General features: G+C 43.2%; 1 protein-coding gene across 1 annotated transcript; it reads left to right on the forward strand.

The window, feature by feature from the left end:
• Window positions 1-16,626: 16,626 nt before the first annotated feature.
• Window positions 16,627-60,360, forward strand: LOC138852909 (uncharacterized). The gene is made up of 4 exons (XM_070086505.1): window positions 16,627-16,727; window positions 49,830-50,373; window positions 59,057-59,216; window positions 60,164-60,360. The coding sequence occupies exons 1-4, from the start codon at window positions 16,642-16,644 to the stop codon at window positions 60,358-60,360; spliced, it is 987 nt and encodes a 328-aa protein (XP_069942606.1). The 5' UTR covers window positions 16,627-16,641.
• The last annotated feature ends 11,729 nt before the right edge of the window (window positions 60,361-72,089 follow it).

Here is a 72,089-nt window from a genome sequence, read left to right on the forward strand (position 1 = left end):
TTTTCTTTTAGTGGGAAGGGAACTGGGGCATGAATGATTGTGTTGGTCTGACCTTGGTGTATTCTGCGAAGCTGAGCTTCCTCAGTGTATTTCTGAGCTTGGTGTGTTCTCTGCTTGCAGAGTTTCTGCACCAGTTTTTGCTTTCACTTAGGTGCTCTTTGACATTTTCTTATTCTTCCCCTCAACTGTTTCTGCTCTTATTCTGTCTTGTCCAGATCAAAGTACTTAAGATATCGTCTTTCCGTCCCCCGTCCGTTTCAAGATCCAATATCGTGACTTTCCTGTTAACAATGATCAGTTGATCGGTAGTATTTTGTCTCGTGCGCGCCGTCTACCTGAAAATTTACAGTGTCAGGTATCTCATCTTCAACACCTGTCTGCTAAATAACATTTCAATGTTCCCTTTCGTCCACAGTCCGTATCTCATCGTATGTGTGTGTGCGTGTGTGTGTGTGCGTGTGTGTGTGTGTGTGTGTGTGTGTGCGCGCATTCGTAGGGGTTCACTAGCTTGTGTTCTCATGCGTCTAACACGTGGGAAAATTAGGGTTAAGTTTCTGGAATCCTCGCTGCACACACTGCATCGAAGTAGGCAGTACTTCAGCCACACAGCCAGACGCTGAATGAGTTTGGGCGCCTAGTCGAAACCAGGTGTTGTTTCCCATACCCAGGAGCACCAGGCTGTTGTTATTTAATCATAGCTTGCCACACGCACTTGCCTCGCAAGAAACGTTAGTAGTCTTAACAACAAATCGCAAACGAGCGATCCCTTCAGCCCGAGATCAGTGTTTGTGTATATTTCGGCTGCTCTCGCGAATTCCTTGCATTGTTAAAATCTCTAGTAAGGCTGATGCATGCAGGGGATGAGATGAAAAGCTGTAAGCCTTCTCCCTTGGATCAATGTGTAGCGCAAGCTGCACGCCAAGGTATTGTCCAGTGTGGTGAGATTGGTATAGCACTGCGTACCTTGTTCCAAGGTTCGTAGGTTCGAGTCTCCTTCAGCCAGAGATCAGTGTTTGTTTATATATATATATATATATATATATATATATATATATATATATATATATATATATATATATATATATATATATATACATATATATATATGTCGTGCCGAATAGGTGAAATTGGTCAATTAGCAAAAAAAATTAATTTAAAGTTAAGTCCTTTCTAAAATTTCGTTTAAAGATATATTTTATCATTTATGTTTATGTAAAATAATAATAATTTTATACCAAAAGAACTTTAGAAAACTTACCTAACCTTATTATAACAAGCTCAATTTAATTTAACCTAATTCATCTTAATATATTTTAGACAAGTTTACAATAATTTAATAATAAACAGACACAAAGAAATATATTTTTTTCTCGTTAGGTTTAGAATGATTTTTGCGAAATTATTGCATACACAAATTTTTAGCTTGCCTTTTTCGGCAAGAAGAGCGTTGCTATTTAAGCCAAAATCGCAAGTTTTACCTGTTTGGCCAAGGAAAACTCTAGATTCATCCCAAAGCTGTTTGGACATTTTCTTCTTTCATGACCTATATTTTAAATTCCATGTGAACTTTATTTATAGACAGAATACACTGCTAAAAACATACATTGATACATTGGTACAATATATCAAAGATTATGAATTTCCTCCAGTTCCTCCATCTGGATGTGAGCTCAGTCTGCAGCAAGTATTTCCCCTCTGGATGGCCACGCTGAGGCGCTAGAACATGAAAGTGGCTGCCCGTGGCTCCCTGGTGGTGTCGATGAGTCTGGAACCCAATTCTTTAAGGAAACGTGTGGCGTGTTTTTCCCACGATCCCAAGGTCTCTGATCCCACTGGGACAAATTGATACTGTTGGCTTATGTCCCTGTACTTGCTGATCTTGTACTCCTCCCTGTGGTCAGCAGCTCCTCTCTGTCGCCCGACACTGTGATGGATATAGGTGTCAGCCAGCGTCGACACGCAGGTATAGTCCCATGCTAAGAGTTTGCCATTCTTTCAAAGATTGTTGGAGATCCCTGATGGGATCACCAACAATCTTCGAAAGTATGGCTGGGCATCCAGCTGTAGCAAGGCTTCTCTTTATGATATCGTTAACTTCATTGTGTTTTGCATGTCAGCCCTTAGTTTGGGAGCAGTTAAGACCATGTAGACCATATTGGTCAGCTCGTACATCACCGCAAATACACATATATTCGGGGCAGCGAGGCAGAGAGCCACTGTAATACGGTGGGTCTTAGGGTCGAAGCGTGTTCCCATTGCTGAAATGGGAACTCTCTGGAGGAAGTCCCCAGAATGAGGTATGCTGAAAGCTTGGAGACCATAGTCTACCTGTCTGATGTTAGTGTTCTAAGCATGTTGACAACCACCTTTTCATAGATGGGACCATCCCAACTTGACTGTAGGCCGCCAGTGCTGCACTTGGATTTGGTGCTGGAGCAGCTAGTGTCTCCCATTCGGTAAAGGCACTGGCGTAGCTAGGGTCCTATATTCCTGCCCTGGCCGAAACTCGAAACCCTCAAGCTTTAACACGCCACCCTTGTAGCCTGTCAAATTCGAGATGCCCTAAACCACCGAACCATCAATGTCACAACAGATGTCTAGTGGTACTAGACACGTCACTGCTGTTGTGTACACATATGTGACTGTTGCAAGCTAAGGACTAATTTCATTCTCCACTCGTTTGGAATACCAGATACACAAGCAGTTATACATATTAATGCAACCACGAACAAGTGGTTTAAGCAAATAACTGCACTGGCCGAGCGTGCCACAGCCACGTATGTGTCAACAACAGGAGTCACATGTCTAGTGCTACTAGACGTCTGTTGTATGTGACATTGATGGCTACGAGGCTTGCTTGTTTATCTTCGAGTGTTCGAGTCTTGGCCAATGCAGTTGTTATTTGCTTAAAACCACTTGTTCGTGGATTCATTAATATTTTTTTTTTTTTTTTTTTTTATTATCACACTGGCCGATTCCCACCAAGGCAGGGTGGCCCGAAAAAGAAAAACTTTCACCATCATTCACTCCATCACTGTCTTGCCAGAAGGGTGCTTTACACTACAGTTTTTAAACTGCAACATTAACACCCCTCCTTCAGAGTGCAGGCACTGTACTTCCCATCTCCAGGACTCAAGTCCGGCCTGCCGGTTTCCCTGAATCCCTTCATAAATGTTACTTTGCTCACACTCCAACAGCACGTCAAGTATTAAAAACCATTTGTCTCCATTCACTCCTATCAAACACGCTCACGCATGCCTGCTGGAAGTCCAAGCCCCTCGCACACAAAACCTCCTTTACCCCCTCCCTCCAACCCTTCCTAGGCCGACCCCTACCCCGCCTTCCTTCCACTACAGACTGATACACTCTTGAAGTTATTCTGTTTCGCTCCATTCTCTCTACATGTCCGAACCACCTCAACAACCCTTCCTCAGCCCTCTGGACAACAGTTTTGGTAATCCCGCACCTCCTCCTAACTTCCAAACTACGAATTCTCTGCATTATATTCACACCACACATTGCCCTCAGACATGACATCTCCACTGCCTCCAGCCTTCTCCTCGCTGCAACATTCATCACCCATGCTTCACACCCATATAAGAGCGTTGGTAAAACTATACTCTCATACATTCCCCTCTTTGCCTCCAAGGACAAAGTTCTGTCTCCACAGACTCCTAAGTGCACCACTCACTCTTTTTCCCTCATCAATTCTATGATTCACCTCATCTTTCATAGACCCATCCGCTGACACGTCCACTCCCAAATATCTGAATACGTTCACCTCCTCCATACTCTCTCCCTCCAATCTGATATTCAATCTTTCATCACCTAATCTTTTTGTTATCCTCATAACCTTACTCTTTCCTGTATTCACCTTTAATTTTCTTCTTTTGCACACCCTACCAAATTCATCCACCAATCTCTGCAGCTTCTCTTCAGAATCTCCCAAGAGCACAGTGTCATCAGCAAAGAGCAGCTGTGACAACTCCCACCCTGTGTGTGATTCTTTATCTTTTAACTCCACGCCTCTTGCCAAGACCCTCGCATTTACTTCTCTTACAACCCCATCTATAAATATATTAAACAACCACGGTGACATCACACATCCTTGTCTAAGGCCTACTTTTACTGGGAAAAAATTTCCCTCTTTTCTACATACTCTAACTTGAGCCTCACTATCCTCGTAAAAACTCTTCACTGCTTTCAGTAACCTACCTCCTACACCATACACTTGCAACATCTGCCACATTGCCCCCCTATCCACCCTGTCATACGCCTTTTCCAAATCCATAAATGCCACAAAGACCTCTTTAGCCTTTTCTAAATACTGTTCACTTATATGTTTCACTGTAAACACCTGGTCCACACACCCCCTACCTTTCCTAAAGCCTCCTTGTTCATCTGCTATCCTATTCTCCGTCTTACTCTTAATTCTTTCAATTATAACTCTACCATACACTTTACCAGGTACACTCAACAGACTTATCCCCCTATAATTTTTGCACTCTCTTTTATCCCCTTTGCCTTTATACAAAGGAACTATGCATGCTCTCTGCCAATCCCTAGGTACCTTACCCTCTTCCATACATTTATTAAATAATTGCACCAACCACTCCAAAACTATATCCCCACCTGCTTTTAACATTTCTATCTTTATCCCATCAATCCCGGCTGCCTTACCCCCTTTTCATTTTACCTACTGCCTCACGAACTTCCCCCACACTCACAACTGGCTCTTCCTCACTCCTACAAGATGTTATTCCTCCTTGCCCTATACACGAAATCACAGCTTCCCTATCTTCATCAACATTTAACAATTCCTCAAAATATTCCCTCCATCTTCCCAATACCTCTAACTCTCCATTTAATAACTCTCCTCTCCTATTTTTAACTGACAAATCCATTTGTTCTCTAGGCTTCCTTAACTTGTTAATCTCACTCCAAAACTTTTTCTTATTTTCAACAAAATTTGTTGATAACAGCTCACCCACTCTCTCATTTGCTCTCTTTTTACATTGCTTCACCACTCTCTTAACCTCTCTCTTTTTCTCCATATACTCTTCCCTCCTTGCATCACTTCTACTTTGTAAAAACTTCTCATATGCTAACTTTTTCTCCCTTACTACTCTCTTTTCATCATCATTCCACCAATCGCTCCTCTTCCCTCCTGCACCCACTTTCCTGTAACCACAAACTTCTGCTGAACACTCTAACACTACATTTTTAAACCTACCCCATACCTCTTCGACCCCATTGCCTATGCTCTCATTAGCCCATCTATCCTCCAATAGCTGTTTATATCTTACCCTAACTGCCTCCTCTTTTAGTTTATAAACCTTCACCTCTCTCTTCCCTGATGCTTCTATTCTCCTTGTATCCCATCTACCTTTTACTCTCAGTGTAGCTACAACTAGAAAGTGATCTGATATATCTGTGGCCCCTCGATAAACATGTACATCCTGAAGTCTACTCAACAGTCTTTTATCTACCAATACATAATCCAACAAACTACTGTCATTTCGCCCCACATCATATCGTGTATACTTATTTATCCTCTTTTTCTTAAAATATGTATTACCTATAACTAAACCCCTTTCTATACAAAGTTCAATCAAAGGGCTCCCATTATCATTTACACCTGGCACCCCAAACTTACCTACCACACCCTCTCTAAAAGTTTCTCCTACTTTAGCATTCAGGTCCCCTACCACAATTACTCTCTCACTTGGTTCAAAGGCTCCTATACATTCACTTAACATCTCCCAAAATCTCTCTCTCTCCTCTGCATTCCTCTCTTCTCCAGGTGCATACACGCTTATTATGACCCACTTCTCGCATCCAACCTTTACTTTAATCCACATAATTCTCGAATTTACACATTCATATTCTCTTTTCTCCTTCCATAACTGATCATTTAACATTACTGCTACCCCTTCCTTTGCTCTAACTCTCTCAGATACTCCAGATTTAATCCCATTTATTTCCCCCCACTGAAACTCTCCTACCCCCTTCAGCTTTGTTTCGCTTAGAGCCAGGACATCCAACTTCTTTTCATTCATAACATCAGCAATCATCTGTTTCTTGTCATCTGCACTACATCCACGCACATTTAAACAACCCAGTTTTATAAAGTTTTTCTTCTTCTCTTTTTTAGTAAATGTATACAGGAGAAGGGGTTACTAGCCCATTGCTCCCGGCATTTTAGTCGCCTCATACGACACGCATGGCTTACGGAGGAAAGATTCTTTTCCACTTCCCCATGGACAATAGAAGAAATAAAAAAGAACAAGAGCTATTTAGAATAAGGAGAAAAACCTAGATGTATGTATATATATATATGCATGTGCGTGTCTGTGAAGTGTGACCAAAGTGTAAGTAGGAGTAGCAAGATATCCCTGTTATCTAGCGTGTTTATGAGACAGAAAAAGAAAAACCAGCAATCCTACCATCATGCAAAACAGTTACAGGTTTTTGTTTCACAGTCATCTGGCAGGACGGTAGTACTTCCCTGGGTGGTTGCTGTCTACCAACCTACTACCTAGTATTTATATTATGTCAGTTTAAATTTATTTAATATTTCTTAAAATCAATAATGATAATAACAATTTGTACGAGAAGGTGATACAATGACACAGACCATAGCTGACATAGTGACCTACCATGTAGAAAGCCCGTTGTTATGCAGAGCATTCCGGACTAATAATTTTTGTCCTAGGATGCGACCCACACCAGTCAGCTAACACCCAGGTACCTATTTTCTGCTAGGTAAGCAAGGAAAGCAGGTGCATTACAGAAACACGCCCCCAGTGTTTCCACCGGTGCCGGGGATCGATCCACGGACCTTAGTAAACTGAGTGCACTAACAATCCAGCTACGGCGCACCTCATATTTCTTTCCTTATGTTCACATTGATTTCCTCTGAATATCCAGCTTCACAAACATTATACAAATTTTGGTCTCAAGTCGATATTAGGTACATCTGAAATACTTTATTTCTAATGTTAGTTACGTACATAACGAGGTTCTCTTGACACTGACACACCCTTGACACTGATATAGCCTTTACACTGATACACCCTTGACACTGATACACCCTTGACACTGATGAAGCCTTGACACTGATACAGTTTTGACACTGATACACCCTTAACACTGATACACCCTTGCCACTGATACACCCTTGATACTGATACACCCTTAACACTGATATAGCCTTTACACTGATACACCCTTGACGTTGATAGAGCTTTGACACTGAGACAACCATGATACTGTTACACCCTTGACACTAATACACCCTTGACACTGATGAAGCCTTGGCACTGATACAGACTTGACACTGATACTGCCTTGACACTGACACACCTTAGTCACTGATACACCCTTGACACTGGTACACCCTTGCCACTGATACAACCTTGACACTGATACACCCTTGACACTGATACACCCTTGACACTGATATAGCCTTTACACTGATACACCCTTGACACTGATATAGCCTTTACACTGATACACCCTTGACACTGATACACCCTTGACACTGATACACCCTTGACATTGATACAGCCTTGACACTGATACAGCCTTGACACTGATACACTCCTGACACTGATAAAGCCTTTACACTGATACATCCTTGACACTGATACACCCTTGACACCGATACACCCTTGACACTGATACACCCTTGACACTGATACATCCTTGACACTGATACACCCTTGACACCGATACACCCTTGACACTGATACACCCTTGACACTGATACACCCTTGACACTGATACACCCTTGACACTGATACATCCTTGACACTGATACACCCTTGACACCGATACACCCTTGACACTGATACACCCTTGACACTGATACACCCTTGACACTGATACAACCTTGACACTGATACACCCTTGACACTGATACACCCTTGACACTGATATAGCCTTTACACTGATACACCCTTGACACTGATATAGCCTTTACACTGATACACCCTTGACACTGATACACCCTTGACACTGATACACCCTTGACATTGATACAGCCTTGACACTGATACAGCCTTGACACTGATACACTCCTGACACTGATAAAGCCTTTACACTGATACATCCTTGACACTGATACACCCTTGACACCGATACACCCTTGACACTGATACACCCTTGACACTGATACATCCTTGACACTGATACACCCTTGACACCGATACACCCTTGACACTGATACACCCTTGACACTGATACACCCTTGACACTGATACACCCTTGACACTGATACATCCTTGACACTGATACACCCTTGACACCGATACACCCTTGACACTGATACACCCTTGACACTGATACACCCTTGACACTGATACACCCTTGACACTGATACATCCTTGACACTGATACACCCTTGACACTGATACACCCTTGACACTGATACACCCTTGACACTGATACACCCTTGACACTGATACACCCTTGACACTGATACACCCTTGACACTGATACATCCTTGACACTGATACATCCTTGTCACTGATACACCCTTGACACTGATGTACCCTTGACACTGATACACCCTTGACACTGATACACCCTTGACACTGATACATCCTTGACACTGATAAACCCTTGACAATGATGCACCCTTGACATTGATACACCCTTGACACTGATGTACCCTTAACACAGATACACTCTTGACACTGATACACCCTTGACAATGATGCACCCTTGACACTGATGCACCCTTAACACTGATACACCCTTGACATTGATACACCCTTGACATTGATACACCCTTGACATTGATACACCCTTGACACTGATACAGTCTTGACACTGATACACCCTTGACATTGATACACCCTTGACATTGATACACCCTTGACAGTGATACACCCATGACACTGATACACCCTTGACACTGATACACCCTTGACATTGATACACCCTTAACATTGATACATCCTTGACATTGATACACCCTTGACATTGATACACCCTTGACACTGATACAGTCTTGACATTGATACACCCTTGACACTGATACACCCTTGACATTGATACACCCTTGACACTGATACACCCTTGACACTGATACACCCTTGACATTGATACACCCTTAACATTGATACACCCTTGACATTGATACACCCTTGACATTGATACACCCTTGACACTGATACAGTCTTGACATTGATACACCCTTGACATTGATACACCCTTGACATTGATACACCCTTGACACTGATACAGTCTTGCATTGATACACCCTTGACACTGATACACCCTTGACATTGATACACCCTTGACATTGATACACCCTTGACACTGATACAGTCTTGACACTGATACACCCTTGACACTGATACAGTCTTGACACTGATACACCCTTGACACTGATACAGTCTTGACATTGATACACCCTTGACATTGATACACCCTTGACATTGATACACCCTTGACACTGATACAGTCTTGACACTGATACAGTCTTGACACTGATACACCCTTGACACTGATACAGTCTTGACATTGATACACCCTTGACATTGATACACCCTTAACATTGATACACCCTTAACATTGATACACCCTTTTCACTAATACAGTCTTGACACTGACACACCCTTGACACTGATACACACTTAACACTGATACAATCTTGACACTGATACACCCTTGACATTGATACACCCTTGACACTGATACACCTTTGACATTGATACATCTTTGACATTGATACACCCTTGACATTGATACACCCTTAACATTGATACACCCTTAACATTGATACACCCTTTTCACTAATACAGTCTTGACACTGACGCACCCTTGACACTGATACACACTTAACACTGATACAATCTTGACACTGATACACCCTTGACATTGATACACCCTTGACACTGATACACCTTTGACATTGATACACCTTTGACATTGATACACCCTTGACATTGATGCACCCTTTTCACTAATACAGTCTTGACACTGATACACCCTTGACACTGATACACCCTTGACATTGATACACCTTTGACATTGATACACCGTTGACATTGATGCACCCTTGATACCCATACATACTTGACGTTGATAGAGCTTTGACACTGAGACAACCATGATACTGTTACACCCTTGACACTGACACACCCTTGACACTGATGCACCCTTGACACTGATGCACCCTTGACACTGATACACCCTTGACACTGATACACCCTTGACACTGATGCACCCTTGACATTGATGCACCCTTGACACTGATGCAGCCTTGACACTGATACACCCTTGACATTGATGCAGCCTTGACACTGATGCACCCTTGACACTGATGCACCCTTGACACTGATACACCCTTGACACTGATACACCCTTGACATTGATGCACCCTTGACACTGATACACCCTTGACATTGATGCACCCTTGACACTGATACACCCTTGACATTGATGCACCCTTGACACTGATGCAGCCTTGACACTGATACACCCTTGACACTGATACAGCCTTGACACTGATGCACCCTTGACACTGATACAGCCTTGACACTAATACTCCCTTGACACTGATACAGACTTGACACTGATACAACATTGATATATGGAGGTTACCTGGAGGTTATTCCGGGGAAGAACGCCCCCCCGCGGCCCGGTCCATGACCAGGCCTCCCTGTGGATCAGGGCCTGATCAACCAGGCTGTTACTGCTGGCCGCACGCAGTCCAACGTACGAGCCACAGCCCGGCTAATCCGGCACTGACTTTAGGTAAATCCAGCTCTCTCTTGAAGGCAGCCAGGGGTTTATTGATAATTCCCCTAATGCTTTATGGGAGGCTGTTGAACAGTCTTGGGCCCCAGACACTTATGGTGTTTTCTCTTAGTGTACCAATGGCTCCCCTACTTTAATTGGGGGTATTTTGCATCGCCTGCCCAGTCTTTTACTTTCGTAGGGAGTGATTTCTGTGTGTAGATTCAGGACCATTCCTTCCAGGATTTTCCAAGTGTAGATTATGATATATCTCTCCCTCCTGCGTTCCAACGAGTACAAGTCAAGTGCTTCCAAGCGTTCCCAGTAGTTAAGGTGCTTGCAGAACTTATACGTGCAGTAAAGGATCTCTGTACACTCTCTAGATCTGCAATTTCACCTGCTTTGAATGGAGATGTTAATGTACAGCAGTATTCCAGCCTGGAGAGAATAATGATTTGAAAAGGATCTTCATTGGCTTGCCATCTCTCGTTTTGAACGTTCTCATTATCCATCCTATCATTTTCTTTGCTCTTGTGATCGTGGCACTGTTGTGATCCTTGAAAGTGAGATCCTCAGACATTACTACTCCCAGGTCCCTTACATTATTTTTCCGCTCTATTGTATGGCCAGAGTTTGTAGTATACTCTGTTCTAGTTATTATCTCCTCCAGTTTACCATAACGGAGTAGTTGGAATTTGTCCTCATTGAACATCATATTGTTTACCGTTGCCCACTGGAAAACTTTGTTTATATCTTCTTGGAGGTTAACAGCGTCCTCAGCAGATGACAGTCACATGCAGATCCTAGTATCATCCGCAAAGGATGATACGGTGCTGTGGTGTATATCTCTGTTTATGTCTGATGTGAGGATGAGGAATAAGATGGGGGCGAGTACTGTGCCTTGTGGAACAGAGCTCTTCACTATGGCAGCCTCCGATTTAACTCTGTTGACCACTACTCTTTGTGTTCGATTTGTTAGGAAGTTGAAGATCATCTCCCCACTTTCCCAGTTATTCCTTTAGCACATATTTTATGGGCTATTACGCCATGATCGCATTTGTTAAATGCTTTTGCAAAGTCTGTGTATATTACATCTGCATTCTGATTTTCTTCCAGTGCATGCAAGGCCATATCATAGTGATCCAGTAGTTGTGAGAGACAGGAGCGACCTGCCCTGATCCCATGTTGCCCTGGATTGTGCAGATTTTGGGAATCCAGGTGATTTGCAATCCTGCTTCTTAGCACTCTTTCAAAGATTTTTATGATGTTTTAAGTGACTGTGGAATTTCACCCATATCCAAGTTCCTCCTCCATAGTGTACTTAGGGCACACGAGAGGGGTTTCTTGCAGTTCTTAATGAATACAGAGTTCCACGAGTCTGGGCCCGGGGCTGAGTGCATGGGCATGTTGTCAATGGCTTTTTCGAAGTCTATCGGAGTTAGGGTAATGTCGGAAATCTGGCATACAATTATAGAGTTTTGAGGCTCATTCATGAAGAACTCATTTGGGTCGTCGATCCTCAGACTGATTAATGGCTCACTAAACACAGAGTCGTACTGGGATTTCAGTATTTCACTCATTTCCTTGTTGTCATCTGTGTAAGTCTCATCCTGTCTGTGCAAGGGCCCGATACTGGATGTGGTATTTGCCTTTTTTTTGGCATATGAAAAGAAATATTTCGAATTTCTTTCAATTTCACTAATAGCTTTAGGCTCCTCCTGTCTCTCCTGGTTCCTGTAAGAGTCATTTAACTTAAGTTCGATAGTTTCCACTTCCCTGGTCAGCGCATCCTTTCGTGTATCAGATATTCTAGCGTTCCTGAGGAGCTCAGTGATTCTTCGTCGTCTTCTGTAGAGAGAGCATCTTTCTCTCTCCAGTTTACTCCTGCTCCTCTTCTTTCTTAGTGGAATATGCTTAGAACATGCTTCAGCTGCCAGGAAGTTGATCCTTTCAAGGCACTGGTTTGGATCCATGTCATTTAAGACATCTTCCCAACATGTTTCATTTAGGACATGGTTTACCTGGTCCCAGTTGATGTTCTTGTTGTTGAAGTTGTATTTTGTGAAGACACCTTCACAGGTACATGCATTCTGCTGATCAAGACCCCTATGCATGTACGTCTGAACTTTGATTAGGTTGTGATTGGAATTAGTTGTTTTTGATATTCTTATGTCTCTTATCAGGTCCTCATTTTTTTTGAAGATAAGGTCAAGTGTGTTTTCTAGTCTTGTTGGCTCCACTATCTGCTGGCTTAAGGTGTGTTTTTCGCAGAGACTTAGTAGCTCCTGTGTGTGTGACCTTTCATCTGCACTACCTCTGGGGATTGTTTGAGCTATAACATTTGCTACATTCTTCCATTTTGTATGCCTTAGGTTGAAATCACCAACCAGTAAGATGTTTGGGGATGGAGCTGGAAGGCTTTCCAGACAGTAATCAATTTTCAGCAGCTGTTCCTTGAACTGTTGGGAGTTTGCATCTGGTGGCTTATATACAACCACAATGACTAGGTTTTGGTTCTCGATCTTTATTGATGGAATTTCAGCTACCCTTGACACTGATGCAGCCTTGAACTGATACAGCCAAAGCTCCATATCAAGAAGTATAAATAATAGGAGTTCACAGGGTGTTCTTCATCCCTGTATATCCTTGGTTATGCCTCATTTAGACTATGTTGCTCAGTTCTGGTCACCGTATTACAGAATGGATATAAATGCACTGGAAAACGTACAGAGGAGGATGACAAAGTTGATCCCATGTATCAGAAATCTTCCCTATGAGGATAGACTGAGGGCCCTAAATCTGCACTCTCTAGAAAGGCGTAGAATTAGGGGGGATATGAATGAAGTGTATAAATGGAAAATAGGAATTAATAAAGAGGATGTAGATAGCGTGCTAGAAATATCTAGCCAAGACAGGACTCGCAGCAATGGATTTAAGTTGGAAAAATTCAGATTCAGTAAGTATATAGGAAAGCACTGGTTTGGTAATAGAGTTGTGGATGAGTGGAACAAACTCCCGAGTACCGTCATAGGAGCTAAGACGTTGTGTAGTTTTAAAAATAGGTTGGATAAATACATGAGAGGGTGTGGGTGGGTGTAAGTTGGACCTGACTAGCTTTTGATATTTGCCGTGGTCCTTCCTTAGTGAATGTGACCTGATCTGACTACCTTAAGGCATTTGCTTCAGCCGGTGGGTGAATTGGACCTGCCTCGCATGGGCCAGTAGGCCTGTTGCAGTGTTTCTTCTTTCTTATGTTCTTATAATAGAAATAAAGGTTGTGGTGATGGTCGTGCTAAATATAGCAACTGTGATCAATTCTTCTATCGCTGTTCTTATAAATATTAAGGCATCTAGTTCTGTCATTGAACTCCTTCACCAGTATTCTTGCCAGTAAGCGCACTCGCTCTTCATCTCTTATTCTCTCTCCCTCTCTCCACCCCCCCCTCTCTCTCTCTCTCTCTCTCTCTCTCCTTTTTTTACACAAGATTTAACAAGGTTAGGTTAAAGATCCCTAGGTTTATTGGCAAGCTAAGAGCTGTTACCTACATCAGCTCATTTGAAAGCATTTTTATTGTAATAAAGTTGGTAGAATTACCGACAATATGTAAAGTAAAAGGACACAAGTGCAACTAATGTGACATTTATTGTAGCAACGTTTCGCTCTCCAGGAGCTTGATAAAGCTCCTGGAGAGCGAAACGTTGCTACAATAAATGTCACATTAGTTGCACTTGTGTCCTTTTACTTTACATAGCATTTTTATTGTTATGAGACATTTAAGTAGGGAACAGGATGAAGTTGGAGCCATCTGTGGGCCAGCATTTTCATTTGATCAACTGACTTTATCTCGTTGACATCATAATGCTGTACGAATGTGTTCCATACTCGAGTCATCCTGGGGATATATGATCTCAGATGGGGTGATGTTCTGGAGAAGGGTACAGCCAGAGTGAAGTTGCTGCTTTCTGCCCGTCTTGTGGTATAGAAGCTTGTTTCACGCTGTCCTCGAAGTGGATCCAAGTGTGGTACTTTTACAATATTTGCCTTGTACATAACAGTAAGGCCACCCACATCGCTCCTATGTTGAAGGCTCTGCTGAAATGACAGATGTATCCAGGATGGGTCCAGGCGAGAGATGAGACGTCTTGCTCTGTTCTCTACTCTGTCAAGCAGCCGCAGATGAGAGGGGAGGGGGGCAGGCAAACCAAGAAAGTGGAGCATACTCAAGGTGTGAGCGTACTTGTGCCTCGTACAGAGTGTTTCAACCCCGACTGTCTGTACTCTTCTCCAGAACATCACTCCATCTGAGATCATTTATCCCCAGGAACACATTCATTTATCCCCATGGAACACATTCGTACAGCATTATGATGAAGTCAGTTGATCATTCTCTCTCTCTCTCTCTCTCTCACACACACACACACACACACACACACACACACACACACACACACACACACACACACACACACACACACACACCACTCCTGCCCACTGAACGTTTGTATGATATATAGCTGTGTATACATTCATGATGCAGCAGATCCCAAGGTCCTGGTCTGAGTTGCTTCCTGTCTATTGTAATCGAAATTATATTATCTTTGAGATTTCCTTTGTTATTTTCAATTGGGAAAAAATATATTTTTAAATCTTTGCCAAATTACCAGTGTTACGTTTCAAAATAATTTTAGGTATTTTTCCATGATATTTTTATATTACATAAGAACATAAGAAAGGAGGAACACTGCAGGAGGCCTGCCGGCCCATACTAGGCAGGTCCTTTACAATTTATCCCACTAACAAACATTTGACCAACCCAATTTTCAATGCTACCAAGAAATAAGCTCTGATGTGCAAGTCCCACTCAAATCCAACCCATCCCACTCATGTACTTATCCAACCTAAATTTGAAACTACTCAAAGTCCTAGCCTCAATAACCCAACTAGGTAGACTGTTCCACTCATCTACTACCCTATTTCCAAACCAATACTTTCCTATGTCCTTTCTAAATCTAAACTTATCTAATTTAAATCCATTACTGCGGGTTCTCTCTTGGAGAGACATCCTCAAGACCTTGTTAATATCCCCTTTATTAATACCTATCTTCCACTTATACACTTCGATCAGGTCTCCCCTCATTCTTCGTCTAACAAGTGAATGTAACTTAAGAGTCTTCAATCTTTCTTCATAAGGAAGATTTCTAATGCTATGTATTAATTTAGTCATCCTACGCTGAATGTTTTCTAACGAATTTATGTCCATTCTGTAATATGGAGACCAGAATTGAGCTGCATAATCTAGGTGAGGCCTTACTAATGATGTATAAAGCTGCAGTATGACCTCTGGACTTCTGTTGCTTACACTTCTTGATATAAATCCCAGTAATCTATTTGCCTTATTACGTACGCTTAGGCATTGCTGTCTTGGTTTAAGGTTGCTGCTTACCATAACCCCCAAGTCCTTTTCGCAATCTGTATGGCTAAGTTCTACATTATTTAACTTATAAGTGCTAGGGTTATGGACACTCCCAAGCTTCAGAACCTTGCATTTATCTACATTGAACTGCATCTGCCACTTTTCTGACCAAGAATAGAGTTTGTTTAAATCCTCCTGAAGTTCCCTAACATCTACGTTTGAATCAATTATCCTACCTATCTTTGTGTCATCGGCGAATTTGCTCATATCACTAATAATTCCCTCATCAAGATCATTGATATATATTATATATATTCATGAGAAGCGCTAAATCCGTATGGGATTAAAGCGCAGCAGGAATTAGAGCTAATTATATTTCACTCGGGAAAGGGAAAGGTAACTGCGATTTCCCGGATGAAAATCCCTTTTCCAGCATGAAGACGTCATCCATGGCAGAAACGTCAAAGAAAAGCACAGAATGTTTGGTGGGGACGAATTTAGGTCAAGCATCCTGGCCAGGATGTGGGTCGTGCACTGGATACTTCTTTTATCTTCCCCCTCGAGGTAGGTACCCTTCATGGTGAGTCCCTGGCCCTGATGACCGACTTTGACCCGAGAAAGTGAACCTTTCCTTCCCTTCTCCGGAATGAACCTAAATATTCCTTGGCCCTAGTTCTCTTTTTGGCTTTGTATTAGTGATATGTTCCCATATGTGAAATTCATCTTCTAGATGGAAGGAAAATATATCACTGTCGGTTGTTTGAGGTGATATTTTTGTTATCTTAGTCATCCAATTGGAATTTCGATCAACTTGGAGCGTGTCAGATGACCCATTAATGAGATGTTATTGACCAGTTGTTAGGTAAGACACATATGCAACAGTTAGACAACTTTATTCCGAAACGTTTCGCCTACACAGTAGGCTTCTTCAGTGGTTACATTCTCACTACTACTACTACTACTCTGCACCTCTCCTTCCCACAGTATTTAAGTCTCCGCACTGTCGCTTGATCTTCAGATAGTTCCTGACTATGGAACTGAACTTCTCCAGGCCGAGGGACTGACAACCTCAAATTCTTCGACTACAAGGGTGATGGACTGATTACATCGTCTTCACATCTCTACTGTTCCTGCCTATTTTCTGTATTCGACTGAAGAAGCCTACTGTGTAGGCGAAACGTTTCGGAATAAAGTTGTCTAACTGTTGCATATGTGTCTTACCTAACAACCTGTCGGTATTGTATACCATTTTGATGTTCATGTTAAGTAAAAGGACACAAGTGCAACTAATGTGACATTTATTGTAGCAACGTTTCGCTCTCCAGGAGCTTTATCAAGCCATTACAAACAATACATGGACACAGAGGGTATATAAAGGCTCAGAGTGAGGTGAATACTAGTGAGGTACCATTTCGATGTTCACTAGTGGTAGTAGTAGTAGTAGTAGTGGTAGTGACAAAAGCAATTAATTCGTACATGAGTAAAAGGATATAAAAGCTATTACTTGGGTAACATAAAAATAGGTTGGACAAATATGAACTGGAATGAGGCAGCTTGTTTCAGTGTTCACTCTCTGTGCTTTGTGTAGTATAACAGGAGAGACTATGTGATGGCATCACATAGTCTCTCCTGTTATACTACACAAAGCACAGAGAGTGAACACTGAAACAAGCTGCCTCTTTCCAGTTTATATTTGTCCAACTTATTTTTATGTTACCCAAGTAATAGCTTTTATATCCTTTTACTCATGTACGAATTAATTGCTTTTGTCACTACCACTACTACTACTACTACTACCACTAGTGAACATCGAAATGGTACCTCACTAGTATTCACCTCACTCTGAGCCTTTATATACCCTCTGTGTCCATGTATTGTTTGTAATGGCTTGATAAAGCTCCTGGAGAGCGAAACGTTGCTACAATAAATGTCACATTAGTTGCACTTGTGTCCTTTTACTTTACATATTGTCGGTAATTCTACCAACTTTATTACGATGTTCATGTTATTGACCATCTGGCCGGACCTCTGATGGAGGTCACCTGTGTATTATGAAGTGGAATCTGAAGATTCGTGACTCTTTTGTTGCTTTCTTTACTGTATGTATGATGCCAGACAGTTACCTAATTAGTGCTGATGCCTAAACAAACGGTTCTGCCAAATTTGTCTGTCAGTTTTGGTGGTTGCATCCTAGTATTGTATACCATGTAGGATAACAGGTTGTTTCATTTAGCAAATAGCAGTATTAGTGGTGACTGATTGACGGTGCGAAGATGGTTTCTTTTCGTTTGTTCTCCGAACTGCCCCATTATGAACAAAATTGTACCTAGTTCTCCTGGATCCCAAGTTCCTGGAACACCCTCTACCGACCGCCGCACAACCATGAAACCTAGTCAAGACCTGGAACCTCTTTTGGGCACTTGTTTTCCGAATGTGGTACTGACTTGATCTTCACATCAAAGGACAAGAAATGGCGACAGGCAAGCGTTGATGCTGATATAACACCTTGATCACTCACTACGAAACACACTACCTTGAAACCTCTCCCACTAACAGAGTTCTTCCAAATATAAATCACGGAACAGGTGAGGTTTCAACAATGAATTGTCTGCAATCGTGTTACGATTTCCTGAGTCTTACAGTATGGACAGGATTTTCCTGACAGCAAACAACGAATTCCGAAGCAAACCTAAATGGCCACATATTTACACAAGAACTCATGATACATAAAGACTAAGGCATCTATTTCCACTCTCTAACATGTGGGATGTGCATCATAATAGTCTATGACGCTTATCAAACCGGTTTAATATAAGGTATCTCCAGGCCACTGACAGGATTGTGGCGACTATGCACAAACATTCCTCCCTCAGCTGATTCTGTACAACTGTTGTCATAGCTAATACAGTTACAGCAAGACTGAATCAATTAAAATTACAACAACTTCCAATCAACAATGTCTAAAATAGCTGCCCTGCTCGAAGATGCTACCCAAGCTAAATAACACAATATCCACGAACTTTACCCCATTTTGTACTTGCTGGTGAGAGAATTCAAACATGCAACAGGTTCACAAATGCTGGTGCTTTGGTAACCCATAAGAAAATTTTGTAAATTACAAAAATAATGTCAATCTCTGAGAAAAAAGATCACAGTGATTCGTACTGTAACTAATCCCTTCCCGTTTTCCTTTGGGAAAGTGAAATCATGGGTTTCAAAAGGAAAGAATGAATGTCATATAACCAGATTATAACTCAACCCCACCTGCAGGGAAGAATACCGCGCATCTCATACTACAAAGTTACATGACACCAACACCCTCTCCAGTAGTGATCTCCTACATATTTATTCCTATGCTCAGTCTGTACACAAATCTCTACACTGATGTTACCTCCTCTGCAGTATATGTGGCTGTCACTACCCCAAGCGAAACAGCCCTTTCCAACTACCAATTCGACACTTGCAACACAAAAGTTGTGCTTTTAGAGTAATGCCGACAAGTTTATGAATTAGACACAAGAGGAATATCTGAGCATCTTAATCAAGAATAAAGATACCAAGGTATATCTCCCTCCCTCCTACATACTCTCATCTGAGCCTCACTATCCTCGTAAAAACTCTTCACTGCTTTCAGTAACCTACCTCCTATACCATACACCAGCAACATCTGCCACATTGTCCCTCTATCCACCCTGTCATTTGCCTTTTCCAAATCCATTAATGCCACAAAAACCTCTTTAGCCTTATCTAAAAACTGTTCACCTATGTTTCACTGTAAACACCTGGTCTACACACCCCCTACCTTTCCTAAAGCCTCCTTGTTCATCTGCTATCCTATTCTCCGTCTTACCATACACTTTACCAGGTATACTCAACAGTCTTATTCGCTTATAATTTTTGCACTCTCCTTTATCCCCTTTGCCTTTATACAAAGGAACTATGCATGCTCTCTGCCAATCCCTAGGTACCTTACCCTCTTCCATACATATATTATATAATAGCACCAACCACACCAAAACTATATCCCCACCTGCTTTTAACATTTCTATCTTTATCCCATCAATCCCAGCTGCCTTACCCCCTTTCATTCTACCCACTACTTCTTGAAATTTCCCCCTCACTCACAACTGGCTCTTCCTCACTCCTACAAGATGTTAGTTATTCCTTCTTGCCTTATACACGAAATCACAGCTTCCCTATCTTCATCAACATTTAACAATTCCTCAAAATATTCCCTCCATCTTCCAGATGCCTCTAACTCTCCATTTAATAACTCTCCTCTCATATTTTTTAACTGTCAAATCCATTTGTTCCCTAGGCTTCCTCAACTTATTAATCTCACTCCAAAACTTTTTCTTATATTCAACAAAATTTGTTGATACCAACTCACCCACTCTCACATTTGCTCTCTTTTTACATTGCTTCACCATTCTCTTAACCTCTCTTTTTCTCTCCATATACTCTTCCCTCCTTGCATCACTTCTAATTTGTAAAAACCTCTCATACACTAACTTTTTCTCCCTTTACATCATCATTCCACCAATCGCTCTTCTTCCTTCCCGCTCCCACTTTACTGTAACCACAAACTTCTGCTGAACACTCTAACACTATGTACTTTTTTAAACCTGCCCCATACAACTTCGACCCCATTGCCTATACTCTCACAAGCCCATCTATACTCCAACAGTTGTTTATATCTTACCTTAACTGCCTCCTCCTTTAGTGTATAAATCTTCACCTCTCTCTCCCATCTACCTTTTACCCCTCACTGTAGCTACAACAAGAAAGTGATCTGATATATCTGTGGCCCCTCTATAAACATGTACATCCTGAAGTCTACTCAACAGTGTTTTATCTACCAGTACATAATCCAACAAACTACTGTCATTACGCCCTACATCATATCTTGTATACTTATTTATCGTCTTTTTCTTAAAATACATACTACTTATAACTAAACCCCTTTATATTCAAAGTTCAATCAAAGGGCTCCCATTTTCATTAACACTTGGCACCCCAAACTTGCCGACAATATTTTCTCTAAATGTTTCTCCTCCTATGTTTACACACACACACACACCCACACACACACACACACACACACACACACACACACACACACACACACACCAGGTCTCCCACCCTCACAGGCCCCCCAAACCACAGTGTTGGAAAGGAAACTGAAGGTATGGTACACAAACGCTGATGGAATAACAAATAAGTGGGAAGAGTGGCACGAAAGAGTCAAAGAAGCATCACCGGACATCATAGCTCTCACAGAAACCAAGCTTACAGGTATGATAACAGACCAAATCCTGAGGAAAGACAGAGGGAACAGGGGGGTGGAGGAGTGGCGTTGCTGATCAAAAATCGCTGGAATTTTGATGAGCTGGAGAGAGGAGATAGCGGAGAAGAAAGTGATTACATAGTGGGAACACTTCACTCTGGAGGTCCCAAGGTGGTAATAGCAGTGATGTATAACCCACCACAGAACAGCAGGAGGCCAAGGCAAGAGTACGACGAGAGCAATAGAGCGATGGTTGACACACTGGCTAGAGTGGCCAGAAGAGCTCATGCATGCAGGGCAAAGCTCCTGATCATGGGTGACTTTAACCACAAGGAGATCGATTGGGAGAACTTGGACCCACATGGGGGCCAAGATACATGGAGGGCTAAGATGATGGAGGTGGTACTGGAGAACTTCATGTACCAACACGTAAGGGACACTACAAGAGAGAGAGGAGAGGATGAACCAGCAAGGCTGGACTTAATATTCACCTTCAGTAGTGCAGATATCGAGGACATCACATATGAAAGACCCCTTGGGGCCAGTGACCATGTGGTTTTAAGCTTCGAATACACAGTAGAGCTACAAGTGGAGGGAGAAGCAGGAAGGCCAGGACGAATGAAGCCAAACTACAAGAAAGGGGACTACACAGGAATGAGGAACTACCTGAACGGGGTTCAGTGGGACAGAGAACTGGCAGGGAAGCCAGTTAATGAGATGATGGAATATGTAGCAACAAAATGCAAGGAGGCTGAGGAGAGGTTTGTACCCAAGGGTAACAGGAGTAATGAAAAAGCCAGGATGAGCCCATTGTTTACCCAAAGGTGCAGGGAGGCAAAAACCAAGTGTGCTAGGGAATGGAAGAAATATAGAAGGCAAAGGACCCAGGAGAATAAGGAGAACAGTCGTAGAGCCAGAAACGAATATGCACAGATAAGAAGGGAGGCCCAAAGACAATATGAAAATGACATAGCAGCGAAAGCCAAATCTGACACGAAACTGTTGTACAGCCACATCAGGAGGAAAACAACAGTCAAGGACCAGGTAATCAGGCTAAGGAAGGAAGGAGGAGAGACAACAGGAAATGACCGTGAAGTATGTGAAGAACTCAACAAGAGATTCAAAGAAGTGTTCACAGAGGAGACAGAAGGGACTCCAGAAAGACGGAGAGGTGGGGCACACCACCAAGTGCTGGACACAGTGCACACAACCGAGGAAGAAGTGAAGAGGCTTCTGAGTGAGCTAGATACCTCAAAGGCAATGGGGCCAGATAACATCTCCCCATGGGTATTGAGAGAGGGAGCAGAGGCGCTATGTGTACCCCTAACAACAATATTCAATACATCTATCGAAACAGGGAGATTGCCTGAGGCATGGAAGACAGCAAACGTAGTCCCAATCTTTAAAAAAGGAGACAGACATGAAGCATTAAACTACAGGCCAGTGTCACTGACATGTATAGTATGCAAAATCATGGAGAAGATTATCAGGAGAAGAGTGGTGGAACACCTAGAAAGGAATGATCTCATCAACAGCAGCCAGCATGGTTTCAGGGACGGGAAATCCTGTGTCACAAACCTACTGGAGTTCTATGACATGGTGACAGCAGTAAGACAAGAGAGAGAGGGGTGGGTGGATTGCATTTTCTTGGACTGCAAGAAGGCGTTTGACACAGTTCCACACAAGAGATTGGTGCAAAAACTGGAGGACCAAGCAGGGATAACAGGGAAGGCACTACAATGGACCAGGGAATACTTGTCAGGAAGACAGCAGCGAGTCATGGTACGTGGCGAGGTGTCAGAGTGGGCACCTGTAACCAGCGGGGTCCCGCAGGGGTCAGTCCTAGGACCAGTGCTGTTTCTGGTATTTGTGAACGACATGACGGAAGGAATAGACTCTGAGGTGTCCCTGTTTGCAGATGACGTGAAGTTGATGAGAAGAATACACTCGATCGAAGACCAGGCAGAACTACAAAGGGATCTGGACAGGCTGCAGACCTGGTCCAGCAATTGGCTCCTGGAGTTCAATCCCACCAAGTGCAAAGTCATGAAGATTGGGGAAGGGCAAAGAAGGCCGCAGACGGAGTACAGTCTAGGGGGTCAGAGACTACAAACCTCACTCAAGGAAAAAGATCTTGGGGTGAGTATAACACCAGGCACATCTCCTGAAGCGCACATCAACCAAATAACTGCTGCAGCATATGGGCGCCTAGCAAACCTCAGAACAGCATTCCGACATCTTAATAAGGAATCGTTCAGGACCCTGTACACCGTGTACGTTAGGCCCATATTGGAGTATGTGGCACCAGTTTGGAACCCACACCTAGCCAAGCACGTAAAGAAACTAGAGAAAGTGCAAAGGTTTGCAACAAGACTAGTCCCAGAGCTAAGAGGTATGTCCTACGAGGAGAGGTTAAGGGAAATCAACCTGACGACACTGGAGGACAGGAGAGATAGGGGGGACATGATAACGACATACAAAATACTGAGAGGAATTGACAAGGTGGACAAAGACAGGATGTTCCAGAGATTGGACACAGTAACAAGGGGACACAATTGGAAGCTGAAGACACAGATGAATCACAGGGATGTTAGGAAGTATTTCTTCAGCCACAGAGTAGTCAGTAAGTGGAATAGTTTGGGAAGCGATGTAGTGGAGGCAGGATCCATACATAGCTTTAAGCAGAGGTATGATAAAGCTCACGGCTCAGGGAGAGTGACCTAGTAGCGATCAGTGAAGAGGCGGGGCCAGGAGCTCGGACTCGACCCCCGCAACCTCAACTAGGTGAGTACAACTAGGTGAGTACACACACACACACACACACATATATATATATATATATATATATATATATATATATATATATATATATATATATATATATATATATATATATATATATATATATATATATATATATATAACGTTGCCGCAATAAGATGTTGCATTAGTTGCCTATGTGTTCCTTTACTTGCCGTTAGGTTTCAAGTGTCTTTGCAGGCAGGTAAGCGGCAGGCAATGTAGTAAGTGGGACGAATAAGGATACTGCAGTAAGGAGCGTAGATATGTTGTGTTGTGTGTAGGAAAAATGTGAAGTAGATGCGGCTGGAGACAGAAATAAACATGTTGACATTGAGAAGATAGGAAAAGAATGAGCATGAATAATTTTGCAATATATCTTGAAGAAATTTAAGTTTTCTGTATATATATATATATATATATATATATATATATATATATATATATATATATATATATATATATATATATATATATATATATATAGGTATACTGTAAAGTATGCTGTAAGGTATGGGGAGGGAAGATAATAGCGAGATGTTGCCCTGACACTCGCTGCCTCACTCAACCCTTTACCACATCCACACTAAATCCATGCAGTGTCGCATACATTCAACACTTGGGACAATCTAAAGTCAACAGATTCATGAGATTTATCCAGCGACTGAATGAGACAACAGCGTCAGTAATGGTAACAGTGTTAGAAGTAGAGAATTGTGACAGTAACAGAAATACCGGTTGCATCCAGACGTAGAATCACTTGGACGCACTGTTCTGTTAGTTCCATACATTATTGTCAAATATGGTATAGTAGATATTTCCCCGTTTTTTTGTCGGCAGTGGCCAAAGGGAGCAGGGGGTGGAGAGAGCCCCCTGTTTTTTTATCGTTGATAAATACAGTTAACCTAGTTAGCAGTACATAGTTCTGAGCACACAGCCTCGGTGTCTACTTCCAAGTCTTCTTTGATCTATCTCTCCCACATAGCCCTTCCCAAAATTTATGACCATCATTCCGTCCCCTAAATTCCTTGATCGTCCTTGTCGTAACTCACCACCGCCACTGTATTTCGACAACAATTATATAAGGAGTCACAGGTTATCTTACACACCTCCATGTTCCAACATAATATATGCGGCTCCCCTCAGCAACACTGAACTTTATAACTGGACTTCCATGTCAGGCTACATCGACCTAAAACGAGGCTATAAGTATTACTAAATATAAACTCAACAATATGGGTGGAACAAACACGGTATAATTTAAGTAGTCGGTTACAATATTATCATGTATGTACATTTACCCACCTACAAACACCCTACTCACGGCTCACTGGTCACACACATCAGTACAACTGTGTGTTTCTGGTACATATTAGTAGTGAATATAGACGGAGCCATCCGGAAACACAACCTTACTGTGTGATGTTTGCTCTCTCTCTCTCTCTCTCTCTCTCTCTCTCTCTCTCTCTCGTCTGCCACTCCTGAGTTCACAGCCTCAACACCACGGGATACAGGAAGTGCACTTAATGTATAGTCTACTATACACTTTTGTATATTCAACATCACGTTACAGTTACTCTCTTTTCTTCACCTTTATTTTACATACGGATATTTTTATGCATAATTTGTTTAATAATTACCACCGAAATCGTTATTATATTCACCAATACAAAGTTCCTGGTAAACAGTGAAAGCACAAGTCAAGGTGCATTGTAAACAATACCTGGTTAAGTATTCCACAACGATGATAACAAAGTCTTCTCCCATTAACAGAAATCATGGTAATTATACATGCAGAATATAGCTTTCAACAATTTCTCAAGCTATTTTTAACTTATCTTATTTTTTATATCTATACATCTTCCAAAAGTTAAACCGCCACCAACACTTCCGTGATTTTCCTTAAGACTTTCTATTACTTAAATAAAGAACCAGCCTAAATTTAGGCACATTTCCAAAATCAACAGCCTACTCAGATCTTCAGCTCTATTTCAATACAAAATGCAAATAACTGCATGCTAATACATATTACTTACATATAATTGTTAGTTTCCATGACATCCTTTCCTTAAACTCTCTGACCTTCCTTCCTCCCTTCCCCAAGAACTCTCCATATTACACCTCGTTCCTCCCTTCGAGGAATGTCTTGAGATTTTTATGTTCTGTTTCCTGACACATCTTATATAACCTAACCTTGATATTTTAAGACCTCGTTATACAAGGAATCGGAATCACGTGTGGTTAAGTTTCCTTGAAGAGCGGACAAGGGAAATATGTTGCGTCAATACTGGTGAAGGTCTCTTGATCCGGTGAACTGAGTTTGTCCTCCCTGTCCTTCAACCTCATGACCTCCTGTTTCCCAGCCGCTGTATGACCCTTACTGATTCTGTGTCTGTCTGTGTTATTATCCACTTAAATTATTGAGAACTCTCATTATTAGTAGTAGTATTATGGGAAATACGAAGCCCTTCAGGATCGTACAGTATCTGGGGAGGGGAGTGTAGTCAGCATTGATACGAGAAAGTAGAGGATAACTCCAGGAAGGAGTGAGAGGGACGGGAGGTAGACAGTAGTTGCTAGGTGCTTCTCAGTGCTGAGGAGGACGCGTCATCCTGCCTGTTAATAGCTGGGATTCCCAGAAGTTTCTTGCCATTGTTCACCATAAGTGCGGTCGTTCGTGAGATTTTTTTTTTATTCCTATGACTAGAATTGTGTGCTCACCACAACTTATATGATTTTCAGTGTGTATATATATTTACAGTGGTTTTATCATTGTAAATGAACCGAGAGTTGTACATTTCCCGAGGGGTGCGTATACAAAGAAGAATTTAAGTCTTTATATACATTAAAACTGACGTTAATCTCTGTTTCAGGCACTAAGAGGCACTTAAGTTCCCTCATCTTCTAATAACATGTTCACTTTTCCACTATAATCTTCCTAAGTGGAGAAATAAACATGTGCCCTTTGAAGTGTTCGTGTCAGATTGTGTAAATCGGAAATGGAGCTCTAGTGACCCTCTTGTAATCGTTTGTTATTAAAATATTTCCCTGGCCTTAAATGTTGTTATTGTGTTGTGTTGATGTTGTCATTGGTTCTGGTGTTGATGTTGTCATTGGTTCTGGTGTTGATGTTGTCATTGGTTCTGGTGTTGATGTTGTCATTGGTTCTGGTGTTGATGTTGTCATTGGTTCTGGTGTTGAAGTTGTCATTGGTTCTGGTGTTGATGTTGTCATTGGTTCTGGAGTTGATGTTGTCATTGGTTCTGGTGTTGATGTTGTCATTGGTTCTGGTGTTGATGTTGTCATTGGTTCTGGAGTTGATGTTGTCATTGGTTCTGGTGTTGATGTTGTCATTGGTTCTGGAGTTGATGTCATTGGTTCTGGAGTTGATGTTGTCAATGGTTCTGGAGTTGATGTTGTCATTGGTTCTGGAGTTGATGTTGTCATTGGTTCTGGAGTTGATGTTGTCATTGGTTCTGGAGTTGATGTTGTCATTGGTTCTGGAGTTGATGTCATTGGTTCTGGAGTTGATGTCATTGGTTCTGGAGTTGATGTTGTCATTGGTTCTGGAGTTGATGTTGTCATTGGTTCTGGAGTTGATGTTGTCATTGGTTCTGGTGTTGATGTTGTCATTGGTTCTGGAGTTGATGTCATTGGTTCTGGAGTTGATGTTGTCAATGGTTCTGGAGTTGATGTTGTCATTGGTTCTGGAGTTGATGTTGTCATTGGTTCTGGAGTTGATGTTGTCATTGGTTCTGGAGTTGATGTTGTCATTGGTTCTGGAGTTGATGTCATTGGTTCTGGAGTTGATGTCATTGGTTCTGGAGTTGATGTTGTCATTGGTTCTGGAGTTGATGTTGTCATTGGTTCTGGAGTTGATGTTGTCAATGGTTCTGGAGTTGATGTTGTCATTGGTTCTGGAGTTGATGTTGTCATTGGTTCTGGAGTTGATGTCATTGGTTCTGGAGTTGATGTTGTCAATGGTTCTGGAGTTGATGTTGTCATTGGTTCTGGAGTTGATGTTGTCATTGGTTCTGGAGTTCTGTATAAGCGTCGGCGTCGTTACTGGCGTGTAGAAGATAACAGGTGGGAAATATTTCTCCCGGACTTGAAGTACATGGCTTACGACATAATAACTCAGGATGATTATTATTATTACCTGGAGTTTACCTGGAAAGGGTTTCAGAGGTCAACGCCCTCGCGACTCGGTCTGAGACCGGGTCTCTTGGTGGATCAGGGTCTGATCATCCAGGCTGATACTGCTGGCCGCATGCAGACTGACGTATGAACCACACCCCGGTTGGTCAGGTACTGACTTTAGGTGCCTGTCCAGAGCCTTCTTGAAGACAGCCAGGGGTCTATTGGTAATCCCCCTTATTTATGCTGGGAGGCAGTTAAATAGTCTTGAGCCCCTGACACTTATTGTGTTGTCTCTCAGTGTACTCGTGTCCCCCCTGCTTTTCATTGAAGGGATGTTGCTTCTCCTGCCGAATCTTTTGCTTTCAAAGCGAGTGATTTTCGTATGCAAGTTTGGTTCAAATCCCTCTAGGATTTTCCAGGTGTATGTTATTATGTATCTCTCTCGCCTGTGTTCCAAGTGGAACATCGATCAGAATCTGGGGTTGGGAGGTGATCAGGTTTGAGCCACGAAATAGGAAAGTAGCTCAATTTCCTTGAACCAAGAGCCCTCCCTCGGCATCGAGGCACACCTCATGAAGGGTAAAGGATACAAAGCGGCAAGGTGTGAGCGTTGTAAGTTGGAAATTCATGCGTGATAATAAACTACATCTTAATAGTCAGTGATGACGGGTTTGTGATATTAAACTGCGAGTTCTGTCAAAATTACTGTGATAAAAGTGTGAGTATTATAAGTGGTACTGTTATAAGTGTGAGTGTCTTGCAAGCGTGACTATGTCACGCTTATTAGTGCTACTGTTATAAGCGTGACTGTTATAAGTCTGACTCTGCTATAAGTATGGCTGTGTTATATGTCTAACTGTGTTATAAGTCTGATCGTTGCATGCGTGACTGTAATAACAGTGATTGTGCAATAAGTCTGACTGTCTTATAAGCGTGAGTTAAACCTACACAAAGTCTACCTTTAGATTGTTTCGAGGGCCCACCCCGTCGGTACATCAGGGCCTAATTAACCAGGCTGTTATTGCTGACCACACGCAGCACGGCAAGCCAGAAAAATTACTAACCTATCCATCAACTTCCATTTTGAAGATGATTAAGGGTACTGACAATCTCCCTTACATTTATCGTATTGTCCCTCACCCTTGTGTTACATTGAGGATATAGTGCATAGTCTGCAGAGCCATTTCCTTTCTTAAAGAGTGATGTCTATGTGCAGATATTTTTGACTAATTTCTCTAGGATTTTCCACGTGTAAATTATGATGTATCTTTCTCGTTGGAGTTCCAAGGAGTACAGATCATGGAACTTTAAGACGTTCTCAGTAATTAAGGTACTTGACAGAACTTAAACGTGAAGTTCATTCTCTAGATCTGAAATGTTACCTGCCTTAAAAGGGGGTTGTTGATGAACAGCATCATTCCAGTCTAGGGAGGACTATTAGTTTAAAAAGGGTCATCATTGGCTTGGCATTACTTGTTTTGAAGGTTCTCATTATCCATCCTATGGCTTTCCTCGCGATTGTGATAATGACACTGTAGTAATCCTTGAAGTTAAGATCCTCTGACATAGTCGCTTTTAAGTCTTTCACAGTTCCTTATCGGCCTATTGTATGGCTAGAATGTGTTTTATTCTCCGCTGTACATTTATATCCTACAGTTTTGTCCTTATTGAACATCACATTATTTTCTGGAAGCCATCGCTTGGAGATTTACACCATCCAGTGGATGAAATTCTCAAGCAGATTCTTGTGTCATCTGTAAATAATTATAAAGTGCTATGATTAAAGTCTCTGTTTTGGAAATGAGGATGAGGAAAAGACCTGAGGAGAGTACTGTGCCTTGGAGAAGACTTGGGGAGAGTACTGTGCCTTGGAGAAGACCTGAGGAGAGTACTGTGCCTTGCAGAAGACTTTGGAGAGTACTGCACCTTCGAGAAGATCTGAGGAGAGTACTGTGCCTTGAAGAAGACTTTGGAGAGTACTGCGCCTTGGAGAAGACCTGAGGAGAGTACTGTGCCTTGGAGAAGACCTGATGAGAGTATTGTGCCTTGGAGAAGACTTGGGAAGAGTACTGTGCCTTGGAGAAGACTTGGGGAGAGTACTGCATCTTGGAGAAGACTTGAGGAGAGTACTGTGCCTTGAAGAAGACTTTGGAGAGTGCTGTGCCTTGAAGAAGACTTGGGGAGAGTACTGTGCATTGGAGAAGACTTGGGGAGAGAACTGTGCATTTGAGAAGACTTGGGGAGAGTACTGTGCCTTGGAGATGACCTGATGAGAGTACTGTGCCTTGGAGAAGACTTGGAAATAGTACTGTGCCTTGGAGAAGACTTGGGGAGAGTACTGTGCCTTGGAGAAGACTTGGGGAGAGAACTGTGCCTTGGAGAAGACCTGAGGAGAGTACTGTGCCTTGGAGAAGACTTGGGGAGAGTACTGTGCCTTGGAGAAGACCTGAGGAGAGTACTGTGCCTTGAAGAAGATTTTGGAGAGTACTTCGCCTTGGAGAAGACCTGATGAGAGTACTGTGCCTTGGAGAAGACTTGGAAATAGTACTGTGCATTGGAGAAGACTTGGGGAGAGTACTGCGCCTTGGAGAAGACTTGGGGAGAGAACTGTGCTTTTGAGAAGACTTGGGGAGAGTACTGTGCCTTGGAGATGACCTGATGAGAGTACTGTGCCTTGGAGAAGACTTGGAAATAGTACTGTGCCTTGGAGAAGACATGAAGAGAGTACTGTGCCTTGCAGAAGACTTGGGGAGAAAACTGTGCCTTGGAGAAGTCCTGAGGAGAGTACTGTGCCTTGGAGAAGACTTTGGTAGAGTACTGTGCCTTGGAGAAGAAGTGAGGAGAGTACTGTGCCTTGAAGAAGACTTTGGAGAGTACTGCGCCTTGGAGAAGACCTGAGGAGAGTACTGTGCCTTGGAGAAGACCTGATGAGAGTATTGTGCCTTGGAGAAGACTTGGGAAGAGTACTGTGCCTTGGAGAAGACTTGGGGAGAGTACTGCATCTTGGAGAAGACTTGAGGAGAGTACTGTGCCTTGAAGAAGACTTTGGAGAGTGCTGTGCCTTGAAGAAGACTTGGGGAGAGTACTGTGCATTGGAGAAGACTTGGGGAGAGAACTGTGCATTTGAGAAGACTTGGGGAGAGTACTGTGCCTTGGAGATGACCTGATGAGAGTACTGTGCCTTGGAGAAGACTTGGAAATAGTACTGTGCCTTGGAGAAGACTTGGGGAGAGTACTGTGCCTTGGAGAAGACTTGGGGAGAGAACTGTGCCTTGGAGAAGACCTGAGGAGAGTACTGTGCCTTGGAGAAGACTTGGGGAGAGTACTGTGCCTTGGAGAAGACCTGAGGAGAGTACTGTGCCTTGAAGAAGATTTTGGAGAGTACTTCGCCTTGGAGAAGACCTGAGGAGAGTACCGTGCGTTGGAGAAGACCTGATGAGAGTACTGTGCCTTTGAGAAGACTTGGGGAGAGTACTGTGCCTTGGAGAAGACCTGAGGAGAGTACTGTGCCTTGGAGAAGACTTGGGGAGAGAACTGAGCCTTGGAGAAGACCTGATGAGAGTACTGTGCCTTTGAGAAGACTTGGGGAGAGTACTGTGCCTTGGAGAAGACCTGAGGAGAGTACTGTGCCTTGGAGAAGACTTGGGGAGAGAACTGAGCCTTGGAGAAGACCTGATGAGAGTACTGTGCCTTTGAGAAGACTTGGGGAGAGTACTGTGCCTTGGAGACGAGCTGAGGAGAGTACTTTGCCTTGGAGAAGACCTGAGGAGAGTACTGTGCCTTGGAGAAGACTTGGGGAGAGAACTGTGCCTTGGACAAGACCTGATAAGAGTACTGTGCCTTTGAGAAGACTTGGGGAGAGTACTGTGCCTTGGAGAAGACCTGAGGAGAGTACTGTGCCTTGTAGAAGACTTGGGGAGAGTACTGTGAATTGGAGAAGACCTGAGGAGAGTACTGTGAATGGAGAAGACCTGAGGAGAGTACTGTGCCTTGAAGAAGACTTTGGAGAGTACTGCGCCTTGGAGAAGACCTGAGGAAAGTACTGTGCCTTGGAGAAGACCTGATGAGAGTACTGTGCCTTGGAGAAGACTTGGAAATAGTACTGTGCCTTGGAGAAGACTTGGGGAGAGTACTGTGCCTTGGAGAAGACTTGGGGAGAGAACTGCGCCTTGGAGAAGACCTGAGGAGAGTACTGTACTTTGGAGAAGACTTGGCGATAGTACTGTGCCTTGGAGAAGACCTGAGGAGAGTACTGTGCCTTGGAGAAGACCTGAGAAGAGTACTGTGCCTTGGAGAAGACCTGAGGAGAGTACTGTGCCTTGGAGAAGACCTGAGGAGAGTACAGTGCTTTGGAGAAGACCTGAGGAGAGTACTGTGCCTTGTAGAAGTCTTGGGGAGAGTACTGTGCCTAGGAGAAGACTTGGGGAGAGTACTGTGCCTAGGAGAAGACTTGGGGAGAGTACTATGCTTTTGAGAATACTTGGGTAGAGTACTGTGCCTTGGAGAAGACCTGAGGAGAGTACTGTGCCTTGAAGAAGACTTTGGAGAGTACTGCGCCTTGGAGAAGACCAGAGAAGAGTACTGTGCCTTGGAGAAGACCTGATGAGAGTAGTGTGCCTTGAAGAAGATTTGGGGAGTGTACTGTGCCTTGGAAAAGACCTGGGGGGAGTACTGTGCCTTGGAGAAGGCATGAGGAGAGTACTGTGCCTTGTAGAAGACTTGAGGAGAGTACTGTGCCTTGGAGAAGACTTGAGGAGAGTACTGTGCCTTGAAGAAGACTTGGGGTGAGTACTGTGCCTTGGAGAAGGCATGAGGAGAGTACTGTGCCTTGTAGAAGGCATGAGGAGAGTACTGTGCCTTGGAGAAGACCTGAGGAGAGTACTGTGCCTTGAAGATGATTTGGGGAGAGTACTGAGCCTTGGAAAAGAGTTGGGGAGAGTACTGTGCCTTGAAGAAGACTTGGGGAGAGTACTGTGCCTTGGAGAAGACCTGATGAGAGTACTGTGCCTTGGAGAAGACTTGGTGAGAGTACTGTGCCTTGGAGAAGACCTGAGGAGAGAACTGTGCCTTGAAGAAGACTTGGGGAGAGTACTGTGCCTTGGACAAGACCTGATGAGAGTACTGTGCCTTGAAGAAGACTTGGGGAGAGTACTGTGCCTTGGAGAAGACCTGATGAGAGTACTGTGCCTTGAAGAAGACTTGGGGAGAGCACTGTGCCTTGGAGAAGACTTGTTGAGAGTACTCTGCCTTGGAGAAGACTTGGTGAGAGTACTGTGCCTTGGAGAAGACCTAATGAGAGTACTGTGCCTTGTAGAAGGCTTGGTGAGAGTACTGTGCCTTGGAGAAGACCTGAGGAGAGAACTGTGCCTAGGAGGAGACCTGCGGAGAGTACTGTGCCTTGGAGAAGACCTGAGGAGAGTATTGTGCCTTGGAGAAGAATTGGGGATAGTACTGTGCCTTGGAGAAGACCTGCGGAGAGTACTGTGCCTTGGAGAAGATTTGGGGAGAGTACTGCACCTTGGAGAAGACGTTATGAGAGTACTGTGACTTGTAGAAGACTTAGGGATAGTACTGTGCCTTGGAAAAGACTTGGGGAGAGTACTGTGTCTTTGAGAAGACTTTGAAGAGTACTGCGCCTTGGAGACGACCTGAAAAGATTACTGTGCCTTGGAGAAGACCTGATGAGAGTACTGTGCCTTGGAGAAGACTTTTAAATAGTACTGTGCCTTAGAGAAGACTTGGCGAGAGTACTGTGCCTTGGAGAAGACTTGGGGAGAGAACTGTGCCTTGGAGAAGACCTGAGGAGAGTACTGTGCCTTGGAGAAGACTTGGGGATAGTACTGTGCCTTGGAGAAGACCTGATGAGAGTACTGTGCCTTGTAGAAGGCATGAGGAGAGTACTGTGCCTTGGAGAAGACCTGAGGAGAGTACTGTGCCTTGAAGAAGATTTGGGGAGAGTACTGTGCCTTGGAAAAGACTTGGGGAGAGTACTGTGCCTTGAAGAAGACATGGGGTGAGTACTGTGCCTTGAAGAAGACTTGGGGAGAGTACTGTGCCTTGGAGAAGACTTGGGGAGAGAACTGTGCCTTGGAGAAGACCTGAGGAGAGTACTGTGCCTTGAAGAAGACATGGGGTGAGTACTGTGCCTTGAAGAAGACTTGGGGAGAGTACTGTGCCTTGGAGAAGACCTGAGGAGAGCACTGTGCCTTGTAGAAGACTTGAGGAGAGTACTGTGCCTTGGAGAAGACTTGAGGAGAGTACTGTGCCTTGAAGAAGATTTAGGGAGAGTACTGTGCCTTGGAAAAGACTTGGAGAGAGTACTGTGCATTGAAGAAGACTTGGGGAGAGTACTGTGCCTTGCAGAAGACCTGATGAGAGTACTGTGCCTTGAAGAAGACTTGGGGAGAGTACTGTGCCTTGAAGAAGACTTGGGGAGAGTACTATGCCTTGTAGAAGACCTAATGAGAGTACTGTGCCTTGAAGAAGGCTTGGTGAGAGTACTGCGCCTTGGAGAAGACCTGTGGAGAGTACTGTGCCTTGGAGAAGACCTGATGAGAGTATTGTGCCTTGGAGAAGACCTGATGAGAGTACTGTGCCTTGGAGGAGACCTGATGAGAGTACTGTGCCTTGGAGAAGACCTGAGGAGAGTACTGTGCCTTGGAGAAGAATTGGGGATAGTACTGCGCCTTGGAGAAGACGTGGGGAGACTACTGTGCCTTGGAGAAGACTTGGGGAGAGTACTGTACCTTGGAGAAGACCTTATGAGAGTACTGTGCCTTGGAGAAGACTTGGGGAGAGTACTGTACCTTGGAGAAGACCTTATGAGAGTACTGTGCCTTGTAGAAGACTTACGGATAGTACTGTGCCTTGGAAAAAACTTGAGGAGAGTACTGTGCCTTGGAGAAGACTTGGGGAGAGTACTATGCCTTGGAGAAGACCTGAGGAGAGTACTATGCCTTGGAGAAGACTTGGTGATAGTACTGTGCCTTGGAGAAAACCTGATGAGAGTACTGTGCCTTGGAGAAGACCTGATGAGAGTACTGTGCCTTGGAGAAGACCTGATGAGAGTACTGTGCCTTGGAGAAGACCTGAGGAGAGTACTGTGCCTTGAAGAAGACCTGATGAGAGTACTGTGCCTTGGAGAAGACCTGAGGAGAGTACTGTGCCTTGAAGAAGACCTGATGAGTGTACTGTGTCTTGGAGAAGACCTGAGGAGAGTACTGTGCCTTGAAGAAGACCTGATGAGAGTACTGTGCCTTGAAGAAGACCTGATGAGAGTATTGTGCCTTGGAGAAGACCTGATGAGAGTACTGTGCCTTGAAGAAGACCTGAGGAGAGTACTGTGCCTTGAAGAAGACATGAGGAGAGTACTGTGCCTTGGAGAAGACCTGATGAGAGTACTGTGCCGTGGAGAAGGCTTGGGGAGAGTACTGTGCCTTGGAGAAGACCTGAGAAGAGTACTGTGCCTTGGAGATGACTTGGGGAGAGTACTGTGCCTTGAGGAAGACCTGAGGAGAGTACTGAGCCTTGGGAAAGACTTGGAGAGAGTACTGTGCCTTGGAGAAGACCTGAGGAGAGTACTGTGCCTTGGAGAAGACTTGGGGAGAGTACTGTTCCTTGGAGAAGACCTGAGGAGAGTACTGTGCCTTGGAGAAGTCTTGGGGAGAGTACTATGCCTTGAAGAAGACTTGGGGAGAGTACTATTCCTTGAAAAAGACTTGGGGAGAGCACTGTGCCTTGGAGAAGACTTGGGGATAGTACTGTGCCTTGAAGAAGACTTGAGGAGAGTACTATGCCTTGAAAAAGACTTGGAGATAGTACTGTGCCTTGAAGAAGACTTGAGGAGAGAACTATGCCTTGAAAAAGAGTTGGGGAGGGTACTGTGCCTTGTAGAAGACTTGGGAATAGTACTGTGGCTTGCAGAAGACTTGAGGATAGTACTGTGCCTTGGAGATGACCTTAGAAGAGTACTGTGCCATGGAGAAGACTTGGGGATAGTACTGTGCCTTGGAGAAGACCTGAGGAGAGTACTGTGCCTTGGAGAAGACTTGGGGATAGTAATGTGCCTTGCAGAAGACCTGAGGAGAGTACCGTGCATTGGAGAAGACCTGAGGAGAGTGCTGTACCTTGTAGTAGTGAGCTTTGCACTGTAGCAGCCTCTGACTCATCACTGTTTGTTATTGTATTTAACAAGTTAGAAATGTGAAGATCCATCCCTCCACTGTTACAAAGTCTGTGACTGATATCGGCTTAAGTGTTATATGACTAACTGTTTCACAATTATACATGTAACTGTTATAGTAGGACGTTGTTGTGAAGTAATTGTCTTGTTATAAGTACCTTAAGACACCTGTCAGAGAGGTTTGAAGAACTTAACGTTTCTTCGTGATTTGTAGACAATGCGTTGTTAGACGCGTTACAGTCACCTGGTGCAGTGTAGACACGTTGTTAGACGTGTTACAGTCACCTGGTGCAGTGCAGACCATGCGTTGTTAGATGTGTTACAGCCACCTGGTGCAGTGTAGACACGTTGTTAGACGTGTTACAGTCACCTGGTGCAGTGTAGACAATGCGTTGTTAGACGTGTTACAGTCACCTGGTGCAGTGTAGACACGTTGTTAGACGCGTTACAGTCACCTGGTGCAGTGTAGACACGTTGTTAGACGTGTTACAGTCACCTGGTGCAGTGTAGACAATGCGTTGTTAGACGTGTTACAGTCACCTGGTGCAGTGTAGACACGTTGTTAGACGTGTTACAGTCACCTGGTGCAGTGTAGACAATGCGTTGTTAGACGTGTTACAGTCACCTGGGGCAGTGTAGACACGTTGTTAGACGTGTTACAGTCACCTGGTGCAGTGTAGACAATGCGTTGTTAGACGTGTTACAGTCACCTGGTGAAGTGTAGACAATGCGTTGTTAGACGTGTTGCAGTCACCTGGTGCAGTGTAGACACAAGGTTGTTAGACGTGTTACACTCACCTGGTGCAGTGTAGACAATGCGTTGTTCGACGTGTTACAGTCGTCTGTTGCAGTGTAGACAATGCGTTATTAGACGTGTTACAGTCACCTGGTGCAGTGTAGGCAATGCGTCGTTAGACGTGTTACAGTCACCTGGTGCAGTGTAGACAATGCGTTGTTATACGTGTTACAGTCACCTGGTGCAGTGTAGACACGTTTTTAGACGTGTTACAGTCACCTGGTGTAGTGTAGACAATGCGTTGTTAGACATGTTACAGTCACCAGGTGCAATGTAGACAATGCTTTGTTAGACGTGTTACAGTCACCTGGCACAGTGTAGACAATGCGCTGTTAGACGTGTTACAGTCACCTGGTGCAGTGTAGACAATGCGCTATTAGACGTGTTACAGTCACTTGGTGCAGTGTAGACAATGCGTTGTTAGACATGTTACAGTCACCAGGTGCAATGTAGACAATGCTTTGTTAGACGTGTTACAGTCACCTGGCACAGTGTAGACAATGCGCTGTTAGACGTGTTACAGTCACCTGGTGCAGTGTAGACAATGCGCTATTAGACGTGTTACAGTCACCTGGTGCAGTGTAGACACTACGTTGTTAGACGTGTTACAGTCACTTGGTGCAGTGTAGACACTACGTTGTTAGACGTGTTAGAGTCACCTGTACAGTCACCTGACTGATGAGAGATCAAGCCTCGATCAGTGGACGGTGGATCGAGCCTCCACCACTACTTGCGCTAATTGGCTCACACGGGTTTTGCGCATCATGAAATACGAACAGAAAAGAGTAGAAATCCTGAGAGTTTTTAAGTTAGGAAAGTCTTCAGGAAACAGGACACTTGTTTCTTGACGCTGGTCAGAGAGAAGACCACTGAAGAGTTACTTTATCTTCCTATTCCTACTGATGTCTTTCTTGAACTTCGCTGCCTTTGTGTGCACTCCTTCCAAGGTAAATACCAGGCCCGGTGGCCCGGTGGCCTGGTGGCTAAAACTCCCGCTTCACACACGGAGGGCCCGGGTTCGATTCCCGGCGGGTGGAAATTCCGACACGTTTCCTTACACCTGTTGTCCTGTTCACCTAGCAGCAAATAGGTACCTGGGTGTTAGTCGACTGGTGTGGGTCGCATCCTGGGGGACAAGATTAAGGACCCCAATGGAAATAAGTTAGACAGTCCTCGATGACGCACTGACTTTCTTGGGTTATTCTGGGTGGCTAACCCTCCGGGGTTAAAAATCCGAACGAAATCTTATCTTATCTTATCTTATTATTCTCAAACCTTGGGTATCGGTATGGGCTCTCCTCTATCTCCTGTTCTTGCTAACCTTTATATGCAATACTTCGAAACTGTTCTTCCTACAATCGATGTGCGACCTTCACTCTGGCTCCGCTACGTTCATGACATCTTTGCTCTTTGGCCCAATGACTCGGGTCTCTTCCAGCCATTTCTCGATGCCCATAATAATCTTGCCCCTTCCATTAAATTTAAAGTTGAATAGGAATATAATCCCTTGCTTTCTACTATTGATGTTCATGTCCACTGCTCAGATACAGGTTTTATTTTTTCCGTGTTTCCAAGCCTATGCACAGTGACATATACAGTCATTACTATTTTTTATCATACTTCCTCTTCCAAGAAAAGTGTTCTTATCTCCCTTTTCTCCGTGCTCTTCGCATTTGTGATCCTCAGTTCCTAGAATCAGAAATTCCAACTCTTCGTAATTTATTTTGTCGTCTTGGTTACCCCTCCTATTTCATAAACTCTGCCTTCTCACGTGCTAAATGGACGTTCATCTTTCCCAAACTCTTTTCTCCTGAGAACTCTCTTGTTCTCTGTCTTCCCTATATTTCCAGTCTTTCTAACCTCAATAACTCTCTCCGTTCCTTAAACATCAAAATTACTTTCCGCCTGTGAAGGCTTACTCAGCCCTGTAACAACTTCAGACAGTATTACCAAGGCTGGCTCCTCTTCAGGAAAATTAATGAATAGAAAGAGAAATAATAACAGACAAACATAAACACTTTATTATATAGAAAATATAAAATATAAAACACTTAAATATGAAATATTAATCCTACATTAAAAAAAATGAAAAATGGAAAATGTAAATGATAACTGAATTCAACGCTAATATAAAACTTGGGTGTCTGGTGTTGGTGACACTGCGTGTTGTTGAAATCGTAGCCGTTGCCGATGATGTGGGGAAGGGTCGCAGGTGTTGACAACCCACCGGCTCGTTCTTCACAGAATAGCCATGAGTATTCTATCCCGATGACAGGAAAGCAGGTTCTTTGCTGCTGCAATGATGAGGGGTTACGTCCTCAATTTCATACAGGTGCACAGGTAATTAAATCCAAAAAGGGGAAGTCTCAGGACTTTAGTCCATCTCCATCAGTTCTACTTGTTGATTGGCAGGTGACCCTCTCTGTCATCCAAGCTGGAAAGATAGACAGGTTACCCACTGCTTAAGAAATCACTCTCCATGATAAGTACAATACCTAAAAGATGTGGTAATTATTACAACAGTCAACTTAGAGCAAAACTGAAAGGACTAAGTTTATTATTGGTCAGAAGTGAAGCTTTCAACCAATAAATCCACTAGAATACAAGGCAGGAATGTACTTACAGTAGTGCTGGGAGCTGTGAGTCTAGTGATTACTGTTTGGACTGGAGCCCCACACGTCACCTTTCGGGGGGGTGGGAAGAAGGAGGGGAAGGGATAGCGGGAGCTAGACTGACCCTACCTTAACAAGCAGCCGGCAGTCAAACTATCACTTTTGGGGTGGGGGAAAAAAGGCGGGAATAGCGGGAGCTTGAATTACCCTACCTTAACAAGTAGCCGGCAATGAAACTATTGTTACTATATACTCCCTCGCTACTCCTATCTATTGAACTTTTCCCTCACACTCCCCCATACCAAGACTTATAGTCATGGAGTATAAGAAGAATAGGCGAGGAAAATGTTCTAACATATGGAAGTCGCGTAAGGCAAGAAATCTTCTACTGACTGCCACGACTTAACCAGTCAGAGAAATAATTGGATGAACCATTGATATACACAATATGGAACTTAAAAGCCTGGAGTGCCAATGTCCACCTCAAGAGGCGACTGTTGGTTCCCTTAAAAGTTTCTAGGTATATCAAAGGTTTGTGGTCCGTTTCTAAAATGAATTCCTTTCACAGCAAATAAAATTTAAGTTTGGAGATACCCCACACAAGGGCCAAACATTCCTTTTCTATGGTGGAGTATCTCGTTTCTGCGGGAAGGAGTTTCCGGCTTAGGAAGCATACAGGGAAGGGAGTACCATCATGGTATTGTAGTAACACGGCACCTAAGCCAGTATTTGAGGCATCAGTTCTTAAGCAAAATGCTTTATTAATATCTGGAATCTTAAGTATAGGGTCTTTCGAAAAGATACTTTTAATCTCATTAAACTTTTCCCTAGCTACGTCGGAAAGTTCAAGAGGTTCCTTCACAGACTTTTTTAAGGAAGTTGGATAAGATGCCTGTAAGATCAGTAAGGTTTGGGATAAACCGTGCATAAAAATTTACAGAACCAAGAAAGCTACGCATGAGCTTCTTGGTTTTGGGGAATTTAAATTCTAATAAAGCTTTGATCTTACTGGGTAGAGGCTGCAGAGAGTTATTAGAAAGTATCAGTCCAAGATATCTAATCTTGTTATACCCAAGGAAGCATTTCTTTGGCTTGGCAGTGAGGCCATGTGAGCGTAACTTATGCAAAACTGATGTTAATGTTTGGATATGCTCGCCCCACGTGGATGTCATTACGCAAATGTTATCAAAATAAACTGAAACATTTGGCACAGACCTTTCTCATCAGTTTCACGTAGGTAGCACAGGCAGTTACCAAACCGAAGGGCATAGTTCTATATTGCATCAGTCCTTGGTGTGTAGGAAAAGCGGTGTACTGCTTAGAAGAAGGATCTAACATTACTTGATGATATGCTTGTGCAATATCAATCTCTGAAAAGAAGGAAACGTCATAAAATTTGTGTAGATCGCTATCTATTAAGGGCATAGGCTCAGCATCCCACTGAGTTATAGCATTAAGGCCTCTGAAGTCAATAGCATATCTATATGAATTATCCTCCTTCTTATCCATGACTACTGGATAACAATATGAAGATACTGAAGGTTCAATGATCTTTAGTTTTAATAATTTGTCTACCTCTCGGTCAAATGCATCCCTAAGGTGAACTGGAACTGGGTATAATTTTCGTTTGATAGGATTGTCTGTCACTAAGTCAATCTTATGGACTACCGTGTAGGTAACACCTGGAATATCAGTAAAGACGTCTGAAAAGTTACTCACACATTGAAGTAGTTCATGTCTCTTATGGTCATCCAAAGATTCATTAATATTAATGTTGGTTGCATCCGAGTGGTCAAGAGTCACCAAGTCATGTAGTTCTTCATCATAGTCTAAGTTAGAGGTGTCAATTACGCACACTTTACATTCTTCAGTTGTCTTATCAAGTTCGTGTGGAAAAACTAAGTCAAAGTTATTAAGGCAGTTAACCGAATTTCTTCGGTAATATTTCTTAAGGATGTTGATATGATAAAGCTTAGGTTTCCCCTTGACTTCTATGAGGTAGTCAACTTTCCCACAAATTTTTAATACTTTATATGGACCTTTCCATGCTACTAATAATTTATTTGACTTGATCGGCAAAAGTACAAGAACTTCATCCCCTACTTTAAAACTTCTCCTCTGACTTTTGGAATCAAAATAGGTTTTGTGCTGGTCCATTGACAAGCTTAGGTTTTTCGAAACTATGTCAGAGGTCTCCTCAAGTTTGGATCTAAGGTCAAGGAGAAACTAGTAAGAAGACTGAACCTCAGCACTCACCTCCTCATTAGTCCATAAGTCATGAAGGATGGACAATGGGCCTCTGGCCTGTCTACCATAGAGAAGTTCAAAAGGTGAAAACCCCGAAGACTCACTGGGAACTTCCCTCATGGCAAACAAAGCACAGGGTAGGTAACGATGCCACTTTTTAGGATTAAGGGAGCAAAGTTTCCTTAAAATGGACTTCAGAATCGAATGCTGGCACTCAATCCTCCCATTACAGCTGGGATTATAGGGTGTGGTGAAGAGAGGCTTCACTCCCAGAAGTTGGTATAGATGTTGCATTAAGTCAGATGTGAATTGTGTCCCACGGTCAGACAAAATTTCTCTAGGGATGCCCACTCTGGAGAAGATGGACAAAAGGGCTTCAGCCACCTCTGTAGTGGTTAAGGTCTTTAAGGGTATGGCTTCAGGGAAACTCGAAGCATAATCAACTAATGTTAATATATATCTATGTCCCCCAGATGAAAGTGGAGATAAAGGACCAACGATGTCAATAGCTACTCTTTCAAAAGGTACCGTAAAGACTGGCATTTTAACCATAGGTACTCGCCTGGTACCTCGGGAGGATGAAAGTTGGCAAACTTTACACGATCTACAATAGGTAGTGACATCTGAGGACATTTTTCGCCAAAAATAGGTTTCCCTAATTTTATTTAAGGTTTTACGATGCGAGAAATGTCCGGCCACTGGCAGGTCACGAGCCATTTTAAGAACAGTCTCTCTGCATTGACTTGGAACAACTAAGATGGAATAGTCTGTCTCATCTGAATTTAATTTGAATACTGACTTGTTCAAGATACCTTTTATATATTCAAATTTATATGAAAAGTTTTTCCTTTGGATAACTTGATTTTGTCTAGCTGCATTATGGCAATCCTGAAGAGAAGGGCAATTACGTTGTAAATTGACAAAGGAGTCCTTCGATATGTCTAAAGGCTTAAAGTCAGGGAAAATCAAAGGATGGACAGTATGAGAAGCCTGGGCTTTGGTCTGAGCCCTAGTCAAGACATTTATAGTATCGGAGGTGATATCTTCACTTTCATCTAATAAGTGAACCGGTGATCCTACTACCTCGCTTTCGAGAGTAGCATCACTGGTTTTTAATCCCACTTGAATCTCACGAGACATTATCTCATCTGAACTTTCGAGGGGCTTCTCTGACTCTACAGGAGGAGGATCTGAAACACTTATATCCATCTTTGGTGATGAAAGGTCAACCTCAGAAGGAAGAATGGCACCTTTTACATTACCTATTAGTACGGAGCAAGAAGTGATGGGAGCTAGTACGGCTTCAGACCAACCTGTTAACCATTTAGACCTAATGTAACAACGGATGGTAGGAAAAGTGTCCGTATGGCCCAAGTAGTCTGAAAGTATAGCAGAGGAATGAGTTTCTTTAAGGTTAGGGAACAGCTTATCAGAAATGACTATACATGTGCATCCAGTGTCTCGTAAAATGGTAGATACATTAAGTCCATTAACTGTTCCTGAACAGAAGGGTGCTTGGTCATTACAGTCTTTAAAACATCTTCCAACTTTTTGGACCTTCTTAGAAGGACAATCTGGACTTTTATGTCCCTTAACACCACACAAATGACAAACAAGAATAAAAGAAGTCATTTTACTTTCCACTAGAAGCTTTGATTTCTTAAGGTCTGATGAACCCTTGCCCTTAGGGTTCGATCCCTTTAGATCTTTATAGGAATTGTGAGCCTCAGCATACAGGTCAGCAGCCTCAGCAACTTCCTCAGCTTTAATCAGGTTACGTTCTTTGATGAATGTTCGTGTCTGATGGGGAAGAGCTGTCAGGAACTGGTCAGCAACCATGAAGTCTCTAAGAGATTCATAACTGTGATCAATTCCTGAACTCTATCCAAAAGTCGAACAAACGAAAGAGTGTTACCTGTAACTGCTGAAAGTTCTGGCCAGGCTGTAAGGTGGCATACCTGAAATCTTTCCTGTAAGAATTAGTGGTTTTTTGATATGCTTTAAGGATTGCCTTCTTCAGTAGGTTATAATTACGTATAATATCCTGCGACAAAGTTGCATAGATATTCAAAGCGGTACCAGAAAATAACATTCCTAACCTGGTAGCCCAGGTGTCAGCAGGCCATTCACAGAGGGTAGTGGTATTTTCAAACCTGATAATGTATGAAGTTATGTCTTCCCCCTCGGTGAAGGGAGGTAAATTAGGTGTTGGAATATGTGCACTGACTGCACGTTGTTCCATTACTCCTTCCTCTAATTGTTGTTGTGTAAAAGTTAACTTTTTATTCTCTAATTCAAGGCGAGATTTTTCGAGCTCGCGATCCTTTTCTCTCTCTATTAACTCAAGTTCTCTAGCTTTTTCCTCAACTTCTCAATCCTTTGCTCTTTCCGCAAGTTCTCTTAATTTAACCTGTTCCTCATGTATCTTAGCTTGTTCCTCACGTTCTCTAGCTCTTTCTTGACGATCAAGTCTATCATGCTCCTTTTTGTCTTCTCTTTCTCTTTCTAACTGTCTTTCTTGGATTTCTCTCTCAATTCTCTCTCTCTCCTCTTTCTCCTGTCTTTCAAGGTTCTCTTTCTCCTTTTTCTCTTCTCTTTTGATTCTCTCTCTCTCCTTTTTCTCTTCTCTTTCCCTTTCTAACTCTGTCTCTCTTCTCTCTCAATTCTCTCTCTTTCAAGTCTTTCCTGGATCGTAGCACTAATGAAAGATTCTAAATTTTTCCCTGTTATTCCTAACTTACTTCCAGCGTTCATCCAAAACTTGTATTCCTCCATGCTTGCAAGAATAACTTAAACTATCAGAGGAAATGAAATGGGTATTAAAAAAAACGGAGGGTTCAATTCCTGCTCCGCTCAAACTGTAAATAAACCAGAGGGCTCGATCCCTGCTTCAATTAAACAATATGTATTAATTAAAACGAAGGGTTCTATGCCAGCTCCGAGCAAACAGTAAGTAGAATGGGGTCACTTGACCATCCAATCTTCTCACCAACAAATCAAGAGTGTCCTATGACAGTTCCCTTGATATAATAAAGAGCTCACTGAAACAAATTGTCACTGGAAAATCTCGGGTCCCTAGAGTCTAATCCTCCAAAGTGTTTCAAGCTCACACAAAAATAAATGGCAGAATTAACTAGTGTTCCTGCCTTGACTTGACTTACAATAAATTGAGACCATAACAATCACCAAATCTTTTAAATGCCTGTACTGTAGTCCTACCTTAGAGAATGATTACTCATGGCTGGTGGTAACCGTCCGTGGTATGCGGCGTTGAAGTTCCAATGGTAGATTCGAGATGGAGTTGAATCTTGATTCAGTAGAGTTGATCCTGGCAAGGTGGCCACTTGTGAAGGCTTACTCAGCCCTGTAACAACTTCAGACAGTATTAACAAGGCTGGCTCCTCCTCAGGAAAATTAATGAATAGAAAGAGAAATAATAACAGACAAACATAAACACTTTATTATATATAAAATATAAAATATAAAACACTTAAATATGAAATATTAATCCTACATTAAAGAAAATGAAAAATGAAAAATGTAAATGATAACTGAATTCAACGCTAATATAAAACTTTGGTGTCTGGTGTTGGTGACACTGCGTGTTGTTGAAATCGTAGCTGTTGCCGATGATGTGGGGGAGGAGTCGCAGGTGTTGATGACAACCCACCAGCTCGTTCTTCACAGAATAGCCATGAGTATTCTATCCCGATGACAGGAAAGCAGGTTCTTTACCGCTGCAATGATGAGGGGTTACGTCCTCAATTTCATACAGGTGCACAGGTAATTAAATCCAAAAAGGGGAAGTCTCAGGGCTTTAGTCCATCTCCATCAGTTCTACTCGTTGATTGGCAGGTGACCCTCTCTCTCATCCAAGCTGGAAAGATAGACACGTTACCCACTGCTTAAGAAATCATTCTCCATGATAAGTATAATACCTAAAAGATGTGGTGATTATTACAACAGTCAACTTAGAGCAAAACTGAAAGGACTAAGTTTATTATTGGTCAAAAGTGAAGCTTTCAACCAATAAATCCACTAGAATACAAGGCAGGAATGTACTTACAGTAGTGCTGGGAGCTGTGAGTCTAGTGATTACTGTTTGGACCGGAGCCCCACACGTCACCTTTCGGGGGGGGGGAAGAAGGAGGGGAAGGGATAGCGGGAGCTAGACTGACCCTACCTTAACAAGCAGCCGGCAGTCAAACTATCACTTTCTGGGTGGGGGAAAAAAGGCGGGAATAGCGGGAGCTTGACTTACCCTACCTTAACAAGTAGCCGGCAATGAAACTATTGTTACTATATACTCCCTCGCTACTCCTATCTATTGAACTTTTCCCTCACACTGTGTTACACCCTTTTGTTCATTTTGTTCATTTTGTTCATTTTCTTATCACAATGGTATACTTTTACATGTTATTTTTGCTATTTCACTTAATATTATATTCAGGAGTAATTCCATTAGTAGCTAAAATGGATTTACTCGACTTCATAATATTATCTGGTCGTATTACTTAGCTTTGTATTTAGGTAGGTCATTTAATTAGTGTCAACTGCTGGTGACCTGGCCAAGCACCAGTAGGTGTTTTGAGCTGCTCAACCCCTGCTCTGACCGAGACAAAGTGGGCTGATAAAGCCTCACAGAGTTCAGTTCATACCTTCCTCTGGAACAGGAAGGGTCAAGGGAAGTATCCACCTCTAAACCACCATTTGCCTCCCTAGAAAATCCCAGGAATTTTCGGGAACTTACTGCTAAGACTTATCTCGGTTGGAGAAGGCGGTTGAAAAGCTCTTAGAGAAAGTGAAGGCAAGTGAGCAAGCCTCTGTAGTGTATGAGGACTTATTGTAAAATGAACCTATCATAAGAAATCTATTGTGTTCGAGTTTTTAGGCAATGCCTGTGCATGTTCATATACTAATGTTTCGTGACTCACTCAGAGCCATTTGTAAATACTTGACCTAGTACTGTGTTGTTTTAATGAGGAATGGTAAAAGTATTCTACTCATAGTGCAAAATATGAGAAGGTGAATTTTAGTGATTATTATGATTATTAATAAATTAAATAGAAACTAAAAAAATTCCTTTTCCTCTGAAGTGAGTAACTAGACGTACTAAGTTTATTTTGTTATGAAAAGCACTATAACCCAGGGACCAACTGACTATGTTCGTAACACACCGCCTGACTGGCACTCTTCGCACCAATCTAGTTCATACCTCTCCTCCCTCTATAGATGCTTCTGGTGTCTACTCTACTTCTTGTTCCTCTTGTCCTCTTCAATACTTTGTAGAAACTGGTCGATCTCTTTCTGACAGACTCAGGGAGCACAAAGGTAGTGTTAGGCTTGCCAACACCAACAATGCTCTTTTCTGTCATGTCAGAGATCACAGTCATCCTATTGACTGGTCTTCTGCTAAAACTGTCTACCCCACTACCAACTTTCACAGTCGCCGTCTGGTTGAATCCTCCCTTATACACAACTTTCCTTGCATGAGTCTTAGTCCTGGCTTTGTCACTGTAGATGCTTTCCTTTCCCATTACACTGTAAAATGCTCCAAACTTCAGAGCACCCGTGACTAAACCTGATTCTTTTTTCTCCTCCTCCCTTTTCCCCTTTCCTTTTTCCTCTTTCTTCTTTTTTTTTTTTACATAGGGTTTGACAAGGTTAATGATCCCTAGTTTTATTGAAAAGCTATTTACAGGTTAAGGATTCCTAACTTTTTTGGCAAGCTAAGAGCTGTTACCTACATCAGCTCGTTTGAAAGTATTTTTATTGTTATGAGACATACAAGTAGGGGACAGGATGAAGTTGGAGCCATCTGTGGGCCAGAATTTTCATTTGATCAACTAACGTTATCGCGTTGACTTCATAATGCTGTACGAATATGTTCCATACTCGAGTCATCCTGGGGATTAATGATCTCAGATGGAGTGATGTTCTGGAGAAGGATACAGCCAGAGTGAAGTTGCTGCTTTCTGCCCGTCTTGTGGTATAAAAGCTTGTTTCACACTGTCCTCGAAGTGGATCCAAGTGTGGTACTTTGACAATATTGGCCTTGTACATAACAGTAAGGCCACCCACATCCCTCCTGTGTTAAAGGCACTGCTGAAATGACAGATCTATCCAGGATGGGTCCAGGCGAGAGATGAGACGTCTTGCTCTGTTCTCCACTCTGTCAAGCAGTCGAAGATGAGACGGGGGGGGGGGGCAGGAAAACCAAGAAAGTGGAGCATACTCAAGGTGTGAGAGTACTTGTGCCTCGTACAGAATCTTGCAACCCCTACTGTCAAGCAGATGCGAGATACGTCGAAGTGCTGTAAGCTTCCTGGCTGCCTTGTTTGCTAGATTTACAACATGGTTCTTCATGGCTAGTTTGGATATCAACTTCTCCAGGTGCCAACACCCTCCCATTCATCCTTACTACTGCACCAGCATTACCATCATGGTGCCTAGAGACGATCATCATTTGCGTTTTCTCAGGTGCAAATGTTACTTGCCATCTATTTCACCAAGCTGATATAGCTCTTAGCTGGTGATTGATGTAGCTTAGAGCAGCTGGAATTTCTTCTCTTGGATAAGTGGATGTCAGTGTACAGTCATCTGCATATGCATGTGATTCTGGGATGAGATGAAGAAGGTCGTTGAAGTAGACATTCCCTAACAATGGTCCCAGCACGCTTCCTTGTGGAACACTTGCCCCAGTAGGATGTCTTGCTGATTCCGTTCCATTGAGAACTACACTTAGAGATCTACCATGAAGGTAATCACTGAGGAGACATAGCGTAGAGCCTGCAATTCCCAGTTCTTGAAGTTTTGCTAAGAGGCCCTGGTGCCACACCCGGTCGAAAGCACCAGCAATGTCTAGTGCTACCACACAGCTGACTTTGGATTCATCCAGTGACTGGTACCACTTAGTGGAGAGGTTTAGCAACAGATCAGCAGCAGAGTAACCTTTCCTGAAGCCATATTGACGATCACAAAGTAGTGAGTGGGAGTCAAAAAACCAGTGATTGACAGGAGTGACACTGGATTTAGTGACCTTAGGTTTACTTTCTTCTGCCTTGGGTGTCTGGTCCTTCCTCCCTCCCCCTCGTGTTTTTGTTCCTACCCATTGTGGGCCACTAGCTCTCCTGCGGTCAGTCCCTGACTCCACTGCTACTACTACTATCCCTACCACTGCCTCTCTACTTCCTTTCCGTACTACCTCTCTTACCTCGTCCCTGTCTGCTGGTCTATATATACTGCTTCCTTCTCTCCCTTCTATTAATGTGACTTTGTAAATTATTCAAGTCGGATCGAAACGTCGTCGTAAGCTCCTCTCTCCTATGTGAAGGTTATTTGTGCATTGTTACAGCCACGGTATTGTGCCTTTTTGCTATTTATAATAACCCAAAATGGATGAAAGATAAGATCGTATTTCCTGGATGAAGCCACAGTGTGGCGAAACGTTTCCTCAGTATAGATACCCAAGTGTTGCACATGTCTAATTTATCAGCTTGTCGGTTCTCTACACCATTTTTCTACATAATAATAATTGATAATTATAATAATAATAATAATAATAATAATAATAATAATAATAAAGGCTTTTCTCTCCCGACAGTGTGCAGAAGACAATGGAGGTGAAGTTATGGATGGTGGGAGCGGTTGTAGCCTGGCTGGCCAGGATTGGGAGAACTCAGATCGTATTTCCTGGTGATGCTTATGCTGAAGCTGTCGCTGCTGGTGCTTTAAGTCCCGGGTTTGATGCAGCATTGGCCGCCTTCTCCAGTGCAGATGCCGCCAGAAATGCGGCTGCGCAGCAACTACAAGCCGGAGGTGTGCTGTCATCTGCAGATGCGGCAGCTGCTGCTGGTGCTGCTGCTGCTACTGCCGCTGCTGCTGCGGGATCAGGGTTCGATGCATCAGCGACTGCGTACACCAGTGCAAGTGCCGCCAGCAGCGTGGCAGAGCAGGAAGCAGACGCCGGAGAACTGCTAGTAGCATCTGCTGATGCTACTGCCTCAGTTGAACCCGGGATTGATGTAGCAGCAGCCGTCTTCTCCAGTGCAGATGCCGCCAGCAGCGTGGGCGACCAAACACTCGCTAGACAAGTCCTACCATCCGCTACCCCAATCTTCTTCCCACGTGAAGTGGGCAGTCCTGAGGTGAGGACATTACTCGGGTCACAGACCGGGCCACGGGGTCTTGGATCCCCGAAATCCTCCCCAGGTATCCTCCAGGTATTATCTATTTTGTTAACATTACCGGGGATCATTACTCCCGCTGCCCAGTCTCAGACCAGATATTATAAAATGGAAATGAAATATAAAACGAATAAGAACCATAGGGAAACACACATATAAAGATGTGTGTCTACTGAAGTAGAAGTTAGAATTATCTATCGTCTTAAATACTCTTGAAAGGAAAAAAAAACAGTTAATCTTCTGTCACAAAAATATGTAACAGATTTCTGTCTTAGAAAAATAACGTTGTATAGATTCACATGTAACTTTTCTGAGACTTTTTTTAGGCACATTTTCCTGTCCAATAATAGTCTGTTTTACCTTCCATCTGCTGTCACTGAGATTATTATTATTATAATCAAGGGGGAAGCGCTAAACCCGGAGGATTATACAGCGCCTGGGGGGGGGGATGTGGAAGGCATTCAGGCTTAATTCGGGGAACTGGAGCACAGATCCAATTCCCTAAATCAAGAGCCCCTCACCAACATCAAGGAACCTTCCTTGAGGGGCTGTCACTGAGAGTATTTGTGGGGCATCCATGACGGTGGTAATACCTTTCTTCTTGGATGTCTTCGACCATCCTAGTAACTGGTGTGTGTGTGTGTACTCACCTAATTGTGGTTGCAGGGGTCGATTCTCAGCTCCTGGCCCCGCCTCTTCACTGACCACTACTAGGTCCTCCCTTCTCCAGCTCCATGAGCTTTATCGTACCTCGTCTTAAAACTATGTATGGTTCCTGCCTCCACTACATCACTTGCCAGACTATTCCACTTCTTAATAACTCTGTGGCTGAAGAAATACTTCCTAACATCCCTTTGAGTCTTCAACATCCAATTGTGACCCCTTGTTTCTGTGTCCCATCTCTGGAACATCCTGTGTGTGTGTGTGTGTGTGTGTGTGTGTGTGTGTGTGCGTGTTTCACGCACATGAACGGATGATAGTACCTCCCTGGATGATTATTGTTGACGTAGTGAGTATATATTTAGGATGGAAGCACCTTTTTGGATGGCTGCTCTTTACTAACTTACTATACAGTGTGTAAGTGTATATGTTTCACATTCTTGTGAAAGAATGGTAGTACCACCTTGACTGGTTATCTACAAATCTATTACACGGTGAGTGTATGTTTAACAATGCCATGGCAGGATGGTAGCACCTTGGATGGTTGTTGTCTACCAACATTAAGTGAATACGTTAGACACTCTTAAAATAGGGTAATATTATACCTTAAGAACATCAACCTGCTACACCTGTCTCATACCTGAAATAGACCAGCTTGGTGAACTGAATTTCTTCCATAAACGCTCATAGAATATTTTATAAAGAGAATAATTACCTCCATATCCGTCATCTGAGCTACCAGATATTGGTTTATTCCATATTGGTTTATTCCATATTGGTTTATTCCATAATTCCAGTTGACAGCAGGTATAACTCGAAATAGTATTTTCACTAAAGTTTGCATACATTAAATTTTTGTCAGGTGACAATGAATTTCATGTGAGTGAAAATTAAAATAACGTTAATAACACCTTATATGTCAAAATTCAAGGCACTGAGGGCAAAACTAAATTAATACGGTGTATATCCTCCTAACGTCGCCAGGATATGATCAATTTCTAGCAATTAGAACAAAGAGACAATTAACGTGATTTTATTGTGTTAAACACGATCTGGAGATAATCTTGCCACTTAACTAGTCAATTTGAATGAAGAAATATTTCTAAGACAAGTTTTTTTTATGAAAGCAAATTAAAGGATCATATTCTGACCACAATTTGTGTTCTAGTCATGAAAGTTAGGAGAAAAAGTAGGTTAAAATGACCACAACATCAGGGGATTATAGTTAGAAATCCAAAATATTATTACGAATGTTTCTTATTAAAGAACGACTCTGATAATAAGTTCTGCGATATTAGTAACGTAAAGTAGATCAAATCACTGAATACGAATAATGAAGAAGAAATGTAGACGAGATTTAAACAGAAATTTTAAGTAACGAGGAGGAATCCAGTCCATGAAATTGATAAAACAAGATGACACAGCAACTGCTTGAGATTATATACAAAAAATAAACTTTATGCATATAAGAAATACAAAGTGACAAGTAACTTGAAAGACAATATTAACTGCATACATTTACAAAGGAAAAAAATTAAGAAAACCAGACTCGTAATTTAAAGAAAACGAACTGGACAAATAATCAAAGAAACCCCACAACACTACTTCAAATTCATCAGATAAGAAAAAAACAAGATAAAAGCGATAATAGGTCGTTTAACTAACAACAAAGAAGAAGAATAAGCAATAAGAGAGAGGGAGAGAGAGAATTTCCATACTCAGCACAACCAAACATTTCGTCAAACATTTCGTAAGGTTTGTTGTGAGGTCGTGACTCTGACACACTGAACCCAATTTTCACCTCTGACATATTTAAACACTTGAGAAACTCATTAATTTAAAACAAAAAGGGACCTGATAAACTTCATGCTGGAGATATAAAAGAAAATAGATATTAATTGTTTGCTTATTAATGCTAATGTGTAACAAATCAATAAAAGAAGGTAAGATGCCAGAAGACTGGAAAGTAACAAGTATTTAGATAAGTCTTGCTAATTCAATTAGTGTCCGATCAACTTGATGGTAGATTTAGACAAACTGATCTAGATCTTCATTAGGAATAATACCGCTAATTTTCTGGAGAATGTTAAGTAAACAAGAGCAGTCGACAAAGTTTCTGAAACAAAGACTCGTGTTTGGCAAACTCGAGTTTTATAATTATATTTCAAAAAACAGGGATACAACACATTGATTGTATGTAGATTTCCAAAACGCATTCGGCTTGATACCTCATCGGAGATTTCTGGCCAAGATAAAGATTAATGCTTTACGAACAATCTCCATACCTAGAAAGGCTCTCATAAAGGAAGCATGGAGTTTTATTGAACAGAGAGAGGCTTGAGTAGCTAGGTGTAAAGACCAGAGGTCCTCGTGGATATGTTCTTGGTTCAGACCATTTTACAATATATATATATATATATATATATATATATATATATATATATATATATATATATATATATATATATATATATATATATATATATATATATATATATATATATATATATATATATATATATATATTCTTCTCCTACCACCCCCTATATATTTTTTATTCTATGTGAACATTTATTAATAAACAAAATACATTTACAGAAAAAAACAAACATGAATACAATGGCACAATGTATCAAAGATGATGAATTTCCTCCAGCTCCTCCAAGGCTGGACGTGAGCCAAGTATGCAGCAAGCATTTCCCCTCTGGATGGCGACGCTGAGGCGCTGGAACATGAAAGTGGCTGCCCTTGGGTCCCTGGTGGTGTCGATGAGTCTGGAACCCAATTCTTTAAGGAAACATGTGGCATTTTTTCCCCATGATCCCAAGGTCTCTGATCCCACTGGGACAAATTGATACTGTTGGCTAATATCCCTGTACTTGCTGATCTTGTACTCCTCCCTGTGGTCAGCAGCTCCTCCCTGCCGCCCCACACTGTGATGGATATAGGTGTCAGCCAGTGTGGACACACAGGTATAGTCCCATGCTAAGAGCTTGCCATTCTTCCAAGGATAGATGGTGATCCCGTCGGGGCGGTTTGCTGGGTTGTGGGTATTGTTTGCTGCAAGTGATCGTGGCTCCCTCTCGGCAGGGCATCCAGCTGTAGCAAGGGTTCTCTTAATGATGTCGTTGACCTCATTGTGTCTTGCATGCCAGCCCTTGGTTTTGGAACAGTTAAGACCATGTAGACCGTATTGGTCTGCTTGCACTTCGCCGCAAATACACATATATTCTGTGTGAATTGGGGCAGCAAGGCGCAGAGCCACTGCAATACGGAGGGTCTTAGGGTCGAGTCGCGTTCCCATTGCCGATATGGGAACTGTTTGGAGGAAGTCCCCGGAGTGATGTGCACTCACAGCCTGGAGACGGGCAATCTCCCTATCTGATGTTGCAGCCCTGAGCATGTTGGCAAGCACCTTTTCAGCAATTGGGCTATCCCAGCTTGACTGTTTGTGAGCCAGTGCTGCACTAGGGTTTGGTGCTGGAGCAGCAAGAGTCTCCCATTCGGTGATGGCACTGACATAGCTAGGGTCTTCTTTTCCTGCTGAGTCACTGAGGGTGTCAGGAAGAATTTGTCTTATCAACTCGTTTGATGCAATGGAAGAGGATAGGAAAGCTGGTAGAGCAATCTGGGAGGATCTGCATACTCCTAGCCCTCCAAGCCTGACCGGAAGTGAGGCTTGCAACCACTGTCCATCGTCAAGGGAAAGATTCAATACACTCTCTAGCATGGCCTTCAGGAGAGAGTCATATTCCTTGAGTTTTGGACTGCTGAAGGCTGGGGAGCATCTCAGAAAATAGGTAAGTTTTGGGGTTGACAGGCACCTGGTGAGTAGGTAGAAGGCATCGTGTGTGTCAATGTCTTTCATCCTGCTTTCCATCGTCCGGAGGTCTGAGACTTTTTTTTCTAGGATCAGATCGATGGCATTGGACACAAGAGGAGCACCGAGGAGAGTGCTATTGGCTGGATCAATGGCTCGTGCTCCTGGTAAAACGGTACTAATATTCTGGATCAACTGTTGATTGGTAGAAACTATTTCACATTTGGTGGGGTTTAAAGAAAGGCCCAGGCTTTCTCCCATGTCTTTAATTTTACTGATGTCCTCCAGGAGAGATTCTGTTGTGCCAGCTAGGGTACCGTCGTCCAGGAACCAGATATTGAGCTCGCTGGAGAGTGCCTCCGTGACTTCCTTGATGACCAAACAAAATAGAAAGGGGGCGAGAGGGTCCCCCTGTTGCACGCCCTCACACGAGTCAATTTCATGGTCCCCAAACAATAGTTTGGAAGTCACACTATAACACGATTCTATGAAGGGATAAAGGGAAGGGAAGTTTCTATAAACTGCTTGGAGAGCAGCATCCCTTCTGACTGAGTTGAAAGCATTGGCAAAGTCCAATTTGACCAAGGCTTTTTCATAGGACATGTTTTTGATATATACTCGTGCTGCGTGGGCAGCTGCTTCACAGCCCTGTTGAACGCCGAAACCGAGCTGAGTTGGTTTCAGCATTGCAGCAGCCTCTTGACTCACCCTTCTTACTGCAGCCTTGGCGACTAGGCGCCGAAGGGTGTTACCCACTATAATGGGCCTGATTCCGCCATCCTTTTTCCGGAGGGCACACAATGAGGCACCAAAGAAAAAGGGTCTGATGGCCTCTGGGACACCGCCAGCCAGGCACAGGTTGGAAAATTTGGTGAGTTCAGACAGCAGCCTCTCTGAAACCTCACCAAGTGCTGGATTGAGTATTTGTTTTAAGTGTTGAGGCCTTAAACCGGTGAAACCTCCTGCTGAACCCTGTGGAAATGACATAGCAGCTTTATACACATCAGCATCCTGTAAGGTTAGATGTTCTTCGCCTGCTGCAATGTCAGGGAGGTCAATGTTGGTACTGGGAGCCCTGGGTGGATGTTTGTCCTTCAGAGCTTGCGCCGTGCTGACGTCCTTGGGAGCGATGGTATCCTCACTGGTTATAAGTCTCAAGGCTCCAATAGTATTACCCTCTTCTATTTTTTTGCTAATTTGGGCTCTGATTTTTGAGGTGTTGGGTGTCCTGTTGTTGGCATTTGCCCGGCGGGTGTTTTGTCGCCCTAGGGGGGAGACGGACGAGGTTGTCATCCCTTGGGAATGCATTTATTGTCCTAATAACATGTGTTGCTAGTGACTTGTCCCTCCTTGGTGGGACAGCCAAACAGGCATTGCCAAAAAGCAGCAAGTTGTGCCAGGATCTGTTGTTTGAAGGGGCATCGTTGACTTTCTTCAGAAGGTCAGTGAATTTGCTAGCAGCTTGAGGGCGAGCTGCTTTGGGGATGTGTGTCAGAGTCCTGGTGGATGTTAATTTGATTGCAGATTTGAGGTCCTCTGTAGAGGTGAAGTCACGGTAGCTGTCAGCCCTGTCTGCTGGGGGATGCTGTTGGTTGTTCTCATTTGGAGCTCTCCTGGAGCCAAGACATCTATTGTGTGCACGGATGTTGCCAGATGTGGGATTGAGTGCACATTCCCTGTGGCACACCCGGCAGATGCCTCGTGAACGACAGCTTTGGCTCTGTCGTGAAGATTCCTGGGAACCCGCGACTACTTGTGACATTGCTGATATCGGGGGGGTGGGAGGGCGCCAGCTGTGGGGTGACGGGTGAAGGGCAGCATGGATGCATGGGGGATGAGGGTGGGGGAGTAGCGAGCGGCGGAACTTGTAATTGGTGGGGCACTAAACGGCAACACCCTTGGTCAGGAAGTCAGTGGGCCTAGGCTGGGATGAGGGGAGGGGATCTGGGATGGGGGATGGGGGAGGGAGTGGCCCTGTGTGTTCGCTCAAGACGCACATCACTGACTAACTTTTGCTAATTGTTATACACTTATTGTTCCATTTAGAAAAAAACCCTCGCCATTTGGCACACTAATCACCATGCTCACACTATTAACCGAGGTGTTCTGTTCACCATCCAATGACCGTGTCGTGGGCGGCCACTTCCTTCCCCAACCCACGATCCCGGCCGATCACAGATGTAAACAAAACCTCCTCCAGACCTCCACTGCCAGGATCCCCTCACCACCGCTACTTCCCAAATCCCAACATGCACACTGCACTTTCACTGATACAGAAGCAATGGTCCGATGTAGAGGTTTGTCACAACTCTGTGATCTCCGGTCGATACTCACGATGATGTCTGCCGAAACTGGCCCGCGTAAACCATGTTGGTTCCTGGTTTACACACAGAATGTATGGAGCACCACACACTGGCTCCCTCCCGTGCCGAATAGGCATATATATATATATATATATATATATATATATATATATATATATATATATATATATATATATATATATATATATATATATATATATATATATATATGATCCTGAGATAGAGCTAACATCAACAATAGCAAAATTTGCATATTACAAGAATTTGGGGAAGATTGTAGCTTCCAAAACAGATTGCTTGAGAATTCGAAGTGTTCTGGACAGGTTAGCACTGTGTTCTGAGATGGGGAAAATGAGTTCCATTGTTGACAATGTGCATTCTGAATATAATATTCGCAAAAATAAATATTTTTGTTTGGATGAAATAATCAAGAAAAGAAGAGAAAAAAACCCTGTCATAATTATAAGCAACGATCTCAAAAGTATCAAAGGTCACATATCTGAGATCACCAAGACTAACAGATTGCTGGAGTCCAAAACAACAAAGATCATATTGACTTTGTGATGAACTAGTTAGATGTCATCAAAAAGAAGCCTTTCATTTTCGGTCTTCAACTTACATATAAGACGAGGATAGACAGGAGAAGGTAGAGAAAAGAGCAGCCTAGCTTGTACTGTCACTAAGAAGCAAACCATTGATGAAACTCAAAATGCTCAAGCTTTTCTGTTAAGAGAAAGGAAACTACAAAGAGATCTAAGGGAAACCTTAAGGGGTACATAAGTTCCACCGTCTTCTAATAACATGTCCATTTTTCCACTCTAATCTACCTTGTCCATAATACTAACACATTTGCTTTGTTTGTTTCGTAGGGTGAAGTCCAGGAACTTTCCTTAATTCATGGTATAACTTAACATATCTTTAAGGACAACTATGTTGCAGAGGTCTGGATATTCTGGAGCAGACTCCAAAGGATCAAGAGGTAGAACCAATGGTAACTTGAGGATTAACCAATGGTACACTCAGCTCTGTGAGTGGCAGTACCAGTTCCAATGTTTTGCTCTCTCTCTAATTATATTACACACAGTATAAATATTGGTGAAGGAATACACATGTAAAATTTAATCATGTTTGTTTACCTTGCCTTTGCTTTGCCCTGCTGAGTTTTCTTGCTTGTTGACTTATTTACGACTGGGTATAACAGGCCATCAGACTACCAACTGTGCTCGTAATAACTTGTCTCTCTTGTAATGAGCGGTAGAGCAAATGTCTCTCTTCACCAATGGTATACAATGGTGTGCCGCCTTAATTAAGATTTATTTTCTGGATTACTTATGATCATTTCCAGCAACAGTATTATTGATTAGCTGTAAATTGTTACAGTAGGATTGTGGGTAGGTTGTGCATTGTTTACATAAGGTTACTGTGAATTAGTTGCGATGCGTTCCAGTTTCAGTTTCATGAATTTGTATTGATCTGTACCAGTGACGATACTGAAAGTAAGTTGTGAATAGTTCCAGTTACGTATTGCATAAAAATGTGATTTTTATCCTAGCTTCTGTAGTGAGGGTTGTTTGTGAATTGTTATTGTCAGGGTATTATTGTTGGTTGCTATTTGTTATAATCCCGGCGTTGTGGATTTGTGAATTGTTTCAACCACGGTACTATGAGCTAGTTGTGAAATGTACCACCCACAGTATTATGATGAACTGCTACAACTTGCAAATTGTGAGTTGTGAATTTTCTCCATATGGTGTTGTGAGTTCTTCCAATAACGAAATTTTGTGTTGCGTGTTATTCTTGCTTGATTATCACGAGTTGTGACTTGTGTTCTTGCTGACAGATCCCGTGCAAGACTTACCAGGGGAAAGATGGGTCATGTCGCCTGCTAGTACAGTGCGCCACCTTCTTCGCGGAGATTGCGGAACTCTCGCGATCACCCTGCGTCATTAGCGAAGTTCAGCATGGAGTCTGCTGTCCTTCCATCAAGACCCCACCAATTGGTTAGTACAAATTAACTATATTTATATATACGAAAATGCTAAATGCTAAAGCATGGGTTTTTAAAGTGTATTTAAGGAATGCGAGTTGGAACTTAGCTGATAACGAGCTTGTTTAAATCATCAATTCAAACTGGTGTTGTGCTGGAGATGAGGAAGATGGGTGATGTAATTCCAATATTCAAATCAGGGGATAAATCATTTCTGTCAAATTACCGTCCAATAAACCTGACGTTTATAGTAGGCAAACTATTAGAATATACTGCAGCCGATGTTATTAGAAGTCACCTAGAGAAGCATGATTTGATTAGTTTCAGCATGGACTCACAAGGGGTCGTTACTGACTCAAGAAATCGTAATGACACGATTGCAAACAAACCATACCCCCGGCCGGGATTGAACCCGCGGTCATAGTCATGTTGACGGCAGTGAAGGGACTTGAGCTAGAGTTCGTCACGGCCACGCTAGCTGGAGATTCGTCTGTAAAAACTTGCATTTGTGGTCACAGAGGTGCCTGTGCTAACCTTCCTATGGTGTAGAAATATACCTAGTTGGATGAATCTTATTGTGGCTAGCTGGTCTAGTGGCTAACGCGACGGGCTGGAGTTTTGAGACTCTATGACCGCGGGTTCAATCCCGGCCGGGGGTATGGTTCGGTCGTTACTGCCTGACAAACTTACTAATATCCTTTAATAAGGAATACGATGTTTATTTGGATTTCAGTAGAGTCGTCGATAGAGTACCTCGCAAAAGACTGTTAGGAAAAGTCGCAGCTCATGGTATAGGAGGTAAAGTTCTAGCATGGACTGAGGAATGGCTAAGCTGTAGAAGGCAAAGAGATTACGTTAATGGTGGTCAAGTCTGAATTGGGACCAGTCACTAGTGGCGTTCCACAAGGATCGGTTTTGGGTCCCGTGTTGTTCATAATTTTAATTAATGACTTTGATAAGGAATAACGAGCGATGTGAGTAAATTCGTTGATGACATTAAAGTTGTACGAATAGATTCTGACGTGGACGACAGGGAATTTGAGCATGATTTAGACACATTAGAGACATGGTCTGAAAAGTGGCAGACGCAGTTCAGTGTGGACAAGTGTAAAGTCATAGTCGTTGAAAATGAAGATAATCCTAAGTGTGTCCAATAAGGCTAATAGAGTACTTGGATTTATAACAAGAAATATAAGTAACAGGAGTCCAAAAGTTATTTTACAGCTCTATGCATCACTAGATTAAGCAACTCAGTTTTGGTCACCATACTACAGAATGGATATAAATTCACTGGAGAACATTCAGAGAAGAATGACAATCTTGAGAGGCGTAGAATGAGAGGAGGTTAACCTTATTGACCAATACGTTCATTTTAAAAGAGAGGTAAAAGGGGGGATTAAGAAGACTAAACGTGTCTATGAAATTGAAGTAGCTAGAGAAACAAAGACAAATCTTAAAGAGTTCATTCAAGTGTACAGAACAGGGATCAGGGAAAAAATAGAACCACATCTTGCTGATAAGGAGCATGGAATGTGCTCTATTTTTAATAGTTATTTCTTGTCGGTTTTCAAACAAAATGACATAAATGATGTCCCAGCAATCGATAATTATTCAGGCCCTGAAGAAAACAAATTTAAATAATATTACAGTATCAAGGGATATGATTATCAAAACTAGACGAACTAATGCAAAATAAATCACCAGACCCTGACGAACTGTATTCAAGGATTCTTTTAGAATACAAGTTATAATGAAAGGAGTTAATATAAATCACGAAATCGTAATGACACGATAGTAAACAAACCACACCACGGGTGGGGTTAGAACCCACGATGAGAGTCATAAAACTCCAGACCGGCGCGTTAGCCACTGCGCCAGGTACCAGATACCAGCCAGCTGGACCAGTGGCTAACGCGTCGGTCTGGAGTTTCATGACTCTGATCGCAGGTTCTAACCCCACCCCTGGTGTGGTTTATAATGAAAGGAGATATCATTGAAGTTTATTAGTTGGTTTAGAAAGACTCTTGAGCGAACAATAGGACATATATATTAAAAAACGTTTTGGTCGTGGGATCTTGGTCACTTCTAACACATAGGTTGACAAGACAGTGTATATAGGTAGAGAGTGAAGTGTGAGTGACTCATGGTGACCTCATGACCACCATATTGGTATGAGGACAGGTATGTTAGACGTGATCAAGGTCTCAGGACCGAAACTTTTTCTAATATATATGTCTTAGTGTTTGCTCCAGTGTTTTTCTAAATAAACTTGTGGGTATTTATTACAAAGGCTTACACTAAGTTTTTAAGAGGATGAAGGACATAAATAAAGTACCGAGGATGTATCAAGTAAAAACCAGAAATAACGGATTTAGTTTAGAATAATTAGATTTAGAAAGGACGTAGGTAGGTACTGGTTTTCAAACAGAGTTGTCGATGCATGGAACAATCTGCTGAATAGGGTAATAGAGGCTAAGATCTTAGGTGTCTTTAAAAAGAGGTTGGATTTTTTTTTTTTTTTTTTTTTTTATCACACTGGCCGATTCCCACCAAGGCAGGGTGGCCCGAAAAAGAAAAACTTTCACCATCATTCTGGAAAAATATATGAATGAAAAGACCTGGGTTAGATTAGTACCTGAGGTAGTAAAGCTAATTCTTGGAAACTTAAACACATATGCAGTTTAATGTGATCCTTTATTGACAACGTTTCGCCCACACAGTGGGCTTTTTCAAGTCACACACGGATCTACCTGGGGTTGGAAGGTACGAGAGTATTTATAGTCATGTTCAGAATGTTGAGGTCAGGTGGAGAATGCTGCATCTGATGATCTACCGGGTGGGGTTATACAGTCTTGGGTAGCTTGGCAGGGGTATTGGACAAGTTGTAAGTAGACCTTCTGCAGTGTTCTATGTTCTTATGTGGGATAGCGATGAAGAAGTTTCTTGGCAAGTGGTTCAGCTATCCCACTTAAGAACATAGAACACTGCAGAAGGTCTACTCACAACTTGTCCAATACCCCTGCCAAACTACCCAAGACTCTATAACCCCACCCGGTAGATCATCAGATGCAGCATTCTCCACCTGACCTCAACATTTTGAACCTGACTATAAATACTCCCATACCTTCCACCCCAGGTACACATTGATACACACTCAGTTCACGGAGTTCACTACCTTATCACAAGATAGGCACATGGCTTCTGCCGAAAAGAAGAGGCCACGATGCTCCATGAACACGACGGAGGACTCAGATTTGGAAATGTGGGGCGAAATTCTAACGAAGAAGTTGCGAGAGGAAGACGAAGATCCTGCTCACATTGTAGCAGATCTGACAGTCCCAACCATGGAGCCAGCGACAATAGAAACAGGTGCTGAAATAAACAACGCACCCCCCGAAAACCAAGAGGGATGGAACACTGTGGACAACAAGAAGAAGCGCCGTCCGTCCAAGGAGCAGGCAAACCAGCTAAACCGACCTGGCAAATTCAAGGTGAAGTCTTACGGGGACCACAGAACCCACTATGGCGTTGTTTCATACCTGGAATCACGACACAACCTGAAGTTCAAGATTTGGTTCAACTTGAGGGGAGAACCAATATTGACTCCTCTCCTGTCATGGAGACAGATCGCTCATTCACCCTGGAGGAACTGGACTCTCGGCAGAAGATCACCAAGGGTGTAGTGATGCGATACCCGCTGATGATGCCCATCGAGGCAGTAGCAGCTCACCCCAGTGTGGTGTCAGCTCAATGTCTCAAGGCAAAGACGGCAGGCAATGCACCAACCCGACAGGTCCTCATTCAGCATGTAGGACCACTGCCATCCCAGCTGTACCTCGGTTCTTGGAGCAGGTACGATATCAGGACCTTCACAGCAGAACCAGTTCGCTGTTTCAAGTGTCAGCATTATGGACACCTGGGTGCACTCTGTCCGAACAGAGTAATCTGCGGTGTCTGCAGCCAGCACCACCCTACCGAGGAATGCATCACCAAGCTGAAAAATGCATCGCCACTCACTCCACAATGCCCGAACTGCAGGCAGAAACACCATGCCTCGATGCCCCGAGAGGCTCGCCAGAATTCAAGAAGTCTGGAAGACGCCAAAAACTCGGCAACAGGCTACGACGGATCATCACTCTCAGCAAACGATGGGTGCAGAGAAACCTGCCATACCGCAGATCTCTCAGCAACTAACCCAAGTCAATGCCCAGGAATTCACAACCCTAGAAGCCTCAACCAGGCGTCAAGGTCAAGAACCTCCTGCACCCCTACCTTAACGAAGAAACAGAAACAAGAGGAACAGGAGGCGTCAACAGGGTGCATCTGGTCAATGCGATCAGCAGGCGGCACTAAACGAGCCCCCACCGGCCATAGCACGACAACGCAGGCACTCCTTACCCGGCACAGGCGCTTTGCAGACTCAACTGGCACTTCACCAGCAGATCCCGGCTATCCAACCTGGTATACAGCAACAGAACACGGTGCATACAATAAAGAAATCCAACCCTCAGCATTCCCTACAGACCACAACAGCCCAGATAATATCCACTGTTTCGAACCCAACTCCAAAGCAGGCCCTCACCAGGGAGGATCTCGTAGCACTCATCAAGGTGTTCACGGATCTTATTTGCAACACAATCAACTCCACGGAACAACAGAGCGCATTCCGGCAGATGGTCAATACGCTCCTGAGAGTGTGCTTTCTGACCGAAGAGGAGACAGTGGATGCCATGAATTTGCAGGTTCTCAGAGCGGGCAGGACTCAGTCTCCAGCTCAGGAAACAACAGCGATGGAATAACCTCGGTACCAAATCACACCCTCAAGGTCCTACAATGGAACATCCAGGGCCTGAGGGGCAAACAGCACCTCTTGGTGGAGGCAGTAATTCGGGATCGGGTTGACATCGTCTTGCTACAAGAAACTCTGACTGTCCAGACTATGTGCCCAAGACTACCCGGTTTTGCTGGGTATTTTCGGCACATGGACCCTGGCATTCACTGCAGAGGCACAGCTGTATTTGTATCCAATACAATACCTCACGAGGTTATAGCCAACCCTGTGGACTGTGGGGAGGATGTCGAGGTACAGGCCATCCTTGTGCACATACCTGGGGCGCCCATTACCATCTATAACATCTACAAGAACCCAAGACACACCCTCGACACTGCAGAGCTCCTCGCACTAGCACGCACTGAGTGTATTATTGTGGGTGGAGATTTCAACGCACATCACCCAATGCTGCACTCTCACTCAGCAACCAATGCTGCTGGCAGACACATAGCAATGCTCTACACGATATTCCAGAGGTAAAGTTGCTAAACAATGGAGACCCCACACACCTGTTGGGTGGCTGCCTCGACCTTACCTTCGGGTCAAGACAACTCGCAGCAGGAGCCACATGGGAAACTCATCCTCACCTTGTCAGTGACCACTTTGCAGTGATCACCACTTTCAACATCAACAGGCCTCCCACAGTTGTGCTGCCTCCTAGATGGGACGTAAAGAGGGCCAACTGGAAGGTGTTCCAGGATTATCTTCATGACTGGTGGTCCACATACTCTCTATCTGAAGACTGTGATACGGCTGAACAGGAGCTAATCACTGTTCTCATCCAGGCAGCAGAGTACGTAATTCCAAAGAAGTCCGCAGGACGCACTCACAAAAGAGACTGGTGGTTCTCAACGACGACGAGCTGCGGGAGCAGAACCACCGCATCAACTCTTTTAGGAAGCTATACAGGCGTAACCCTACGGCAGAGAACAGGAATACTCTGAAAGCCATTGTGCAGCATGCCCGCAGAGTCTCTCTCAGAGTAAAAACTGAGAAATGGCTGGAGTTGTGCTCAACATTCGGGCATCACACCACCTTATCTGAGATATGGGGCAAGCTCAACATAGCAACTGGCAAGAGCAAGCCGAGGCCACCAGCACACCCGAACCCATCCCAGGAAGCTGAGAAACTAGTGGAGCTTTTCACTTCCATGGGAGCCTCCACTCAGCTCCCACAGGACATCCGGAAAATACAGACGGATCTTCTGCCACAGCTCCAGCTAACGATACAAGCTGCATGTGAGTCGGAAGATGTGACTGATGAAGACCTCACGGACTTGGAACTCCGACGTGTCATTAAGAATACATTAAGAACACAGGTGACACTGCCCCGGGCATCGATGGTGTTACATACTCCATGATTGCACAGGCTGGGCAGAGTGGATGGGAGGCCATACTAGACGTCATTAACAAGTCGTGGGGGGCCAGGACACTCCCAGCAGCTTGGAAGAAAGCTACCATCGTACCAATTCCAAAGCCCAAGGACACAGGCAGTATGAGACCCATATCGCTGACCAGCTGCTTAGCCAAGACTGCTGAGAGGATGATGTTAAACCGCCTCCTATGGAAACTTGGACCCTCTCATCATCACATATTTGGCTTCACCAAAGGAGTGGGTACAGCAGAGTGCATAACCACTCTACTAAGCCAGATTGCTGATAGTAACAAAAAACCTAGTATTGTCGTCTTCCTCGACCTTGAAAAGGCATTTGAGCTAGCCGGCCCCACAGCAATTCTGGCAATACTAGCTCCGAAGGGAATCAAAGGACGCCTCCTGGCCTGGATAGAGTTCTACCTTAGGGGCAGGCAGGCCTGTGTCAGCTTTCAGGGACACTACTCTTCCTTTAAATCCCTGGAAAACGGTACACCACAAGGAAGTGTGCTCAGTCCTACCCTGTTTAACATCCTTATGCAGGAACTTGTGAGCCTTCCCTTTCATAATGATACACAGCTCTTCAGCTATGCTGATGATCTTGCACTCGTAGTGAATGGGAAAGGCAATTTAGAACGACAGGCTCAGAGAGCTTTGGACCTAATTACGCAGTCTTGCAAGGAACTAGGCCTCAAGATCTCGGCCGAGAAATCTCTTGCAATGATGTTCAAGGGACCAGATCCTGTGAATAGATTACGTATTCAGGATATAGAACTTGAGTGGAGAGGCTCCTACCTGTACTTGGGAATCTACATTGATAAAAAGCTGACCTTTCAGAAACAGCCCGAGTATGTCAGATCACGTGCACTACTCAGACTGGTTTAGAAAGACACGTAAGCAAACACTATAACATATTTATTAGAAAACGTTTCGGTCCTGGGACCTTGATCGCTTCTAACATACAGAGGTAGAAAGACATTATATATATAGGCGGAGAGTGAGATGTGACGCACGTGACCTGAGGAATGTCATAAGAACATAAGAATGGAGGAACACTGTAGAAGGCCTACTGGCCCATGCGAGGCAGGTCCTTATCAAAACAACCTCTGCCTATGATGAGGACGGGTAGACGATGAAATCATGTGACTCCTGTGTTGTTGGGTTGGTGCTGCTTAAGTATCATGTATGCCAATGTTTTTGAAATTTTGTAGTTTCCAGTGTTGCGTTCTATAATGTCGGTGAACACTATAGAACGCAACGTTTTCTAATAAATATGCTATAGTGTTTGCTTACGTGTCTTTCTAAACCAACTTGTCGGTATTTATTACCAAGGTTTATACCACTACTCAGACTCAACGCCATGAGAGCCATGACGAGGCACCGTGCAGGGGCAAGCAAAGACGTACTTCACTTGTACTATATACAAGCTATACGCTCGCTCATTGACTTCGGTGCACCGGCGTTAGCTCATCTCTTCCCGCAGAGCAGGCAAAGGGTGGAGGTAGTACAAAATCAGGCGATAAGAACTATGCTTGGGGCCCCCATCTGGACCAACACAGTATGTCTCAGATCTGAGGCCCGGCTTCCTTCCTTGGCTGACAGAGTAAGATACATAAACGCCTGCAAAGTGGCCACGATTCTGCACAGGCAGCAAGGTACCCCACTAAGGAGACGGATATTGACAACCATGGCACAAGATCCCACACGCTTCACGGACTACTCATGGATTCGTTCGTTTTGTGCTGCTGGGCGGAAGCTGCTGCCTATACAACTACTCCTTGAGAAGAGTTGTGACTTTCCTGTTGCTGGGTACCATCCACCACCTCCCTGGCGCCCAGATCCAGCCGATGTTTGCATCATGCAGCTACCCATCTCTAAGCGTCTCTGCAGTCAAGACACCCTCAGCAATCATGCTGAGACAAGCATGGCACTGGCAGAGGGAGGCACATGTGCAGTGTATTTCACAGATGGTTCTGTCGACCCTGACAGGAAGAGAGCAGCAGCTGGACTGTACCACAATGGTCACACACAAGGCTGGCGACTCCCTGACCACTGCACGATCCTTCAAGCTGAGCTGGTGGCGATTCAGCAGGCATTGTCACATGCCCTACGACATCGACTCCGACCTGTCATACATGTTGATTCCACCTCTGCAATCAATGCCCTCTCCCATCCTCAACCACAGGACAATGTTCACCTCATCACATCGATCCTGAGCATAATGACAGCTTTAGAAGTTCAGGGTAACAGATCGACATTGAACTGGATCCCCAGCCATGCTGGCATCCGGGGAAATGAGGCAGCAGATGATGCAGCCAAGGCAGCAACAGACTATCCACATGTTGGGATTACTGTCCCAATCAGCCTACGACAGACCAAACTGGTGGCTGCCAGAGCCATGAAACTTATGGGGGAGGTCTTAGATGATACCCTATCTCAACAGTGGTACCGAGCAGCGACTCAGGGAGAACCCCTTCTATATGATAGAAGCTGGTCCAGAGTGCAGTGTACCTCCATCCATCTGCTTCGTTTGGGCTTTCCCACAGCCAAGATGATGGTAGACAAGGCTGAGGAGATGTGCCAGTACTGTCAGCACGTTGTCCAGCGGCCCCTAACACAGTATCTTCTGGAGTGCGAAGTTACTGAGACACTCCGCAGGCAACTAAGATTGATATTCCCTCCCGAAGAGGACCCAGAGATGACTGCGGCCACACTAGTGTACCATGGAGTCAACGAACCAGACAAGCTGTTACCTGTGATAACGACATATCCTCCTCCTCGCTAGTGTCCATAGTTAGGAGTACATACGGTTTGTAGATGAATGGTTCAGAGAACCGACATGTTGATAAATTAGACACATGTGCAACTCTTGGGTATCTTTATTGAGGAAACGTTTCGCCACACAGTGGCTTCATCAGTCCATACAAAGGAGAATCTTGAAGAACAGGAGGAGAATGAGGTAATCAGTCCCTCAACCTTGAGTCGATGTGGTCAGTCCATCAATCTTGAATAGAATACGGCATACGTGCTGAGAAGGAGCTTATAAACCGTTGGCAGGAGAGGTGCAGAAGTCATAGGTCGTGTAACATTTGTTCAATGTTGAAGTAGGTCGTGTCCAAGAATTAGGCAAGCGAAGAATTGTTAGGTAAGACACATATGCAACAGTTAGGTATCTTTATTATGAAACGTTTCGCCTTCACAGTAGGCTTCTTCAGTCAAGTACAGAAAAGTTGATAGAAGCAGAAGATACTTGAAGACGATGTAATCAGTCCATCACCCTTAAAGTTTTGAGGTGGTCAGTCCCTCAGTCTGGAGAAGAGCATTGTTCCATAGTATGAAACAATATGGAGACGAAGTGACAGAATGGAGCTTTTTATAGCGCCAAGAGGTGAGACGTAGGCCACTAGGAGAGGTAAGAACTCAGATGTTGAAACGTCAGGTCCCTCTCAAATCCAGCCGCTCTCACTAGTGGAAGTTGTCGAAGTTGATTGCAGGTCTGTACCAAGATACCCTTGTGTTGCAGTGTCTGACAGATTGAACATTAAAATGGTATAAAATACCGACAGGTTGTTAGGTAAGACACATATGCAACAGTTAGGTATCTTTATTATGAAACGTTTCGCCTACACAGTAGGCTTCTTCAGTCAAGTACATAAGAACATAAGAATATAGGAACACTGCAGAAGGCCTACTGGCCCATACGAGGCAGGTCCTTATCAAAACGACATCTACCTAAAGCTACTCAAGAAATAACTCACGTACCCCTTGACACCAATCAAACCCAGCCCCTCCCACTCATATATTTGTCCAGTCTCTTCTTAAAGCTACCCAAGGTCCTAGCCTCTATCACCCCACTGGGAAGACTGTTCCACGCATCTACAACTCTGTTAGAAAACCAGTACTTACCTATGTCCTTTCTAAATCTAAATTTATCCAACTTAAATCCATTATTCCTGGTTCTTACCTGGTTCGACACCCTCAGTACTTTATTAATGTCTCCCTTGTTTATGCCCGTCATCCACTTATACACTTCAATGATATCTCCCCTCATTCTACGCCTCTCCAGAGAGTGGAGATTTAAGGCTTTAAGTCTATCTTCATACGGGAGGTTCCTTACACAGTAAATCATTTTAGTCATTCTTCTCTGTATGTTCTCTAATGAGTCTATGTCCATCCTGTAGTAAGGGGACCAAAACTGAGCAGCATAATCTAAATGAGGCCTCACTAGTGATGTATAGAGCTGTAAAATAACTTTTGGACTTCTGTTACTTATACTTCTTGAGATAAATCCAAGTAATCTGTTGGCCTTGTTGCGCACACTAAGGCACTGCTGTCTTGGCTTTAGATTTCTGCTTACCATGACTCCCAAGTCTTTTTCACATTCTGTATGACCAAGCTCTACTTCACCTAGATTATAGCTTCGAGGGTTATTTTCATTACCAAGGGCAAGTACCTTACACTTATCCACATTAAACTTCATCTGCCATTTTTCAGACCAAGACATTAATTTGTTCAAATCGTCCTGGAGTTAATTGATATCCTCCTCAGAGTGAATTATACGGCCTATCTTTGTATCATCAGCAAACTTACTCATGTCACTAGTAATCCCTTCATCAAGGTCATTAATGTAAATTATGAACAGTAGAGGCCCTAAAACTGATCCTTGTGGAACGCCACTAGTGACTAATCCCCATTCAGATTTCACTCCATTAATGGTAACTCTCTGCTTTCTATTGGTAAGCCATGCCTCAATCCATGCTAGAACTTTACCTCCTATACCATGAGCTGCCACTTTTCTTAAGAGTCTCTTGTGAGGTACTCTGTCGAAGGCTTTGCTAAAATCCAAATAAACAATATCATATTCCTTATCACTGTCAACTGCCTCAAATGTTCTATTGAAGAACGTCAGTAAGTTTGTCAGGCAGGAACGACCTCTCGTGAATCCATGCTGAGATTCATTTATCAAGTTATGCTCTTCAAGGTGACTTCTGATAATGTCAGCTATAATTGATTCTAATAACTAGCCCACTATAGATGTCAGGCTTATTGGACGGTAATTTGAAGGAGTGGACTTATCCCCTGATTTGAATATAGGAACCACATTAGCCATCTTCCACAACTCTGGCACAACACTGGTAAGGATGGACGCATTGAATACACTCGTTAATGGCTGACTAAGCTCCATCTTGCATTCCTTAAGTACCCTTGAAAATAACTCATCGGGTCCCGGGGACTTATTTTGTTTCAGTTTGTCTATCTGTTTAATAACCATGTCCCTCGTGACAGTAATATTAGTTAACTTAAATTCATCAGGAACTAAATAATTGTTAATTACTGGAATCTCATTTACATCTTCCTGTGTAAAAACTGACAAAAAATAGTCATTAAATAAGGAACACATTTCCAGTTCATTTTCCGTCAGCTGTCCATTCCCAGATTTCAGAGGTCCTACTTTTTCCTTCACCTTCGTCCTATACACTTGAAAGAACCCCTTTGGATTAGTCTTTGATTCATTAGCAACTCTAATTTCATAGTCACGTTTAGCCTTTCTAATCGCCCTTTTTACTTCTCTTTTAAGCTGAACATATTGGTCAGTAAGGTTAACCTCTCCTCTTCTGATGCGCCTATAAATTCCCCTTTTCTCCCCTAATAGATGCTTTAGCCTCCTGTTAACCCATTTGGGATCATTATTATTAGACCTAAATTCTCTCTGGGGAATGTATATACTCTGGGCACTGTGTACATTATTAAGAAAACAATCATAAAAGCAGATCCCTTCATATTCATAAGTATGATTATTGTCAATAAAATCATTAGCTAGATAACCCCAATCAAGATTAGACAGATGTTCCCTAAGTCCATTATAATCGGCAGAACGAAAATCAGGGATTTTTACTGTATTATCATTATTCTTGCTTTCCCAATTAATGCTAAAAGTGATGGGTTTGTGATCACTTGCGCCAAGCTCTTCAGTGATCTCCAGATTATTCACAAGTGTTTCCTTATTTGACAAGACTAGGTCTAGCAAATTATTACCCCTGGTAGGCTCAGTTACACTCTGTTTCAGAAAACAGTCCTGGACTGTTTCCATAAAGTCACTGGACTCTAGATTACCTGTCAAAGAATTCCAGTCAATTTGACTAAAGTTAAAGTCCCCTACTATGACTATGTTACTGTGTCCAGAAGCCCTAACAATTTCGTCCCAAAGAAGTCTCCCTCTATCGTGATCCAAGCCTGGAGGTCTGTATATTACACCTAGAATTAGTTTTTCTTGACCCTCCACGAACTCTACCCAAACAGACTCTGTTACTGCTCCATCTATTTTTATACCTGTTTTAATGCAACAATTAATATTTTCTCGAACATACAATGCAACTCCTCCCCCCTTCCCATTACATCTATCCACATTGAACAACTTAAATCCCTGAATATTACACTCAGCAGTCATATCCCGACTCTTTAAATCATACCACGTTTCAGTTAATGCAATGATATCAAAGTTCCCAGCACATGCTACCAAACGTAGTTCATTAATTTTATTTCTTGCACTTCGACTGTTAGCATAAAATACCATCATATGTTTTTTCTTCTGCACATTTTTCCTATTCATCTTTGTGTTTACACAATTTCTGAAATTATCATTACCCAGAGTTACTCCATGACAGTTACTATTAAGATTCTTAA

This window comes from Cherax quadricarinatus, chromosome 18 (assembly GCF_038502225.1).
Source record: "Cherax quadricarinatus isolate ZL_2023a chromosome 18, ASM3850222v1, whole genome shotgun sequence".
In the NCBI taxonomy this organism is placed as follows: domain Eukaryota; kingdom Metazoa; phylum Arthropoda; class Malacostraca; order Decapoda; family Parastacidae; genus Cherax; species Cherax quadricarinatus.

Excerpts from the sequence above, each read along its gene's own strand:
- LOC138852909 (XM_070086505.1), top strand. The coding sequence starts at position 16,642 with ATGTTTGGTGGGGACGAATTTAGGTCAAGCATCCTGGCCAGGATGTGG. Across the intron at positions 16,728-49,829 it reads CTTTTATCTTCCCCCTCGAG|TGTGCAGAAGACAATGGAGG; the intron begins GTAGGTACCCTT and ends CTCTCCCGACAG. Across the intron at positions 59,217-60,163 it reads CATCAAGACCCCACCAATTG|GAATAACGAGCGATGTGAGT; the intron begins GTTAGTACAAAT and ends GACTTTGATAAG.